Genomic DNA, 72,089 nt, shown 5'->3' on the forward strand with positions numbered 1-72,089 from the left:
AATACCAAAGTGTACAACGTTTGGCTCGTACCCACTCGACCAAGATTTTTGAATCACATTCAATCTCAACTTGTGTCAAACCCAACTCTATGCACAATTTTACTCCTTCCGTCAATGCCCTCAACTCGGCTTCAGAATTAGTGCCATGACCGAACCACTTTGAATACGCAGCTATAAACTTGCCCTCACAATCACATATTACTCCCCCTCCACCTATCCTCCCCGAATTCCCTCTACAGCTTCCGTCTGTATTCAACTTCACTTTCTAGCTGCAGGCCTCCTCCATTTTACCAACTGACAATTACGAGCAGCAACCAAAGTACAACCAACATCCAGCGCTTCAAACATTTCCAAATCCACACTAGATACTGGTTCACCTGTCTTCATTCCATCCGAAATACTTCCAAGCCAAGTCTTTACCGCAAGCCAAACGCATTCCACACTTTACTGTGTACCCTCCATTCTAGCCTTGCATCTACGAACCCAAAGCCTCCATGTGATCACGCAAGGAATGATACCAAGAAGAATGCCCCGTGCAGAATATTTTTTTGCAAAAGGCCACCATTGAGAAACACTCGACCACCATGAATGCGACAACATCTGAATCCCCAATGCAGCCTCTGCACGAGCCCACAACTGAACTGCAAACTCGCTGGAGCTCAAAACATGATCCCGCGTTTCTCTTTGCCCTGATGCACATCAATTACACTTTGAAGCCAGCGGGATACCAACCCGACAAATATTTTCATCAACCGGCAAACAATTAAATCGAGCCTTCCAAACACACACAGACACTTTCGTTGGAAGCAATCCATGCCAAATCCATGCCATTTCAGGAGCCTTAGGCGCTTTGACTCTAATATGTTCCCAAGCAGACGTTGAGGAAAACGTTCCATCCTTACTCGGCATCCATACCAACACATCTTTGCCACATCTACCAGCAGTTGTAGCCAATATCTCTTCTGTTTTGGCAGTGCCCACTAACTCAACTAACCTGTCTCGGTCCCAGCAGTTATCACGCAACACCACGTATTTTTTGTTAGTGTATTTTTTAATTAGAGGATTATTTGTTATTAATTTAAAATTTGATTATCTTGTTTTAAATTTTCAGATTTTAGTGAGTTTATTTTTTATGATTTTTAATTTGTGAAAATTAAATTTGACATGTTTCCTTAATATTAATTATTGTTATGCATTTAATTTTCTTTTCATATTAAATTAACTTATTGTTGGATTCAATTATTTATTTTCTTTTTAATCACTACGTTCGAATTATTTTATTTCACTCGTTGTTTTAAAATCGTTTCCATTGGATCATTTTTGTGAGTCAAGATGTGAGGATTGGATTCCATTTCTTTCTATCACTTTTTCTTTTTCCCTTTCCTTTTTTTTTTTCTTTTCCTTCTATTTCTTTTCTTTTTTCTCCTCTCCTCTCCCGCGCGCCGCACGTCTCTCCCTCTCTCTTTTCTCCGTCCATGCGTCGTCCCCCAGCCCGCCGCCGTGCGCCGGCAGTGACCGACACCGCCCTTCCCTTCAGCTTCCCCACCTGCCGGCAACCCCTCCCCTCCAATCTTAGCCCTCCTCGCGCCGCCATTAGCCTCCACGCACCACACCAAGCCACGATACTCCTTGTGCCGCTGCGCCGCCGTCGCACCACCTCCAGACACCATCTTCTCACCACATCATCATTGACCTCCTAGCAACCCAATAGACCCAACCATACCTCCGATCTGTCACCGGTGAAGCCCCACCATCAATATTTCCATTTTGGATATTTTAGCCTTCGACCGCCCTCTACGCCGCCACCCACGGCCAACCACCACCACCACTAGCTTCACCGACATCCCTAAGCCCTACCCTATCAATCTCAGGTCTTCGTTTACACCTGTTCAAAAGTGGGTTTTTGAGACCCACGGACACAGTGCATTTGGCACTGTTTTGTTGCTGCATTGCCGCTTCTAGCACCTCCGTGATTTTTCAAAAATTATATTATAGCATTGTACGTATTTTCCCAAAGAACTTTTGAGATTTAAATGTATTTCTGCACTAATTCATATTTACTGTGAATTGATTGGTTGTGCAGGACTGAGTCTGAGGAGTAAGGAGGTCTGTTGGATTAGATGATGAAGTTGTTTGTGTGAGATAGGTTTAAGCTATGAAATTTGTTGGCTGTTTCAGGTTTAAATATTGGTGTTTTGAGTTTGACGTTGGTCATGGTGGATATTGGTGATTTTTAGGAAGTGATGATATATTTTGGGATTATGAGGGTTTTAAGTTTTGAGATATTAAGGAAAGATTTCACCTCTGTCTCTGCCTGGTTTGGCCACTGGGGTTAGCACAACCCTACCACGGGGGGAAACATGGTCTCTGCTCTGTGTGATGCTCTGTTTTGATCTGATGATGATACTCAATTTATGTTATGCCAAAGTATTATGAGTTTTACGTGTCTTAATACCATCGCTCTGTTACTTTTGAAAATATGTTATGTTCTGCATGATAACTCTGGAAAATATTTTGTTTTGCATGCTGTACTTTGTAAATGCTCATGTTTGCACGCTAGCATGTCCTCTACTTACTGAGTTGTTGATAACTCACCCCCTGTCTTCAAAATATTTTTCAGATGATGTGGAGAGTCCAACTGGGGACCTGGATTAGATTGCTGAGCATGATTAAGCTGAGGAGAGAATGTTAGAAGAAGGAATTCTGATGTCCTTCAGTTTTAATGTCTTTTAGATTTAATTATATCTTGGGCTTGGCTTTAGCATGACTTGTGAAATTATTAGTTTGGTTTGTTATGACTACCGGGAGATTTTGGACTCCTTAGTTTATTTTGCTGTAGTAATGACTTTGTAGAATTTTCAATGTGGTTATTTACAGTACATGAGATTGAGTTTTGCTAATAAAGTTTTAGAGTTTTATTTTAGTTGTGTTGGGAAACATGTTCTTAAGTGACAGGTAGTAATTCTCCAGGCCAACCGTGTTTAGGGCGTTACATATCAACCCATAAATCTTTGATACTCAGAGCTGGATTCCTATCCAAATTCTCAGATAGACAAAGTGGTCCACTATAAAGCCACCGGTCATACCAGAATGACCCCCTACCCTCCTTAACCAATAGCCGAACATTATCCAGAACCTCTGGGAGAACTCCCATAACTGACTTCCAGAAGCGGGAACCGTTGCTGCTAGCCAACACCACATGACCCTTCTTGACATATTTGGCTTGAAAAAGAATTTTCCATAGACCATTTCCAGACAAAAACCTCCACGCAAACTTCATATGAAGGGCCCTTTGTACCTCTAACGAATTCCGCAAACTCAATCCTCCTTCTCCGATAGGTTTACATAAATGGACCCACAAACGCCACTTCCTTCTACGATTACCATCTGAACCACCCCAGAAAAAAAGAAGATAACATGGAATTAATTTTATGATGCACCGCTTTCGGAATATTCAACACCGAAAGAAAGTGCATAGCCATACTTGACAGAACATGTCTAAGTAAAATAAGACGACCCCCTTGCGAAAGCAACTTGTATTTCTAACCAGCCACTTTGCGTCTGATTTTATCAACTAAAGGCTCCAAGTCCCACACCTTAAGACACCCCACCACAAGTGGAACACCTAGATAAATTACTGGGAATTTTCCTTCCGCAAAACCCGATAATCGCTTCAACCCAGTTCGTCTGCCCCTCGAGATATGGTCAGAAAAAAACAACGCATATTTTTCCTTACTAACCAACTGGCCAGACCACCTTTCATAGCAGCCCAATACCTCAATCAGATTTCTTAAGATCACTTCTGCCCATTAAGGAAAGTCAAAATATCATCCGCATAGAGGAGGTGAGAAATCGAAGGCACCCCCATTGGATGAGAAAAAGCTTTAATTCTTCCACACTCAAAATTTTTCCTCAGAAGGCGAGATAAAACTTCCTCCATGATTATAAATAAATATGGAGATAGAGGATCTCCTTGACGAAGCCCCCGAGTTGACTAGAAAAAACCCTTATAAGACCCATTCATCATAATCGAAAACCATTGTGAGCGCATACAAGTACCCACCAAAGCACAAGCATGTGCAAAAAATTCGAAACACTCCAGCACGTGTAAAACAAAATTCCAATCAACCAGAGCATAGGCTTTAGACATATCCATCTTGACCATAATATTACCACCATTTGTCTTTTCATTAATGGACTAAACCATCTCCTGTGCCAGGGTAATATTTTGAAAGATACTCCGCACCAGAATGAATGCGCCTTGTTCTTACGACACCATCAACAAAAGAAATTTCATCAAGCGGCAAACCAATATTTTTGCGAAAATTTTATAAGTGACCAAACACAAACTAATAGGCTTAAATTTATCAAAACTTTTTAGCTCTTGAACCTTCGGAATGAGAACAATGTACGACGATGTATAAAACCGAGGCAAACTAACCCCTAAGCAAAACTCCCTTGCTGCCTCAACCAAATCCTCCTTCACCAGCTCCCAACAACTAATGAAAAAACCCGAGCCAAAGTCATCCGGACCGGGACTACTCTGCTTCGGAATAGACAAAAGAGCCTCCTTAACCTCCAACTCCGTGGGCTCTTTACACAGAAAAATACTATCATCTTCCTCAATTTACCTTATCCAATAGGGAAAAGAGATCAGCTTCCTCAGTAGCAGCAGACCCTGTTAAAAAATTCTAAAAATAATTAACCGCACCTTCATGGACCTGCTCCGGAGTACTAAGGACCGTACCATCTACCAAAGTCATAGAGGGAATAAAATTATTTTTTTTTTCCATTGGTTTATAAGTACATGAAAGAACTTGCTATTGCAATCGCCATCAACCAACCAAGCCTTCTTAGCAATTTGAGTGAGGCGCACCTCTACTCTATATTCCCAAGCTTCCAACTCCACTTTCGCTGCCATGAATTCTTCCTCCACCTCTATAGAAAAATCATCCTGTAAATGCCTCTCCAGCTCCTGCAACTGGACCTCTAACTCCTTAATATGAACCCCCACCTGACCAAACACCGATCTATTCCACATACGCAAAACAACCTTCAATTTTTTCAACTTAGCAGCTAATTTTATAAGGCCAATGCCCTGCACAGGCTCACGCCAAACCATCTCTACACACTCCCTAAATGCATCATGTTCACCCCACATGTTCTGAAAACAGAAGGGAGATGGTCCATAACGTTGTCAATCCCTGCAAAACCAAATAACCATGGGACAATGGTCCGACGATTTCCTAGGCAGGAACTCATACCTCACATCCGGAACAGTTCTGCTGGGTACAAGCGGGGTTTGCAAGTGGGGGTAAGCGGCTGTACCTTCTATCTTATGTGGAATAAAAAATTAAAACAGTGAGCAAAACAACAAAAAAGTAAAAGTAAAGAAATAAAAAAGCCAAACTTCTTCGGTGAGTAGGTGAGAAGCAGAGTTTTCTTCTTCGACGAGAACGGCAATGTAAAGCATAGTTGTCTCAAATCCTTCGCCTTTACCTCTCTTTTTCTCTTTCTCTTTTTTCTTCCCATGGCGGCTAGACTTTGTGCCCCCGCGACCCCTAAACCCTTCCGTCTCTTCCAGCACTCCCACCTCGTATAAAAACCCACTACCCTCTTCACTCTCTCAGTTCTCGGCCACAAAACAATCCATAAATCCCAAAAGAAAACATTCTTCACTGTCTGCATCATCGTGGGGGACCACAAACAAAGTAGTCAACTGGGGACTGATGAAATCTAGGGCTTGTCCCTCTGGAACGTTGGCCTAGAAGCAAACCTATCAAAGTAATTCATCGTGAGAAAAATGGTCAAAGCAGAGAACCCATAATGCGGTTTAACCCTTAAAATCCAATCCACAGTTTCTTTACAAGCCACCATTAGAGGCTCATCTGAGATTAGACTCCTTAGACACACATGGGTTTCTCCTTCTTTAGAGAATAGGGACACAAGCTCATCATCATCGCATGCCAAACGAAACGGAAAAGTGACTACTTTTTAATTTTCTTATCAGTGTTCTCACTCTCGTCTTCCTCAATACGATTCTCTTCCTCAAAACTCTCATCCTCACAGAACAGAGCATCAAAGAGCATTGGAGGGCGTTGTAGCCTTCGGATTTCAACTTCTTGTATAGCCATCTTGAAGTACTCAGAGAAAGGATTTTATTTGAGAAACCTTTCATGCTTGTCCTTTCCTGTGCATTCCTTTTTTAGATTTTGAGGAGGAGGGAGAGCACGAAGTGGAGAAGGTTCGATTCGGAGAAGGAAGGGGAAAAGATAAGCCTCGTGAAGTATATGCCATATGGGAGAAAATGAAAATGAAAGTGAAAATGAAAACGCACCGTTTGTTATTTCGAATGAAACGAACCATTTAATTTGTTCCACATAGACGATGACTGTGCCGCACTTACCCCCATCCGACTGCAAGAAGAGTTTTTCCATCCGGAAATGCGTTGGAAAAACTAGAGTTGCTAACAACTCTATCCAATTTAGCCCAACTCCGAGCTATTCCTTCTTGCCCATTACACCAAGACACCCGACCCCCGGTGCACGGAAACTCCAGCAAACCACACATTTCCAAACAAGAACTGAACTCATCCATTGCCGATAAGACTCTCGGAAGGCCACCAATCCGTTCCTCATCCGTCCTGATAATATTGAAATCACCAGCAACCAACCAAGGCCAACTACCGATGTCAATGTCCATTAAAGATTGCCATAGATCCCGCCGCTCTACCTGACTACACTTTGCATAAATGAAAGTCACCAGAATTTTCAAACCTGAAAAGGAAAACCACCCAGTAATCATCTGAGCCATTTTAGTCACCACCTTAAAGACCGTATTCTCCTTCCAAAACACCCACAGCTTCCGCATTCGAGCAGTACAACGGAAGCTTCAGAAAAGATGATAACCTTGGCATACAATCAACTCTAGCGAATGGTTCCGAAACAACAACCAAAAAAGACTTATACTTCCTGACCAAACCTCCCAATCTTTTACGAGACCTGCCCAACCTTCTCACATTCCACACTAAGATTGTATCAATCATAGATTTAGTTTAGACGTACGAGTGGACACCCTCGTAGACTGCCTAGTTCCCTGTAAAGATTTCTCCTTGGACTTTTTATAACTTATATGCACCTCAGTATCCGAATCATACAATTTATTCCCGATAATTGACTTTAGAGGCCTCTCTTGCTCCTGATCAATAGAATAAACCACCACTATCCCAGCTGCCTCTGCTTCCGTTCTGACACACCTCAAGCACTCCAACTCTAGAGTTTCATTTACCAACTCCAAGTGCTCCATCTCATGGACGTTAGAACTCAGAAAAACATCAACAAGGTCCATTCTCACCACTGCTGCCTGCAGATCACACTCAAGCATGGCCTGAATAGAGACCCCCTTACATGCATGGTCAACGTCCACACGCACCGTATCGATACAAAACTCATCACTATTAGTCCCCCCAAACTCAGGTACCACAATAACTTCAGCCCAATCCCCAGCATTTACCAACATATCATTTTCCCTCAACACACCACCCACATGTTCACATACCAACATATCACATTCAGCCTGAACAACATCACCCTCAATTTCCTCACAAACCTCCCCCTCCTCAATCTGCTTCTCAATTGGCTCATTTTCAATTAACAATGCATCCTTAACTATTAACCCAGTTCCCACAAGAGCAGCCATAGAAGAGTCTATGCCATTGGATTCCTTCTCTACACCCATCTACTCCGCCGTCACCACCGGAACCCCTCCATCATTCTTCACTGCGTCCATCTCTTCCTTACTATTCTTACCTTTCCAAGTCAGCTTTTGAACTCTCTTCTCCATTTTCATATCCTCTGATTTTTTCATTCCCATTCTACACACCACAGCCATGTGTCCCTGCCTGTAACACTTGGAACAATAAAAACAATGTTTCTCATATTTCACCCTCTGCCATATCTTCCTCGTCGCCGAAAGAACAATTGGAAAACCCTGCACCGGCTCCTGCGATAGATTAACTTCGACACACAACCTGGCCCTAGATGCCCTTGTTTTGTGTAACGTGGCATTATCAATAACCAAATAACAACCAAAGCGAGACGCCAAAATCTACAAACAATCCGTTCGGTATAGATGCAAAGGCAGACCAAGCAGGAAAATCCACTGAGGTGCTAAGGGAGATTCCTTTGATAAGTCAAACTCCTTCATCCATCTAAACAACCAAAAAGTCGAGCCACCTATCGAACGTCCTTCCCTGGCCCATCCATGCAAAAAATCACGTTCGCTTCTCATCTGAACAAGCACATGCAAATCATCCATAATGCTAACCAGCGGAACCTCTAGCAGACCCCATGATTTTGCAACATGCAATCGCACATCATCAATAGAAGGTCTTGTGCGGGACAACTTGAGCACCAGGGCAAACTTGAATTCCTCTGCAGCCTTAGACATTTCCACCTCTGAGAAAATAAAACCTTGCTCTCCATCAACCTCCACAGGATATCTCATCGGCAACCCAAAAGAGGAGTGCACCAAGGAATTAGAAACTTCTTGAGAAAAGGATTTCGTAACCTACGCCACCGAGACAGCCCCCTCCAATGGAGGAGTGTGAGCGGCCTCCATGGCCAATACCCTAGCAAACCGACGGGTATATGCCAAAACGGAAACTTCAATAAAACAGGAACACCCCAAAACCAAGTCCAAAACGAGAGTCCAAAAAATCGCTCAAAATCGCCTCTTCGTAAAAATCGCTCACGTGCTCGAGTTACAAAAGGTCTTCCAATATTATCACTTAATGAGTCATAGTGGGACACGAATGCCTCTAGATTTTGTGATAGCCAGAAGTCTATTTATAGCACTGAGGGGTGCCTTTAACTATCGGGAGACACTCGGAGGTAACATTGTTTGGATGATCCTTCTCTCATAGTCAGGTCAAATTCTCTATCAAACTATAAACAGAGAGATATGTTTTCTAACTATTATTATTTAATGTCGTAGATCATAGAAAATCAAGTATTCTAAAATTTAATGTTTCATGTTAAAATATTTAACATGTGGTATCAGAGACAGGTTTCAGATATTCTATGATTTTGTTAAAATATATTACAGATTTAATATTACTGATCATATTTTTTATTTTATATGATAATAGTATAACACTTGCATAGTTTTCTTAGATATTTGTCTGGTCTCAGTGACAAAAAAAAATGAGAGAACGGTGAGAAGACCTACTGAGTGGGGTTAGGAAAGGGCGGCGAAAGGTGGCCGCAATGCCTCCTTGTTAACCCCGGATGGAAAAAGGCCACCCGCACTATGAAGCCTCTCTCTGGTTGGTGGCCCAATCTCTCTGAGATGGGTTTTGGAAAATAAAAACAAGGCACAATATTTGGTGTCTCGAGGAGGCTAGAAACCTCCTCCTCGGCATCTCTATGACGGCGGCGCAGAGGGCTATAAAGCCTAGTGGTCGCGGTAGCACGAGGTAAAGAACAAAAAAAATCATTTTTCTCTCAAAGCATGTCCTTTATTTTTCAAATAATGTATGAATTCTTTAGAATTGAATTATGGCTATTTGTTATAAAATTCTTAATTATTGTTTCTTATTAATTTTATTGTATGGTAAGTCATATAAATGTATGAGTTATTTGGACTTAAATTAGGGCTATTTGTTATAAAATTCTTAATTATTGTTTTCTATGAATTTTATTATATGGTAAGCCATATATTTATGTGAGTTATTTATAATATGGATACTAGTCATAAGATTCTAAATTATTGTTTCTTATGAATCTTATTGTATGGTTGGCCATATGTATAAATAATTGTTTATTTTAAATAGAGCGAGTAATTTGTACCAAAGTGAGGGAAGTGGTTGGTTGCCCAAAGGTACAAAATCTTACTTGATTTTATATGACAAATAATCTCTCTAATATCATGGGCAATAATGAAAATTTTGTGATATAATTAGTGATGTGGAGAGAACAATTGGTGTATCAAAGTTCATTCACAAAAGAGGAATTTTGATGATGTTACTAGTTTATCTATAGAAGTAAATGTTGGAGGGAACAATTTGTATACTGGTTTACTCCCAAAGAAGAATTCTGGTGATACAGCTAGTTTATCCACATAATTTAAAATTGAAGGCAACAATTTGTATGCCAGAGTTTTGTAACGCCCCGTCCCCGAGGGTCCGGAGAGTTAACTCATATCACCTAAAAATCATTTCCAAATAATACTTTTAAAAATAAACCAGAGTCTCTATAACGTATTAACCTATTTGTTCAACACAAATATCCAAGTTCCTACATAAGGGCACATCAGTGGTGTCTCATTGATATACATAAACTTTTCCACAAAGACTAGAAATATTCATTACTCAACATACCAAAGCCACATTATCAACGCCACCAAAAGACTCTCCAAAAGTCATTGTACCCTAAGGCACTTAGTCTTCTATGATCCACAAAACTTGCAAGTACTCCCTATTCCTGATTCTCAGTTGTTGCATCAAAATTATCTGAAACATATTATGGAGATAGGGGTGAGTTATCCACAACTCAGTAAGCAGAAAATATATACTAGTATGTAAACATGAGCCATTTTTAGAAAGTTTGGTATGCAGAAATAAAACATTTCATTTTCATATGCACATCTCAAAACGTGTTATCAAAAAAATCAGAGCGATAATTAAATCCTTTCATACTCATAAACCATTTTCATCTTAAAAAGAAAAACTATTTTGGCATAACATAACTGAACATCTTCATCTTATCATATCATATCATATCATAAACTATGTTTAACCCCCGTGGTAGAGTTGTGCTATCCCCGGTGGCCAAATCAGGCAGTGTCATATGGTGAACTTCCTATTTTTCAATCTCGGAGCCCCGATGTGCACAAAGGAAAGAACACGTAAAAAGACCAATTTGTTTCCAAAGTGGGTGCACTCATATCATATTATATCATGTTGGTACCAACCATATCAAGAGAACCAGCATCATCATATCATAACCATATTCAGAATCAGATTCAGAACAGATAAGTATGCTAAAGGTTTATTATATCCATATCATATCAAAACACGTGAGAAAACATATTCATATCATTTTCCTATGATCAATAACAGTTCCAAGATATTTTATATCGCATGTACAAAAATTTCCATATATCGTATTCGCTCTTTTGCACATTTCAGAAACATGTTAAATATTGTTCATGTCTACACATTTCATGTCAAAACATTTCTTTTCTCTTTCATACGTATCTCATGAGTGAATGCAAAACGTATACTAAGGTTATTTTTCACTTTTTCTTTTAAAACAACAAGCACATTTTACAAACCAACCTCAGTTCATTTCTTTTTATGCAAATCTAGCATGGGGACCCCGCTTACCTGGGTTTCTTAGCTTTTCGAAAATTTCTTCGAAAGTGCCGAACAATAGTTAATCGTCACCTATAAAATAATCATGTAATTTTTGTAAATTTTCAATTAATCTTGTATTTTGATATTCAAGCCTAAACTCCTAAAATAATCTATTTTTAATTCCTCAAAATCCGAAATTCTCATTACCTCAAGAAATATCATTACTTTCTAAAATCATCGATGTCCCTTTGATACTTCTACTAAACATAAAACAAAAATCCAACTTACTTACTATTGAAGTGTAACTATAAAATCTCCTACTAGATAATATAATTATAAAAAAAAAAAAAGAATTTGAGTCCAACTACTCATACCAATAACGGTGAAACTTTAGCTTGCTAAAAAAAATCTCAGTCCAATAAAATTATTAAAACAATTTATCAAACATAAATAAATAATGTCTAAAATAAAATTTAAACAAGTTTATCAAAATGATGTAAATCTGATTAATCTCAAGCCCAGTCCACCAAAAAGAAAAGAAAGAAGGAAAAAGAAAAAAAACTCACTAGATTTAAACACCAATCAATTCAAATTGAGCCCAACAATAAATATAAGTCTGGTAGCCCATTGAAAAGCCTTTCAAAAAAATAAAGCATGCTTTTAATTAGAAGGGTCTCCCTCCTGCTGAGTTAACCGATACATAAATATACCCTATGTTTCCTTTTTAAGTAAGGAACAACAACAACCAAAAAAAATAATAAACATGCAAAAGCTCAAATGGGAGTGATGACATAAGTTCACCCTCGAAAAATTGAGGCAGTGGCACTGTGGGCGGGGGGTGACAGAAACTGGGCCAAGACTGTGGTGATGTCCTCGACGGCGTCACACGAGAAGAAAGGGAGAGAGAGCTGAAACCAAGAGAGAGAGAGAGAGAGAGACGGTGAGAGAACGAGAGAGAGACCGAAAGGAAAGGACCATCAACCGGAAGTGGCGCGAGCTTACCGTGGGATGAGGCAGCGTGCGGTGGACCGGGGTGATGGAAGGTCCTCGCCGGTAGTTTCTGTGGGGGCACGGCACGGTGGAGCTCTCGATGGAGCGTGACTGCAGCAGCTTGGACGTTGCTCTGTTTAAGACAACTAAAACAGAGTATTTCGGGGCTTCTAATGGAGGCTACGGAGGCATTGGGAGGCAGCTTCGAGGCTAAGGTTCCGCATGGACTAGGTCCGGGAGAAAGTAGCGACTCGATGGCTGGGCTAGTGCTTTGTTTTTCGGTGGTGCAACCGAGGCAGTGTTTACACGGAGAGGGTGGTGGCGCACAGCTTGAGTGGTGGACTTCGTGTGACTGAGGTACCTGCGTGGGCTTCTCTGGGTGGGACGGAAGTACGTGGATTGGCTTGTGGCGACAGTTCACTGGTTGCTAACCGAGCTCCACGGTTTGGTGTTTACGGGGGAGTGACAGCTGGTGCGTGCGATGTGGTTTGGCTGCAATTCACAGTGAGAGGCGGAGACTCAGACAAGATGAGCGGCTGAGAGCATGAAGAGAAATAGCAGCTCTAAAACTAGGTCAAGGATGCATAACATATATGTATAAACTATAAGAAGTAAAGGGTAGAAACCTAGAGGGAAGAGGGATGAACGGCATGCATGAAAATGGAAAGTAGATGTGAACACTGCATGACGTTAAAACTGGAGTTGTTTCACGGGCTTGGGCCTGACAGTGGGCTGGGTCTTACATCCTCCCCCCTTAAAAAAATTCCGTCCTCGGAATTTGTTATAAAATATCAAAATTCGCATTGAAGAGCTGTGGGTACTTAGCTCGCATTTCCTCCTCCAACTCCCAAGAAGTTTCGCTAATAGCATGATTTTTCCACAACACTTTAAACAAAAGGGATAGTTCGAGTCCGTAATACTTGTTCTTTCTTTTCCAAATTTCGAACTGGTTCTTCCGTATAATTCAATCCTCCTGAAATTGGGGTGGTTCAAAATCAATAATGTGCGTTGGGTCAGCAATATATTTCCTCAACATGGAAATATGAAATACATTATGCACTCCCGCAACTGCTGGTGGAAGTGCTACTCTATAAGCCATTGGTCCAATCTGGTCAAGAATTTCAAATGGCCCAATATATCTCGGACTCAACTTGCCCTTCTTTCCAAATCGCATAACTTCTCTCATCGATGTTATTCTCAAAAATATTTTATCTCCAACCTCAAACTCTAGTTGGCGGCGACGTTTATCTGCATAACTCTTTTATCGGCTTTGAGCTGCTTTCATTCTAGCCGGAATGATATCTATCTTCTCTATGGTCTGTTGGATAATCTCTGGCCCCAAAAGTTTCTTTTCACCTATTTCATCCCAATACAATGGAGATCTACACCTCCTGCCATACAAAACCTCGTAAGGTGCCATTCTAATGCTAGCTTGGAAACTATTGTTATAAGCAAACTCGACCAATGGTAAATGTTGTATCCAAGCTCCCTTAAAATCCATCACACATGCCCTCAACATGTCTTCCAAGATTTGAATAGTTCTTTCTGACTGTCCATCTGTCTGAGGGTGAAATGTAGTACTGAAATTTAACTTAGTACCCATTGCCTCCTATAAGCTTCGCCAGAACTTGGAGGTGAAACGAGGGTCTCTATCCGACACAATGGATACTGGTACCCCATGCAACCTCACTATCTCCCGCACATACAACTCAGCTAATTTGTCCAGTTTATAAGAAACTTTAATGGGCACACAGTGAGAAGTTTTTGTTAAGCAATCCATGATCACCCATATAGCATCTTGTCCGCTCAATGCCCATGGTAAACCTGTCACAAAATCCATGGAGATATGCTCCCACTTCCACTCTGGAATCTGGAGTGGTTGTAATAATCCTGCTGGTCTCTGATGCTCCGCCTTCACCTGTTGACAAGTTAGGCACTGTCCCACAAATTTAGCGATTTCTCTTTTCATACCATTCCACCAAAAAGACTCTCAAGTCCCGATACATCTTGGTACTACCTGGGTGAACTGTGTATAAGGAACGGTGTGCTTCTTCAAGAATTACCCTTTTTAGTTCTTCATCAGCTAGCATGCATAATCTACATCTAAACCTTAAAACTCCATCCTCGAAAACTCTAAAGTCAGATTTGTCCCCATTCCCAACTTCCTCCACTAGCTTCACCAACCCTAAATCCACCTGTTGAGCAGCCTTGATTCTATCTATTAAGGTAGGTTGAACTATCAAACTGGCCAAGAAAGTACTTGTATCACTAGTGATAACCTCAATACCGGCTCTTTCTAGGTCCATTAACAACCTCGGTTGAGTGGTAAGTACTGCAACTGCTGGTCCCATAGACTTCCTACTTAAGGTGTCGGCTACAACATTAGCTTTGCCTGGGTGATAATTGATGGTGCAGTCATAATCCTTGATCAACTCGAGCCATCTCCTTTGCCTCATATTTAATTCCTTTTGCGTGAAGAAATATTTCAAACTCTTGTGATCTGTATAAATCTCACACTTTTCCCCATACAGATAGTGTCTCCAAATCTTAAGTGCAAAAATGACTGCTGCAAGTTCCAGATCATGCGTGGGATAATTCTGCTCGTATGCTTTCAGTTGGCGTGAGGCGTATGCTATAACCTTTCCATGTTGCATCAGTACGCACCCCAATCTAAGTCTTGATGCATCAATATAAACTACAAATCCACCCCTAGTCGTGGGGACGGTTAACACCGGAGCTGTCACTAATCTTCGTTTCAACTCTTGGAAGCTTCCTTCACACTTTGCTATCCATTCAAACTAATTATTTTTCCTGGTGAGTGCTGTGAGAGGAACATCTATCCTGGCGAAACCATCAATGAATCGACAGAAAGAAGTAAAGGGTACAAACCTAGAGGGAAGAGGGATGAACGGCATGCATGAAAATGGAAAGTAGACGTGAACACTGCACGACGTTAAAACTGGAGTTGTTTCACGGGCTTGGGCCTGACAGTGGGCTGGGTCTTACAAGCTTACTCCTAAATGAGAATTCTGCAGCTAGATCATCCACATAATTTAAAATTAGATGGAACAATTTTTATGCTAGAGTTTACTCTCAAATGAGAATTCTAGTGATATAACTAGTTCATCCACATAATTTAAAATTGGAGGGAACACTTTATATGTCAGACTTTACACCTAAAGGAGAATTATGATAATACAACTAATTTATCCACAAAATTTAAAATTGGAGGAAACACTTTGTATGTCAGAGTTTACTCAAAAAGGAGAATTCTTGTAATACAACTATTTCATCCACAAAATTTAAAATTAGAGGAAACAATTTGTATGTTAGAGTTTACTCTCGAATGAGAATTCAAATGATACAGCTAGTTCATCCACAGAATTTAAAATTGAAGGAAACACTTTGTATGTCAAAGTTTACTTCCAAATGAGAATTCGAGTGATATAGTTAGTTCATCTATAATTTAAAATTAGAAGGAACATTTTGTGCGTTAGCATTCAGTCCCAAATGAGAGATCTCGATGACACTATTAGTTCATTCATAATGCTTTAAATTATGAATGTAAAACTGGAGGGAATATTTTGTGTGTTGGGGTTCACTCCCAAAGGAGGGATCTCAATGACACTATTAGTTTATCCATAATATTTTAAATTATATTGTTGTTTATGAGTGTCGAACTGAAAGCATTAATGTGATCAAATGTTTTTCTTGCAGTAAGTATACCAATATCATTACAATGTTTTCGGTACAAAACAACTCTAGTTTAAAGAAACATGAGCATTTCATCTTTACACTAAGAGTTTTAGACCCTAGTTTATCCGTTTAAACTTTAAAGTCTAACATCAATTGTTCTTGAGAATAGTAGTAAGGGAGGATCATAAAAGTACAATATTTAAGAAAATGAAATTAATTACTACATATCAAACCTTGAACATTAGGAATGAAAATGGTGAAATCTTCTTATTTTGTACAAAATGGTTTATTTCAGCAATATTATTATTTTATCAAAGTGATGAAATATGAAAGAGTTGGTAGCATGGTTATTAGATCGATACAAATTTATTTTGCTTAGTTGAATTGAAAAACAACTATATCTTTTGGAAAATAAAGAAAATGATGGTTACAAAAGTGTAAGAATTGCGTCAATTGGATTTTGAAAGAAACAATAACACATGAAGGTTTAGGTATCATAAGCATAATATTTGATTTGAAGGGAAAGGAAAACTTTTTTCTACATAAGTTTCGAACCAGATCTTATATATATTTATACATTTTTTTAGATTAAACTCGAGTGCAAATGTTCATCTTTAGTTGGTCTGTATAAATTTCAAATCAAACGTCTCAATAAAAGCTTATACTTATTTTTTGTGGTTCAACTCGAGTACAAATGTTCATGTTTTAACTTGTTTCAAAATACCATTTATGTTAGTTTCATTTTTCATTCCAATAAAATTTATAATCATCAAACCTTCATAATGCTTTTGTTAAAATTTTTCTACACTTATAGTCATGTATTGAAACCATAGGAAATGTGATTCATGCAATTTGTGGCATAGAAGTTTGAAGTATGATCAAAGAAAAACTTTATTTGTGGCATAAAATTTTGGAGATTATCTCCAAAGAAAAGTTGTAAAAATTAGTAAATAAAAGATTTTCTATATTTAGATTTTCTAATCTCAATATGTATATTGATTTGTATAAAATGAAACAAATCAAACATATCAAGAAAATATGCCGCAAAAAATAGAGAGTTTCTTGAGATAATGCATATAGACACATATAGACCTTGTTCCCTATAATATTTGACAGATAGAAGCATCTTATCACCTTCATAAATGATTTTCATAGTATAGAAGTATCTATCTGCTACATAAAAAGTCTCAAACCTTTTGCAAATTTTCAGGTACTTCTCATTGGTGGGAAATGCAGTTAGGTAGAAAGGTGCAAATCATTGAATTAGATTGAAGTAATAAATAACATGAAAAATATTATGAGTCAGGCAATAACCCTAAGTTGTGTTCTCAACTTCTTGAAACAATGTAGTAAAAATCTTAAAATAATGGTGCAGAACTGATATCATATTCTTAGTATTGTAGCCTCAATGACTTACTTTTTTAGTTGTGGATTGAATTAAGGCATACACATGCATGGATAGTCAAGTTAAAGTAAGATTTTATAACCCGAATGAAAGAAAGTTGAGTCCTATAACAGTAATTGGATATATTATCATTATTCATTACTGATGGAGATTCAAAAGATATATGTTGCATTGTTTCTAATTATGAACTTAGTATTGATAAAATCAAAATTTTAAATTTCTTAAGATTGGAAAAATTAGTGGGAGCAAAGAAATTAGAGATGTGATTGTCGAGGAAGTGCATGCTTGTATATTTGGAAAGGCTTATAGTTCATTTTTCTAATTATCTCAAGATAATATGGAACAAAATTGGCCATGGAAATATCAGAACAAGTAACCTCAGATGATCTTCTTGATTTGCTATTTGGTTAGGATATGTGCTGTATTCTTAAAATTTGAATTTGACATAAAATAAATACAATAAATAAAGGTTCACATATGTTTCACAAATTATAAAAATAAGTGATTCTATAAAAGATCGATACATAAAAAAGCGATTGAAATCCATGAATCAATATAAAGTCTGTAAATTTGTCTAATTATCTAAAAAGTATGAAAGGTCGAATGTAAATGGGTCTTGGAGACAAAATCCTAACTTTAAAGGCAATATTCAACGATATAAAATCAAACTTGTAATAAAAAATTGTAATCAGAAATAAGCATTGATCAGAAAGAGAGATTTTCTAAAAAACTTGAAATGACTCATTCAGGATCACTATAACATTAGCAACTCATTACAATTTAGATTTATATTAAATAGATGTGAAAAGAATTGTCAAGTGAGTTTAAAGCCTATAAGAAACGAATAAAATAACTACTTTGAAATGGTAAAAGATTGTTTAAAAAATAGTATCTACAATTTGACAGTACTAATACAAATCTTGGATTTAAGAAAAATATTTATTGTTAATGTATATACTCGAAGGTCAATGGGAGTATATTTGTATTTATGATCATGCATGTATATGACATTTTGGCAACTATAAATGATGGTTTGTAGATTGACATTAAAGTTATGTCTCTAAAAAAATTTAAAAGTATAATTTATGAATGAGAGATGCTTCACAAGTGGGATTGAATTTTAATACCAAGACGATGATTGTTATGATTGTCTCAGTATAGCTGCATAGAGTTTTAAAAGACATTACATGAAGTATTGTTGGTCAATAAATGCTTTAAAAGCAAATTGTGACAATGTTCAACATTTTACAATATCTTAAAATTAATTAGGTTGTTAAAGAAATTTTGTATAATGTTGGTTGAAGGAATCTAATGATTGTACAAATTTGTATAAGGCCGAATATCAGTTTTTTAGTTGTCATCCTTGGTTATTGTCAAAGTAACCCAATAATATTTGACCCAAAAGCTATGCAAAGAGTGCCATGTTATTTGCAAGAAATTAAAGACTATATTATTATCTTTAGAAGAGCTGATACTCTTAAGGTAACTGGATATTCTGACCTTATTTTTATGGGATTGTTCTAATGATACAAAATACAATTATGATTATATATTTTTCTATCTAGTAGAGTTATTTTATAGAAAAGTATGAAACAAATCTCTTACTAATTTATGTGCAATAAAGGATGAGTTTGTGGTATGCTTTGAGACCACATGTATGGTTTTTGCCTAAGAAAACTTATCTTAGGATTTGAATTGTCGACTTTATAGCCAAGCCGCTAAGAATGTATGACAAAAAATTTCTCAGAGTATTTTTCTCCGTATGATGAGTATTTAATTAAATTTTACATACCCGAATGTTAAGGAGAAAGTAAATAAACAAATGATGTCCATATCAATATTTCGTTAGTGATTATACTTTAAGGAACATGTTAAAAAAATGGGTCTTATGCTTATACCCATTATGTGAAAATGTTAAAGAGATCATTGATATGCTGAGTATTTTGTTACTAGAAATTGGAAGATGTCTATATAGTTGTTTCTGTTTTCTTGTCTTTCTACTTTATATGTACATTGAAAGGTATGGGTGGATGATGATAAAATTAAGTCTAAAATAGACATGAATTGGAATCCAAGCATTACAGTTTTAATCTTGATTGTCTCAATTAAAGATCATATTAAATTAAGTTACTAGTGTTATGGTACATGGAAGGAATTTTTTTAGTTATATAAAAGAGGACCGCCATGACTTAGATTAATAGATGATTTGACATTGATATGACAAAACTCATATAATATATTTTGAGCTATGAATATTTTTTGAAAATGAACGTGCGCAATATGGTTAATTTCCTGTAATGAACTCGAAAACGGAAAATGTTATTTTATGGGCGTATGGGCCAAGTGAGAGAATGTAAGAATTTTATTAAAATTCTATGTCCCACACACCCATATCCTAATGGGTTTATACTAGTTCAAATATTATCATTTAATTAATGAGTCATAGTGGAACATGAATGCCTCTAGATTTTATTATGGCCAGAAATCTATTTATAGCACTGAGGGCTTAAGGATTCGCACCTACAACATAATTGTGCCTTTATCTACTGGGAGACACGTAGACATAAAGTTGTTACGGTGATCAATCTCTCATAGTCAGGTCAGATTCTCTAACAAACTGTAAACAGAATGTACGCTTTCTAACTGATATTATTTAATGTCGTGTGTGAGGGCCAGAGCCTCTAGAGCTCTAGCCAATATAGCCAGTCGGACACGACTCACTTAACTCCCTGACTTTCGCGCAATACATGCCTGCAAGGCATTGGCTAAGGGTCAAAGCCACCCGAGCTTTCCCCTCCACAGCCAGTCAGACACAAGTCGATGGATTTGCAGGCCTTCGTGCACCACAAGCCCAATCCCTTGGCTGGCTGCAATTCATTGGCTAAGGACCAGAGCCACCCAAGCTCTCCCCTTACAGCCAGTCGGGCACTTGTAACGCTCCGGTCCAAGAAGTTAGGAGAGTTAGCTCTTATTACAGAATATCCTCTCCAATATCACAACTATAGAATTCAGAAAACTCCATAAAATATTAATGCATTGACTCAATCCAAATATCAATGTTCATTCCTAGGGACAACAAAGAAATTCTTAATAAAATAAATTAAAAACTCCCCAAAGACTCGAAAATATCCTGAACTCATTATATCAAAATAACTAAAAATAATCAATTTATTAACTATCGCTCTCAAATAAGTACTTGTACCATCGAACAATTATTCATCTACGAACATCAAATTTCTCTAACATTGCCTACTCTTGCCCTCCAGCAGAATCATCAAGATTATCTGAAAAATGTTTGGAGATAAGGGATGAGTTATCAACAACTCAATAGGCAGAAAAGATATATTAATATGTAAACATGAGCATTTATATAGTTCAGAATGTAAAACAAAATACTTTTTATTTTCAGAATACAGAGTTAGAATATGTTATCAAAATATCAGAACAAAAGTTTAAAAATGTTTTTATTCAAAATTCTTTTGGCATAGCATAACTGGACATATTCATCTTATCTTATCATATCATAACAGAGACCATGTTTAACCCCTTGGTAGGGTTGTGCAAACCCCGACGGCCAACCGAGCAGAAAAAAAATATAAATCTCTCCCTAATTATAATCAGAGCCCCAAGTGTATACACAGGAAATACCATGCAGAACACTTTACTTTTGTTGTGGGTGCACTGAAATAGAAAAGTTGGTACCAACCCGAACAAAGACCACAGTTTTACACATGTGGTAAGGTTAGAACAGAATCGGAACATAAATAGAATGTCACACCAGGATTTTCAGAAATTACATCATATCATATCAGAGTACAAAACATTTTTAGAACAAAACAGAATCAGATCACCAAAACATAATATATGCACAAAATTTCATATTCTTTCAATTATGCACAGGTCAAAAATAAAATGTTAAAATAGCTCAGGTCTACACCAGTCATGCCAAAAAATACTTTATTCTTATACAGAATTTCATAAGTAATGCAGACTAAATAACTGAGGTTGCTCCAAATTAACCTCAGTCCATTTTATTTTTATGTAAAGTCTAGCATAGGAACTCTGCTTACCTGAATTTCTTAGCTTTTCAGAAAGTTTCCACAATAATGCCGAACAGATATTAATCATCACCTATAAAATAATCACATAATTTCCATAAATATCCGAAATTAACACAATTTTCAATACCTAAACCTGAAATGCTACGTAAACTATTTTCCTAAAACTATAAATTCCTCGAAATCCTAAAATATCATAAAATTCTCTGATTTTACTACACTTTACGTTAGGCTTTCAGAGGCAACTACATAGCCCACTTTTACTATATTTGACACAACGAAACATCGATGTGGGTGGAGGGCAGCGGAGGACTTACCGAGAGAAGCTTCGAGTGGCAGCAAGCAGCTGGGCGTGGTGGCTGGGAACTGTGGTAGGGAGAGAGAAAGAGAGTGTGTGAGAGAGAGACATGGAGAAAGAGATAGACGAACCGAGAGAGAGTGAAAGGAGAGGTTGTCGGTGGCTTACCGTGTGAACAACGGACCAGGGGTGGAGATTGTCGGCAGTTTTGGTTGACAGATCACTGAGAGAGAGAGAGAGAGAGAGAGAGGCATGGTGAAAGGAAAGGGACAGAGAAGACGTGGAACACGATCGGCGAGAGCTTATGTGAGGAAAAAGGGCGAACCTAGGTTGTACTGCTGACATTTTCTAGGGCTCTTCTGGGTGGTCCTGTCTGTTCTGTCATAGCTTGAGGTTGGATTGACTAGCCGTAAATGGAGGAAAGGTTTCTCTAATTCTGTGATGAAAAACATAGCACTCCCTCCCAAAACTTTCAATGGTTGGTACGAAGGTAGCACTTCTACGTTGGACCCCTGAGTGTGAGGTATGGTGGTGCAGGTTGGCTTTGGGCCGTGTGTGGGTGCTCCGCACCATTGCTGATGCTGAGGTTTATCGTGGACATGGAGGCTAGGGGCTTGCGATGCTGCAGCAAGAGGAGGCCGTGGGCTATGGAAAGGTTGTCAGGGTGCAACGTCGGGGATGGCTGGCTACGCTTTCATGTGGCTGGGCAATGGATGCCTTAGGTGGTACGGTAGCAATGGGAAACCGAGAGAAGAAAGAAGAACCTGAAGCGGCAGCCCTAGTCTTTGGTTGAGGATGATGAACGTGGAGTTAAGGAGCAAAGATGGCTACTGCAGTGCTGGTTCAGGGGCAACTCCTTGTGCAACATAACATCTTTGCAAGAGTAAAAATATGGTACCCTAGGGTAGAGAAAGGAAACCACCGTGTGATCTTTCCAGTCAGGCACGAGTCACTTAACTCGCCGACCTTTGCACAATACATGGTCGCGATGCATTGGCTAAGGGTCAAAGGCCACGAGGTTTCCCCTTCGCAGCCAGTCGAACACAAGTCCATGGACTTACTGACCTTCGTGTATCACAAACCCAGTCCCTTGGCTGGCTGCGATGCATTGGCAAAGGGCCAGAGCCTCCCGAGCTCTTCCCTTTACAGCCAGTCAGGCACAAGTCACTTAACTCGCCAACCTTCGAGCAATACATGGTCACGATGCATTGGCTAAGGGTCAAAGCCTCCCTAGCTTTCTCCCTTCACAGCCAGCCCGACAGAAGCCCATGGACTTTCAGACCTTCGTGCACCGACTTCAGTTCCTTGGCTGGCCGTGATGCATTGGCTAAGGGCCAAAGACTCACGAGCTCTCCCCTTCATAGCCAACTGGGCACAAGTCACATAACTTGCAGGCCTTCACGCAATACATGGGCGCGATGTATTAGCTAAGGGCCAAAGCCTCCCGAGCTCTCCCCATTACAGCCAGTCGGGCTTGAGTCACTTGACACTCCGACTTTCGGTAATATATGTCCGCGATGCATTGGCTAAGGGTCAAAGCCTCCCGAGCCATCCCCCCACAGTCAATCGGACACAAGCCGATGGACATGCCGGCCTTCATGCACCACAAGCCCAGTCCCTTGGCTGGCTGAGATGTATTCGCTAAGGGTCAGAGCCTCCTGAGCTCTCCCCATTATAGCCCATCAGGCACTTGTAACGCTCCGGTCCCAATGGTTAGGAGAGTTAGCTCTTATTACTGAATATCCTCCCCAATATTACAACTATAGAATCCAGAAAATTCCATAAGATATTAATTCATTTGCTTAATCCAAATATCTATGTTCCTTCATTGGGACAACATAGAAATTCTCAATAAAATAAATTAAAATCTCCCCAAATACTCAAAAATATCCTTAACTCATCATATCAAAATAACTAAAAATAATCAATTTACTAACTATGACTCACAAATAAATATTTGTACCCTCGGGCACTTATTCGTCTACGAACATCAAACCTCTCTAACACTGCCTACTTTGGCTCTCTAGCAGAACCATCAAGATTATACGAAAAATGTTTAGAGATATGGGATGAATTATTAAGAACTCAGTAAGCAGAAAAGATATACTAATATGTAAATATGAGCATTTGCAGAGTTCAGAATGCAGAACAAAGTACTTTTTTTTTAGAATATAGAGTCAAAACATGTTATCAAAAATATCAGAGCGAAAGTTTAAAAATATTATTATTCAAACTTCATTTGGCATAGTATAACTAAACATTTTTATCTTATCTTATCATATCATAATAGAGACCATGTTTAAACCCTTGGTAGGGTTTTGCAAGCCTCGACAACCAACCGAGCGGAAATAGAATGTAAATCTTCTCCTAATTATTCTTGGAGTCCTGAGTGTGCACACAGGAAAGACCAAGCAGAAAGCCACGTTGCTTCGGAAGTCGGTGCACTGAAAACAGAAAAGTTGGTACCAACCCGAATAGAGGCCACAATTTTACACCCGTGGTAAGGTCAAAACAGAATCAAAACAGAAATAGAATATCACGCCAGGGTTTTCAGAAATCACATCATATCATATCAGAGTACAAAACATCTTCATAACAGAACAGAATCAAATCATCAAAATAAAATTTATATATAAAATTTCATACTCACTCTCTTTTGCACAAGTCATAAACAAAATGTCAAAATAGCTCATGTTTACACCAGTCATGCCAGAAAATACTTTATTCTTATACAGAATTTCATAAGTAATGCAGAACAAATAACTAAAGTTGTTTCAAATTTCTTTTCATAAAACAACATGCATATTTTCCAAATTAACCTCAGTCCATTTTATTTTTATGTAAAGTCTAGCATAGGAACCCCGCTTACCTACTCTTAGTTTTTTAGAAAGTTTCCACAATAATGTCAAACAGATATTAACCATTTCCTATAAAATAATCACGTAATTTCCATAAATATCCGAAATTAACACACTTCTCAATACCTAACCAGGAATGCTAAGTAACTTATTTTCCTAAAACTCTAAATTCCTCGAAATCCTAAAATATCATAAAATTCTCAGATTTTACTACACTTTACGTTAGGCTTTCGGAGGCAGCTACATAGCCCACTATTACTATATTTGACACGATGCAGCATTGATGTGGGTGGAGGGCAGCGGAGGACTTACCGAGACAAGCTTCGAGCAGCAGTAAGTGGCTGGGCCCGATGGTTGGGAACTGTGGTAGGGAGAGAGAAATAGAGAGTGTGAGAGAGAGACACAGAGAAAGAGATAGATGAATCGAGAGAGAGCGAACAGAGAGGTTGCCGGTGGCTTACCTTGTGAACGACAGACCAGGGGTGGAGACGGTTGGCGATTTTGGGTGACAGATCACATAGAGAGAAAGAGTGTGATGAGAGAGAGAGAGAGAGAGAGAGAGAGAGAGAGAGAGAGAGAGAGAGAGAGGCATGGTGAAAGGAAAGGGATAGAGAAGACATGGGACACGATTGGCGAGAGCTTACTATGAGGAAAAACGACGAACCTAGGGTGTACCGCCGACATTTTCTAGGGCTCTTCTGGGTGGTCCCGTCTGTTCCGTCGTAGCTTTCAGGTTGGATTGACTGGCTGGAAACAGAGGAAAGGTTTCTCTGTTTTGATGATGAAAAACATAGCACTCCCTCCCAAAACTTTCAGTGGTTGGTACGATGGTAGCACTTCTATGTTGGACGACTAAATGTGAGGTATGGTGGTGCAGGTTGGCATTTGGCCTTGTGTGGGTGGTGCGCACCGTTCCTGATGGCTGAGATTTCACTTGGAAATGGAGGTTGGGGGCTTGCGATGCTACAGGGATGGTGCAATGTCAGGGATGGCTGGCTACGCTTTCGCATGGCTAGGCAATGGTTGCCTTAAGGTGGTGCGGCAGCAATGGGAAACCGAGAGAAGAAGGAAGAACCTGAAGCGGCAACCCTAATTTTTGGTTGAGGACGATGAACGTGGGGTTAAGGAGCAAAGATGGCTACTGCGACGCTGGTTCGGGGGCAACTCCTTGTGCAACAGCACATCTTTGCAAGAGTAAAAATATGGTACCCTTGGGTAGCGAAAGAAAACCACCGTGTGATCTTGCCAATCAGGCACGAGTCACTTAACTCGCTGACCTTCGCAATATATATGGTCACGATGCATTGGCTAAGGATCAAAGCCTCCTTAGTTTTTCCCTTCACAGCCAATCGGATACAAGTCCATGGACTTGCCGACCTTCATGCACCACAAGCCAAGTCCCTTAGCTAGCCGCGAAGCATTGGCAAAGGGCCAGAGCCTCCCGAGCTCTCCCCTTTACAGCCAATCTGGCACAAGTCACTTAACTCGTCAACCTTCGTGCAATACATGGTCGTGATGCATCAAAGCCTCCCAAGCTTTCCCCCTTCACAACCACTCTGACAGAAACCCGTGGACTTTACGACCTTCATGCACCAATTCCAGTCCCTTGGCTGGCCATGATGCATTGGCTAAAGGCCAGAGCCTCACGAGCTCTCCCCTTCACAGCCAACCAGGCACAAGTCACATAACTCACCGGCCTTCACGCAATACGTGGTCGTGATGCATTGGCTAAGGCTTCATTTGGTTCTTTAACTCCTCTTAACTCATCTCAACTCATCATTACAATTTTTTCAAATTCCAACACAAAATATAATAAACAATTCAATTTTTTCAAATCCTAAAATAATAATAATATTAAAAAATAATATTCTAACAATATTTTATCATCTCAACTCACTTCAACATCCAAACACAACCTAAGGGTTAGAGCCTCCCGAGCTCTCCCCTTTACAGCCAGTCAGGCACGAGTCACTTGACTCGATGGCCTTCGTGCACCATGAGCTTGCCCACTAGAATAGCAGCAAAACGTCAGTGAAGAAGTGAGATCAGGCCTGCCGCACAAAAATCACGGTTCCGGGCAAAACAACAAAAAAGAAAAATACAAAGAGGATGCAAGCACGACCGCAAAGACATTGGAATACCAGCTTTGATTATAATTTTACGTAAATAGACCCGAGCTACAAAAGTTTAGATTACAAAGGCCTGTGGGCCAGGCAAAAGGAAGAAGAATAACCTAATAGGATGGAGGCAGGTCTCCTGGAAAGTACAGGGATTTCCCTGGTTTCCTGAGCTCCTTAACAAATGCAAAGGCAAGGGGGTCCGGTTCCAAGGACTTCAGGTCCAGCGTATCAAGGTCCGCGTCGAGATGCAGGCGCATGAGGTCCCGAAACCACTCGAGGCCCTCCTTGTAGCCATATCTCCAGCAATATCGCGGACGACCTGAGCACGCCGAACCTGAGTCCCGACTTCCTCGAAGCGCTCGACGCTACTCTGAAGGTTCGATATTGTACCGTTGGCATGTTGCAACTCAACCCCGAGACTATGGTTTTGGGCCTCCCTCTACTGCACTTCACCCTTCTGGCGCTGAACCTCCCGAACCAGGGAAAAGTGTTGAATGTGAGTTGGGAGCTTCGCCTGACGGTCACAGCCAGTTCCTAGTCCAATTGGCTCATCTCCCCCTGGAATGTGAAAACCACTTTTTGGAGTTCATCCGTCCTCCTCTTTAACTCGCCCAACGCATCCCGAAGGCATCGGGCCTCCTCGGAAGCATAGACGTAATTCGCTCTGAGCCTAGCAAGCTCCTCCTTCAGCTCGGACTTCTTCCTCTTAATCTGCTAGACCTTGTCTCATAACTTATAATGGTGCTCCTATAACTTGTCCATTTTCTGCCGGAGAATCTCACACTTGACTGAGATGGCCTCTATCTCCTTCTGGGCCTTCCGGACCTCATGGCGGGCTAGAATAGAAAGGGATCACAGTGCCTAGACCTCTTCCTCAAGCTCCCCGCGTTCGTTGACAATGATGCTCGCCAATTGATCTACTACCTATGAAGAAGGAAGACGCTAGCGGCACAAAACCAAGGCAGAAAAGGTTAAGTGAGGAGAAGAGTTATACCTGCACAGAAAGAGGCCTCAACTTCTTGGCCTCACGTTCTATCACCTTGGCCCGGGTTTGAACAAAGCCTGAACCGGGGACTGACTAGATTCTGGACCTGCAATGGAGGAGGAGGCACCACCGGTTAAGGGCAACACAAGAAGTGGGACACCTTGGGGGGGCTCCCGCGAAGGACGAGCACCAGAGATTGCTTTGGAAACAGGCGCGACGGGTAGGGGAACCCCTGCCCCCGAGGGAGGCTCTTCGGCATTGGAAAACTCCCCCTCAAGCAGAGGCGTCACCTCAGGCAAGGCCAGATAAGAATCCACCTCCAGCCCTAGGGAGGATTGTGAGGGTGGCAACGGGATAGAGGCAAAACTATCACTGAGCTCCACTACGAAGGGCGAGCTCAAGCCTGGTTCCTCCTCGTCATCAATATTTGGGACCCCCAAGTAAGAAGAGGCCCCAGTATCCAGAAGGACTAATGGGGAGGCACCTTCCAGAGTAGGGATCTTAATGAGAGAGGGAGATAGTGGAGACTCGACCTGGGGCGGCATAGTTGGAGCCATCTCCCGAGCGAGCGACTCTTCAAAGGAAAGATTGGCGTCCACGGCTACACTCACACGGGGAGTGGGTTCGGTGAAGGCACCCCGGAAGACGATCCGGAAGGCTTCGCCCTCTCCCTCCTTTTCTGCAACGAAGGCAAGGAAGGTGGATTCCCAAGGAGCAAATGCTGAAGTGGCCGCGGCAAGCTTTGGTGGTGGAAAGGAGATGATTCCCCACGTAGAAGTAGCAAGGGCAGCGAGCTGGGGGCACTCCCCGCAACCCCTAGACCTCAGGAGACCCGTGAACAGGCAGGGTCGAGGCGACTGCACGACGAGCATGCCGTGGTTCCCCTCTGCTAAGATGCTCCCGAGAAGACCCTCCCGCTTCACCCTTCAAAGCTTTGAGAGGGGAGGGCAGCCTGGCTTCACAGGCCCTACCCCGAGATGAACCCTCCCTTCCTTCATCGTGCGCCACCTTTGGGCGCTTGAATTTACCACGAGTGGCAGGAGAGCTTGGACGCTTCTGACCTCGGGGCGATGGGGGATCCAACAAGAATTCCCGACCAAGGATGGGCCCTTCTAATGTTGGCATCCGATAGCACGACATTAGTCTCTACATCATAAGGATAGGCCAACACCCAAGATAGCACGGCCGCTAGCCTGGCCTCTTCCCTCCGAGACAAGTTGATGACCAAGCTCTTGGTTAAGGGGACATAAGACCAAACATCTTGGACGAAGAACTCCTGGTGATCTTGTTCACCCTAGGGGTGTTCCCATCCCGAGCCCGAGACGAAGAAGAACTTCTAGGACCAATCATTGATATGAGAATGGTGCGATTCAAGACTGGCAATGTGCCTGGAGGGTGTGCGTGACTGAAAGCTATACAAACTTCCGTCTGCCAGGAACCCCGAGCCGTCAAGTCAGCATACTCCTCTTGGCCGGCACTAAGGACCCTCTGGTAGATGATACAGCTCACTACCAGTAGATGCCAAGCATTCGAGTGGAGTTGAGCAGGGGCTAACCCCAAGAAATTGAGCACTTCATGAATAGAGTGACAAAAAGGGAGCCAAAGTCCATTCGTGAACATAAAGGGATAGAGAGCCATACGGCTTGCCATCCTGTGGGCATCGACAAGAGCTTCAGGACGGTCAGGAACCTCTAGCTTCACTGTTGAGGGGATGTCATACTTCACGCTAAAAGCCCGAAGGTCGTCGACAAGGACCGATGAAACTCAGTTCTTTTTGGCAAAGTACAACAGCTTGGAGGACAAAGAGCCTTTCGGGGCCATGGCAACAAGAGTGATCAAAGCTAAGAGGGACGGTGGAGAACGGTGGAGGAACTATAGAGCAAGAACGTTGAGCTTGATGGAAGACGAGGAAGACCTCGGAGCAAGGAAGCAAGAAGCAAAACGGAAGTAAAGAAGAAGGGAAGAAACAAATGGCAAAAAGTGAAGAAGGAGAAGGGCTTATATAGGCTCACACACGAATCGAGAAGTAGCTTGATGGTACGAGTTGGTGACCTCGAGAAAGCCAAGTGGGGCAAAACGACAAGAACGGGGAAACATGGCAACGGTCGCGCGGAGTGAATAGACCAATAGGGGCTCAGGGCGTAGGCAAGTGTGACCTACACGACATAGCCGTCAAAGACGAGAGAGCATCGAGAATCCGAACGACAACGATCCCAAGAGTTAATGAGAGGGACAGGTGGTCTCAGGAAGCCCAAACGGCAAGGGATGACACGGTACCAAGGGACGCAGAGCAGGCGACGTCAGCACTAATGATGACCCCAGCATATAGGCTAACGTGCACTGGCCTTCCTAAGCTTCGGAAGACGAAGTGGCATTGAAACCGAGGTGGCCTCGGGAGGCACAAACAGCTCGGAACAGGCAAGCTTCGGGGGCAAGCTGAGGAAGACGCCATCCGGAACTGAGGACCAAGCGCTAGGTGGGTGATAGACGTGTCTATCGCACTAAGTGCGAGGAGGAGAAGATCTTCTGAAAATTCCCACCACACGTGTGCTAAGAATTCACGGGGAACTGTGAGAGGAGAAATACAAGAGTCGGGATGGGTTGGGATGACACAAAAGGCCCAGGGGGGAGAATGCAGGTCAAGAGTCCTGACGAAAGGGCTGGAGACCCTGCAACCTGACACCACTAACCAAGGTACCGCCAATCCTAACACGGAGGTGGACTGACATCCAAAGTGGCCAACCATCAAAAACATGCAAATCCTGATACCACTAATCAACAAGGACAAGGGAGCCCTTCATAGCCACTCCACATTTAATGGGGCAGGAATGAGCCTGACCAAGGCCACGCCGCATTTAATAATGCGGGAGCAGGCGTGCATGATAGGGCCACGCCGCATGCAATGTGTCCCTGGGGATGGCACGCAACGCGAAAGGCCTCCTAGGTGTCAGCAACAACTCTAGCCAACCCTGGCAAGACTAGTGGGAGGCAAAAGGTTGGCAGGGATGTGTGATCCCAGTACGAAGCCGCATACGGGTCATCATCACCTCGAGACCCTCCCAGACCAAGTATAAATACCCCTCACTTTGCCAAAAGAGGGGTTACTCTCATTTCTTAAACACTTCTTTATTATCTCATTCTAGTTCTTACTTTCTCTCTTCATCTTCAACCTTGGACTGATTTTAGCATCAGAGGTACCACGACCCCCGAGCTTCCCCACTCTCTTCCTTGCAGGGAAGCGCCCGAGTGCTACTAGCGTGGAGTTGTCCAAACCCGCGAAACACGATATCAACATCATGGATCATAGAAAATCAAAGATTCTAAAATTTAATATTTGATGCTAAAATATTTAATAAGGTTTTCATAGCACTGTGCTGTTTACTATGAAATTGTGTTGCTTGAAGCAGCTTTGGTTTGATAGTATTTTCCTGACTGTTCAGGAATTCCATGCTGATGGAAAAATTGGGAATGTCATTATATCACCATTACAACTATATTGATTATTGATTTTCAAGCAGTTGGCTTAATACTGGAATGTGGTGTTGTAGCTATAGATGCCTCCCAAAAATGAGAACATAAAAGATATAAAAATAAAAAAGTAATAATGCATTTGTGTGAGTTTTAACTAACATTCAGCCAATGATTCAAGAGCTTATGAGATGTGTCAGTCTGTTATGAATTTCTTTGTGGGTTTGGAGCTATATGCCCACTTAATAATCATTGGGCCACTAAAGTATTGATAGACTTTAGGAAATTCTTAAGGTAGGTTTGGGATAAGACAAAATATAAAATTTTTATCTCATCTCATTTCATCATTACATTTTTTTCAAATCTTCATACAAAATATAATAAACAATTCAACTTTTTCAAATCTCAATACACATTTTCAATCCTAAAATAATAATAATATTAAAATATAATATTTTAAATTTCAAAACAAAACACAAAATTTTCATCTCATCTCCAAATCTGCCCTAAAACTCCTTAGGCCACCAGAAATTTCTTCCTTGGGCCTTGGTAATTGCTATGCATGAATGAATGTGCGGATGGTCGCCGGAAGAAATGCCGATTCATCTCAAACTCATCTCACTTAGCTTCTTAATTGACTTCTTTAGAGTATATATATTTTCTTTTTATCGAATTACCAAAAGACTTCTAAATAGGATGATTATTCACAAAGTAAAAAAAATTAATCGGCCCGGTTTGTGTTGGAACTGCATGCATACCATATTTCTTGTTTTAGGTTGCTCAAGAGTGGTTTAAAAGTTCAAAAATTTATCCAGGCCGTGTTATACGTGCCTAAAGGTTATATAATACTTCCACTTTTATTTACATTTTTACTTATAATATTCATCCTATTAGTTTTCTTTAAAAATTTAAATTTTATAATTTTTCAACTTATTAATAGCTTATTAAAAAGATTTTAATTGTATTATTGATCAATCACATAGAAACAAAGCCTATATATGAGTTTCTTTTTAAAGTCGTCCTACACATAAATCTCACATCTTGTTCATCATTTAAAAATATATCATTTTATCTTTTAATTTAATTTTATTTATAAATATGTCTGAAATTATTTTTATTATATGAATAAAAAAATAAAATAATATATTTTTAAATAAATATACAATATATAAAGTTTATATTTAAAATTTTTCTTCTTTTTAAAATGTAGGATAGGAGAGGAAGTTTCCTATTAAATCATTAATAAAAGTTGATTTAACTCTTATCCGTGCATCAATGTGCCTAAATTAAAATTATTTTGGAGGTTCAGAAAGAAACGGACCGGCAGCCAGGAACGCGTGGGTGGAATGACTCACTGCCATCGACAACAGGGCAGAGAGATAAAATATTCAAGGGGGGCCCTCAAATCGGTGCAGCCCACGTGGTTTTAGTTGTCGAACCAAATCATGCCACGTAAGCGAATCGGAATCTCCGCGCTATCTAACTGCCATGTAGACTCAGAGTCGAGCCAAGAGAAATATCGCTGCACGAACCAGGAAGCAAAACCGAAGGTGCCTGTTGTTCCCTAAGGAGCCAACACCTGGCACCATGGGACACCACACCCTTGGGACGGTGTGAATCATTGTTTTCTCGCCCTATACCCCACCTTCGTCTTGAGCATCTCGCTTTCACTTCTAATTCCAGATCATACCCTTAGTTCCGGTGTAGTTCTAGTGCAGGTAGTTTCGTAATTTAAGAGAAAAATAGGGGTTGGTTACTGTAAAGACTGCGACTTGCCCTTTTCTTATTCTCTTCGCTTCCTCTCAAGCATCCATCGGTGAGGAGAGAGAAAGTAGAGAGAGGAAATTCCCTAGAAAGGGTGAGAGAGCGTAGAGAAAATACTGAGACCGAATCGAACCTTTTCTGGAGGAGGGAAGAGATGAAGAACTGCGAGCTCTGCAAGGTCCCGGCTCGGACCTACTGCGAGTCGGACCAGGCGAGCCTGTGCTGGAACTGCGACGCCAAGGTCCACGGAGCCAACTTCCTCGTGGCTCGCCACTCTAGGACCCTACTCTGCCACTCGTGCCAATCCCATACCCCGTGGAAAGCATCCGGTTCCAAGCTTGGCCACACGGTCTCCGTGTGCGAGAGCTGCGTCCGTGGAACCGGAAACAAAGAAGAAGAACGACAAAGCGAAGGAGGCAACGATGTTGATCTCCGACAAGACGACGATGATAATGAGGTTGATGATATTTTCAATGATGATGACTTTGATGATGCAAGTGATGAGGAGGAGGAAGAGGAAGAGGAGGAGGAGGAGGAGGAGGAGGCTGATAATCAAGTGGTTCCATTGTCTACGACACTGCCCCCGCCTTCGACCAGCTCTTCGAGTAGCGAAGAAGTGTCGGTGACAACGCTTTCTTTAAAGCGAATGCGTGAGAATAGTTCAGATCTTCGAAACCCTCGGGTTATGGTGTGTGTTTCCTCTCTTACGTTTCTATATATGTCTCGCCTTGGCTGATTCTGTTCAAGTTTTGTAATGCTTGATAATCGAGATTCGAATGAACGGTTAGGATTTATGTTTTTGTTAATATAGCAGGACGATCTCGACCTTTGTTCATATAAACGGGGGAACGATGCGGCATTGACGGCTCAGGCGGGTGACGGCGACGGCGAGGCGACTTCATGGAGGCCATGGAAGGATCGGGCGGTTCAGGTTGACGGCGGTGCGGCATCTTCTTCGGCGATGATAAAGTCGGTGAGGAGAATCCGTGGGCGAGATTTATGTGACCAGAGCAAAGAATCCGTAGCCGTTGATGAGGATCCGTCGAATAGTGTTAGTTAGCCGTCCGATTTGAAGTAGCCTGTGGTTACGGTAGATATAGTATTTTATTATAATTTACGCCCTCTTCTAACAACAGCAGTGGTGGTAGTTGTTGACTATTTAATTTAACTTGTTAGTACTAAATTTAGAGGTTTTATTTAGATAGAATATTATTGGGTGGAATGGAACGAAGAAGGAGATTGTGGTTTTGATTTTTGTTGTAATTGATAATTGCTAACATATTAGATGACGACGTCGTATCAATTTGTGAATCTATTTACTTGAAATTCTCGAAAAGAAAAGGCGGGCGTGGTTGAAGTTGTTGGCTTCGAAGTAGTGAACACCATCATCCGTTCAGTTGATGGAAAGATGCAGAAATGGGGACAGTTTGGTTGGAAAGGAATGTGAGAGTGATTAGGATAGGATGATATTATTTTTTAATATAATAATTATTTTATAATTTAAAAAAATTGAACTATTTATTATATTTTATACTGAATTTAAAAAATTGATCAAATTGTCAGAAGATTTGAGGTGTGTATCAAACTGAGGCACGCGAGTTAACCTTAAACGTGAAGGGGGAGGGACGTGGGGTTCACCTGTGGGGACTCGTGGAAGTGCATGAATTTGTGGTTGCCCTTTGAAAACAACTCTGTCAGTGAAAAATATATATATATATATATATGATAAGATTTAATTTAAAATTAATAATTTTAATTTTATAAATGAATTTATATCACAATAATGTTATGAATTTTCATCCGAGTTCATTCGAAGTTGTTGCTTTGGTGATTTTCCTGCATTATTCTGTGCAATGATCATATCTCGTTGAAAACAGCACGTTTATTCATCCATTTCGAATTAAAGAAAATAAATCTTATATATATATATATATATATATATATTATCTTCCAAGAGAAGTTAACTTCAATTAGGATGTCGTGTAAAATCCTCTTGTACACCTTTCATTAAAAAGCATGACACATTAGCTTTTCAGTTGACACTAAAAAATAAAAATTAAAGTTTAGAAGCCAACTTGGGCCGTGGGCGCCACCTCTGGCAACGAGAAATACATTGCTGTCGGATCAGGCTATATCCGGCTCGAGTTGGCGGATTGATCTGGCCGGATCTCATTAGATTCTTTTTTTTTCTTTGAAGAAAACCTTAAACCATTCCATTAAATAAAGGCATGAATACAAGATGGAGGATTCTCCATAGTTACAATTTGATCAGTAATGATAAGAGTATCTTTTGCAAGTAAATAGGCTATGTGATTGTCATTCCTTCTAACATGAGAAACTTCCCATTTTGCAAACAGCTTAAGGAAATATCTAGCCTCACTACAGAATATGCTTGAACTACTCAATGCTTCTCTGTCTTCAACCAAGGCTTTTGTGACTTGCAGTGAATCACCTTCGAGTATGACCTGATGCAGACCAATCTCCCTTGCCAGTTTAACAGCTTGAAGAGCTCCGTATGATTCAGCTAGTAGAGGGTCAGGGTAGAGCTTTTCCTTCTGCCTCAATGTTGCAATAACCTGCCCAGACCTATCTCTTATAACCACTCCTATACCAATCAGCCCCTTATCTTTGTGTACTGCCCCATCCCAGTTAATTTTGTACCAGTCCACTAGAGGAGCTTGCCAATGGATCACCATGGGAGGGCTTGGGTATTGCATTGGTCTGGGTTCTTTTCTACCATCATGTTTAGAGTAGCTCTTGCCTCTCTAACAATATGGTTTGGATGTGTAAAACCTTTCTTGAAAATGAAAGAGTTCCTTCTCCACCAGATCCTCCTTGCTGTAATCACAAACTCTTGTAGTTCCTCTTGATTCAATACCTTAGTCAATGTATCAAATAGTATTATCATTGAGAAGCTAGAAATGGAGCATTTCTCTAGCTTTTTGGAGCACTGACTCCACACATCCTTTGCTGCTTCACAGCTCCACAGCACATGTTGCACACTTTCCTCTTCCTTATTGCAGATTGGGCATAAAGGATCACTCACCACTTTCTTCTTAAACAAGTTGGACTGAGTGGGAAGTGCCTCCTGGCAGGCTCTCCATAGAAAGGTTTTGTCTCCTGGTGTAACATCCAGCTTCTAGATTTTTTTCCAAACCTCCTTGAGGCCATTGCTGGTTGATGCTTGCCCATAAGCAGCCATCTCCCTGTCCTTTACCAAGTGATAAGCACTCCTCACCGTGAATGAGCCATCCTTTGTACCATGCCATAAGATTCTATCCCTGGTAGCCATAGCACTGATAGGGGTCTCCAAGATCATTTGAGCTTCCCTCTCCTCAAAGGTGGCTTGGATCAGTTCTTGTTTCCACCTCTTTAACTCAGGATCCATTAGAGCTGCAACTTTAGCATTTCCCTCTAGGTTCTTCACTGGGCTGGTAACCCTCCTTGGATTAGCATGGTCCAGCCATTTATCTCCCCATATGTTGATTTCTAACCTAGTGCCTACCCTCCAGAAAGATCCAACCTCGATTACATGCCTTGCAGCCATCAGGCTCCTCCATACAAAGGAGGGTTTAGAGCCAAGTTTTGCTGTCTGAAAAGTCAAGGAGGGGTAGTATTTGGCTTTGAGGACTTTGGCAACTAGGGTGTTGGGGTCTTGGATAAATCTCCAACATTGCTTGGCAAGCATTGCCATGTTGAAACATTCTAGATCCCTGAATCCCAAGCCCCCTTCTGATTTAGCTTGTCCCATTCTCTTCCATGAGATCCAGTGAATCTTGTGCTCCTTTTCTTGTTGACCCCACCAGAAGTTTTGTATAACGCTGTTTATGGCTTGAAGTAAAGTCTTTGGTAGCTTAAATACACTCATAGTATATGTAGGGAGGGATTGTATGACTGCTTTCACAAATATTTCTTTCCCAGCCTGTGATAATGCTCGAACCTTGAAGTTGCTGAGCCTCGATCTGATGTTGTCCAGAATGCCTTTAAAGGATCTTAGTCTATGTTTACCCACAACAGAAGGCAAGCCCAAATACTTTTCATATGGCCTAGCTGATCTCATTCCAGCTATTGACAGGATGTACTCTTGAGTGGCCCTTGCTGTGTTTCTGCTAAACATGATAGAAGTTTTCTCTAGGTTCAGTCTTTGTCCAGAAGCCATTTCATAAGTTCTCAGCAAGTTGATCAGCCTTCCCCATTCAATAGCATTGGCCTTGCAAAACATAAGACTTTCGTCTGTAAAGAAGAGGTGAGATATTCTTAGCAGTTTTCTTGCAACAGGAACTCCATGCAACCATCTGTTTTCTTCAGCTTTGTAAATTAAGTTGCTCAGAGCCTCAGCACATAGTATAAATAGATCAAGTGATAATGGATCACCTTGTCTTAGACCTCGGGTAGGGTAGAATTCAGGTTGAGGGACACCATTCACCAATAGAGCATAGGAGACAGTTTCAATACACTTCATAACCAATTCCACCCATTTGCTGCCAAATCCCAGCTTTAAAAGGACTGCCCTTAGGAAACTCCATTCCACCCTATCATAGGCCTTGCTCATGTCCAATTTTAATGCCATGTAGCCTTCTTTCCCTGTCATTTTAAAATTCATTGTGTGTAAAGCTTCAAAGGCTACAATAACATTATCAGCAATAAGTCTGTTAGAAACAAAGGCAGATTGTGATGGAGAAATAATGCTATGCAGCACCTTTTTTAGTCTATTTGCTATGACTTTTGAGATGAGTTTGTAGAGGACATTACAAAGAGATATTGGCCTAAAATATGTGACATTCATTGGGGTTTTCTTCTTTGGAATAAGGGCTATGAAAGTGTTGTTGATACTGTCCAAACTGCCATTCGAATTAAGAACATTCAGAACTGCTTCACATACTTGAGTTCCCACCACTTGCCAATGTTGTTGATAGAATAGGGCAGGGAAGCCATCTGGCCCCGGGCAACTTAATCCATTCATGTGAGATAAAGCATCTTCTACCTCCTGGACTGAGTAAGGCCTGGTCAGAAGCTCATTCTGTGCTTCACTCACTTTGGGTTCCAATGATTCAATGCATGTTAAAGGGCTGCTGGGGTTGGAAGTTGTGAAAATACTTGTGAAATAATCCTGGAAAAGAGTGTTGATGCCCTCCTTTGAAGTGACTTCTTCATGATTACTATCCAGGAGCTTTTTGATCTCATTTGTTTTCCTCCTTTGTGATGCACACTGGTGAAAAAATCTTGTATTCCTATCACCTTCCTTCAACCATTTATGTTTGGCTCTTTGTTTCCATTTGAGGTTTTCAACTTCCAATAGTGTGTCCACCCTTTGTTGAGCTTGTTTGATCTCTTCATTTAAAAGGCCCATGTTTCTGTCTTGTAGGTTTGAAAAAATGTCCATTTGTTGTTCGATTTCTCTCTTAAAGCTGCCATAATGTTGTTTACTCCACTGAGATAGTTTCTGTTTGTAAGACTTAAGCCCCTCAACAATGAATTGCATTTTGTTTGTTGCTACTCTAGGTAATCTCCATGCTTCCACCACTACTTTAAGGCAATCCTCCTTTAGGTTCCAACAAGCCTCATATCTGAAAGGCCTCTAATGTCTGACAGAGTAAGTGTGCACCAGGTCCATCACAATCCACAAAGGCCTATGATCTGAGTTGAGGGCTGGAAGAGTATAAACTCTCGAGTCAGCATACATCCCTACCCAAACATTATTGCAAAAGGCTCTATCCAGCCTTTCTTTAGTGAAAGCATTGCCATGCCTCCCATTTGACAAGGTGAATTTACTACCATAATATCCCATGTCATAGAGCCCACACCTTCCAACTGCCTCACTAAAAGCCTCCATTTGGTCGTAAGGTCTCAATGGCCCTCTCCACTTTTCATCATACCTTAAAATTTCGTTAAAGTCACCTACACAGAGCCAACCTGTAGTGCTTGAAGGTGTAAGAGCCTGCATTATTTGCCAGCTTTCATGTCTCTTAGAAGTAATAGGGCTGCCATAGAAGCCTGTGAGAACCCAGTGACCACCAACTCTCTCTTCCTTCACCATCAAGGAAATATGGTTATTTGAATATGACAATACTTCAGCTTCTGTTTCTTCTTTCCACAGGAAGGCCAAACCTCCACATGAGCCTTTTGAGTTCACCACAAAACTATTTTCAAAATTCAGTTGTCTTCTGACTGTCTCAACCTTAATTCTGTTGCACTTTGTTTCCATTAATAAAACAAAGTTTGGGAACTTATTTTGCACCATAATGTGCAGATTGTTCACTGTCTGAGGGTTCTCAAGCCCTCGGCAGTTCCAACTTAGGCAACTCATGGCAATTGGTGGGGCTGGTTCACAGCCTCCACCATTTCAATTCTGCCAGAGTAATTCATAGGAGAATCCCCATGTTTTGTTTTCTTCAGATCATGCACTGCCCCTTCTGCCATCGATCTAGTGATAATTCTTTTGTTACCTATTAGGCTTTTTGCTTTGTTCTCCTCAAGCCCAGTTGCAAGCCTTTGGCTCTGGCGGCCTGGCCACCATATTCAATAGTTATATATATACAAAATTCATTTTATCAATTTTTTTTTAAATAAATTTTAAATTTCAAATTTCATAATCTTCAATATATTAAAATTATATATATATTAATTTTTTATATTGTATAAAATATTTTTTACCACTTTTTATATTATATATAATTTTAAATAAAATAATTTTGTATTATATGATAAATTACTAATTAATATACTATTAAATTTTAAAATCTTATATAAATAACTATATATTATCACTATAGTCTATTGTATTAATAGTTATACCAATACTATAATCACTATATTATTGTATACTATAATATACTATACTATATTATATATACTATATAATATACCGAAAAAATCGAACCGAACCGAACCGAAATTAGTAAAATAAAAAGTACCGGTGTAGGGGTGTAACCGGTACGGTATTGAACGAGATCAATAAATGCCTCCAAATAAGATCATTGTTGAGACAATGGAAGATGGACATTATTTGTTTGCAGGAAATGAAGTTGAAGATTATTACAAGAAGAACTATTCGGAGTATTTGGAGCTGTCAATATGTAGGATGGACATACTTATCTTCTAAGGGGGCTTCAGGTGGAATTCTGGTCATGTGGGGCAAGTGGGTAGTGGAGAACATTGATGAATTTGTGGGAGATTACTCAGTGGAATGTTCTTTTAAGAATTTTGTAGATGGCTTTGAATGGGCCTTTGCTGGGGTTTATGACCCTAACTTAGATAGTGAACGACGGTTGCTTTGGGATGAGCTGGCATGCCTATGTACTTGGTGGGATGTTCCGTGGTGTATTGGTGGGGATTTCGATGTGACAAGATTTCCCAATAAAAGATCGGGGGAGGGGTGACAAACTCAAGCTATGGTGGACTTCTTAGATTTAACATTCGATCTAGAACTCATGGACTTACCACTCATGCGCGGTGACTTTACTTGGTATAACAACCAAGTCTGGTCAAGGTTGGATAGATTCCTCATCTCTCCTTCATGGGAAATATAATTTCCAAAGGTATGTCAGAAAAGAGTTCATCGGGTATGCTCTGATCACTTTCCCATAGTGTTAGATTGTGGAGGAATTTCAGGGGTAGAAGACCGTTCAAATTTGAGAATTTGTGCTTGAAAGCAGAGGGGTTTGTGGAATTGGTTAGACAATGGTGGAATTCATATCAACTAGAGGGCACCCTGAGCAAGGTCTTGGTTGAAAAATTGAAAGCTTTGAAGGTGGATTTGAAGATATGGAATGAACAGGTATTTGGTAATGTAACATTACAAAAGAAGAAACTCTTTCATGAATTGCAAAGCCTGGAGGGTAGGGAAGAAGAGAATGAACGCAAATGTCAAGTTGTCTCAGAGATAGAAAGGTTGATATTAATAGAGGAGATCTCGTGAAGGCAAAAGTCAATGGCATTGTGGCTTACGGAGGGGGATAAATGTACAAAAAAATTTCATTGAATTGCAAACTCACATAGGAGGTTTAATGCCATTGAGTTCATGACTATTGATAGAGGTTTATCATCAAATCAAGTAGTAATTAGAAAGCATGTTGTTGGACACTTTGAACAATTGTTGATGGAACCGTATGCGTGGAGACCAAAGGTAGATGGTCTAGCTTTTGAGGCCATTGATCATAAAAGTATGGTTTGGCTAGGGAGACCATTTGAAAAGGAAGAGGTACGACTAGTAATTAGAAAAATTAATAAGGATAAAGTGCCGAGTTTGGATGGTTTCACTATGGCATTTTTTCAGACATGTTGGGAGGTGGTGGGAGGGGAGATTATGCAGGTTTTTCAGGAATTCTTTTCGTTTGGAAAATTTGAGAGAAGTTTAAATGCTACTTTTATTGCACTGGTCCCTAAACAGTCAGGTACAATAGAGGTGTAAGATTTCAGGCCTATTAGCCTTGTGGGCAATATGTATAAGATAATTGCCAAGGTCCTTGCCAACAGGATGAGCATCGTTATGGATAGGATTATTTCGAAATCCCAAAATGCATTTGTGAGAGGCAGACAAATTTTGGACTCGGTTCTTATAGCTAATAAATGCTTGGACAACAGGCTTAAGTTGGGAGTACCAGGTATCTTATGTAAACTAGATATGGAGAATGCCTATGACCACGTCAACTAGGATTTTTTGTTTTATTTGCTAAGTAAATGTGGTTTTGGGGAAAGATGGCAGGGGTGGATGAAGCATTTTGTGACAACGGCTTAGTTCTCAGTTTTGGTAAATGGTGATCCTGTGGGTTTCTTTAATAGTTTGCAGGGGTTATGACAAGGTGATCCACTATCACCACTCTTATTTGTACTTGTGATGGAGGCTCTTAGTAGAATGGTGTTGGTTGTGGTTGAGGGGGTTTTTTTTAGGATTTTCAGCGAGGGCTGCTAAACATGGCTCCACCATTATTTCTCATATCTTGTTTGCAGATGATACGTTGTTATTTTGTAAGGATGAGGTAGGACATATTCAATCTTTAAAGGCCATCTTGCTATGTTTTGAAGCGACATTCGGATTGAAGATGACCTTGCTAAAACAAATATGGTTGCTGTGGGTGAGGTAAGAAATATTAGAGGATTAGCCAACATTTTGGGGTGTGTGGTTTCTTCGTTGCCATTGAAGTATCTTGGTCTGCCGTTGGGAGCAACTTTCAAAGCCAAGAAAATTTGGGAGGAGGTGTTAGAGAAATTAGAGCGTAGGTTAGCTGAGTGGAAAAAGTTATACTTATAAAAAGGGGGGGCGAATCACACTCATAAAGAGCACTCTTTCCAACCTTCTCACATATTTCTTGTCTTTATTCCCCCTTCCGGCAAACATTGCAACTAGGATTGAGAAACTCTAGCGAGATTTTATGTGGAGTGGTATGGGTGATGAGTTTAAATTTCATCTAGTTGGTTGGAATAGAGTGTGAGTCCTTTGAGAGAAGGTGGGTTGGGGGTCCGTAATGTGAGGTTCTTCAATAAGGCCTTATTAGGAAAATGGTTGTGGCGTTATAATCATGAGAGGAAAGCCTTATGGAAATGGGTGATTGATGCAAGTATTGGAGTGCAAAAGGGGTTGGTGTTCTAATAAAGGGAGGGGGGCTAACAGGATAGGGTTGTGGAAGTTTATAAGGCAAGGGTGGGGGGATTACTCGAGTCATACTCGGATGTGTTTGGGGGATGGCAGCAGAATTAGCTTTTGCGAGGATGTGGGTGGGAGATTTGGCTCTTAAGGATGCTTATCCTAATATTTTTAGAATTGCATGAGATAAGAAAGTTATGGTGGCTGATGTGAGGGCAATTAGTAATGGTTCACAGGTGTGGAATATCAACCTCACTAGGGAGGTACAAGATTGGGAAGTGAGTGTGCTAGAGGAGTTCTTCAACTTGCTATACAACATCATTGTTGGGGTTCCAGCTGAAGACACGTTGGAATGGAGTCCTTCTAAGAAAAGGAAATTCTAATTTCGCTCTTTTTATGATATACTCTCAACTCAAACTAGGCCCAATTTCCAGTGGAAGAACATATGGAGGTGTAAAGCACCTCCCAAAGCTGCATTCTTTGTTTGGACAACAGCTCTAGGAAAGATCATAACCATTGATAAACTAAGGAGGGGAATTATAATTATGGACTTGTGTTGTAGGTGCAAAAATAGTGGGGAATCAGTGGACCATTTACTACTACATTGTAATTTAGCAAGGGACATATGGAACTACTTCATCAGCAGTATGAGACTAGCTTGGATAATGCCAGGAAGGGTGGTGGAACTACTAGCTCGCCAGAGAGGGATCACAGGAACACCACAGATTGCAGTAGTATGGAAGATGGCTCCTATTTGTATTTTCTGGTGTATTTGGAAAGAACGAAATGATAAAATTTTTTAGAATCATGAAAGTTCCTTGGAGGATTTTAGGAGATTTTTTTGGAGGATTTATTTTATGTGGGTCATTGCTCAAGAGTTAAATCGTCTCAGCTTCCACAACTTTATTGTAACAATTTCTAGTTTTCAATATGGTATACTCATATGTATACATCCGATGTACTTGGACTATGTCTATCTTTATCAATACAATTACGTATTACTTATAAAAAAAAACCGATGCGGTATTAATTTTTCAAATCTCAAAACCAGTATATGCTAGTTCAGTTCTAACATATATGTTCAAAACCAAATCGAACCGGACCAGTTACACCCCTATTTATTGCAGAAGACGCTAGGCGGGAGATGTGCTCATCCGCATTGAGGCGAGGAGAGATGGGACACTTAGAAAATGTGTTCCCTCTATTGTTTGTATGTGCGAGTGTGGAGCATAGGCTCAGATAACCAGGAGAGAGATGTGCTCGACTGTGCTAGGTGGTGATAAGAGATAGGAAATTTATGAGAGGCGTTCTCTCCTTTGTTCGCAGGGTGCAAGCGCAGAGCATCGACTTAGATAACCAGGTGGGAGATGTGCTCGACCACGCTGGGTGGTGAGGAGGGATGAGACACTTAAGAAAGGTGTTACCTCCATTCTTTGCGGTTGTGAGCGTGGAGCATCAACTTATATGCTTTGGCGGGAGATATGCTCAACCGCGTTGAGGCAATGAGGGATGGGACACTTAGGAGATGTTTTCCCTCCGCTGTTCGCCTATGCGAGAGCGTAGCATCAACTTAGCTATTTTGGCAGGATATGTGGCTCGATTGCACCATTATTGCCGGAGATAGGGCTTGATCGCGCCGTCAAGAGGTAGGCTTGGCTCGACTGCGTTGTTGTGCTGAGGAGGCTTGGCTCGACTACGTTGTTGTGGCAGGGAGGTCTGGCTTAGTCGCACTGAAGTTTTCGGCAAAATCCAAATAGGTTAGTGTAGATAATCTAAAAGTTTGAGATTTGCAAATCTGAGCCATTTTGCTAGACTGTTGAGTTCAATGACATCCATGGATTGCGTTGTGGCGGGAGGAGCAAGAGCAAGGTTCCAGTGGTGAGCGGCCCTCTGTGGCAAGGAAAATAGGGGAAACTTAATTTCACTAATCAAATCAACCCAGTCCTTGTCCTTTTTTTGCGAAGATCAGATATCGCTGTGGGAGCCGGATGTGCCCATCGACTTGTGGTCGGTGGCACACGCTACATGTCTCCATGCAATGTGCTGTGGAGGGGGCTTGCTACGCGATAGCGGGCTTGTTATAGACTGTGGTGTGAGTAAACTGTAGCTGAGTGACTAGGTATGGTTGAGCAATGAAGGATGGTTGTGCAACTTTTGTGTTCAGGAAACTCTCGGTGGCCGACATCTCTCTATACATGGTCGAGGAACTCTATTGGTCAAGCAAGCTTGTGGGGGGTAACTCTCTTTGTAGTCGAGCCACACTCCGTACGTGGCCGAGGAACTTTATGGACGAGGGACTCTGTTGGTCGAGTAAGCTTGTGTCGGGAAACTCTTAGTGGTTGCTGGTTTAGGGCACAAGATAAAACATAAAATTCTCATCTCATCTCATCATTACCCTTTTTTCAAATCCTCATACAAAATATAATAAACAATTCAACTTTTTCAAATCCCAAGACAATAATAATATTAAAACATAATATTTTAAACTTTCAAACAAAATACAAAATTTTCATCTCACCCCCCAAACCTACCTTAGACTCCATGTGGCCAAGGAAGGTGGTCGGGGAAGCTATGTTCAAGGAAGATGGTCAAGCAGACCACCGAGGCCACTGAAGCTGTGTCTGAGGAAGGTGGTTGGGGGACTCGTGAGACTGGACCGGTGGGAAAGGTCCAACTGGTACTTTCCGTTGTCAAGGACCACCATGTTAGCGACAAAAAATGTCGATAAGTCCCGTGGTGGCCCTGGGTGACCTTAGCAACTGGTGGTAGCTGACGCGTAGTTACTCACCAGCTTTTAAGTTCTCGACGGTGAGAAACCGACAGGAGACCTCTCGCCAACTTCCTCTAGGAGTTTGACTTTACGACTGAGACTTTGCCATGCCATGTGTGGGAGGTGGTAGGCTTAGCTGCCTGCCGCTATACGCATCCTGATCAGGTGCACCTGTTGTGTTCACCAGATGTCTTTTGTGGGTGCTCCAGACACCGTGGCAGTTTGAGAAGAGAGATGTCTTTCCGGAGGCATACACTGCCAACGACCCCCGTTGTGGTCGGCTATTGCTTCTCCAGCCCACAGTTTGGTTGGCTGGATGGCTCGGTCACGCATTATGCACTACCCTAGGGGTCGGGGACCACCCTGGCAGCGACAGAAAGAACCAGTGGTGTGATGGTGGCTGGTGGTGGGCATGGGTAACTAGTCTGTGGTTCTCTAAAGTGCATCTTCTGTATATACTGTGCATGGCATGCACAGCACCCCCTGGCAGTGGGAAATATGCAGAAGACACCGTCATTCCAGTCTGGGTGTCAAACCAAGCAACCAGCCTTGACTTGTGCCACCGCAAAGGGAGTGGCTAGCTCTCATACCCACCAGCGAGAATCACTGGGTGAACAGTGGGGGTGTACTTGTTATGCCTATTGTGCCCGCCATGCATAGTGGGTCCCTTACATGCATGGCATTTAGCCCGTGCATGTCATGCACATCCTACGTGTTCTTTGCATGCCCCACATGCAATGTGTGTGTTGTGCATTTGTATAAGTGCATGTGCTACATGCACAGTGCACTTAAGTGTATGGGCGATTTAGTGCGCTATGTACTTAACTGTATGGGCAAGGAAATGTTTCTCTAGCCCAATCTTCTTCCCCTTTTTTTTTTCAATAGTGCTATCCAAAGTAATAAGATAAAAATAATGACAGATGAAAATGTGAGAGGAATCTCATCTGCTCATTTGGAGATGACTTTAGAAGCCAAAAAGTCATCATTCTCAGGGGTGTAACCGGTTCGGTTTGGTCCGGTTTTGGATAAAATCTAGGACCGAACCGGTATGTACCGGTTTTGTATTTTTCAAAACCGATTACGCACCGGTTACCCTCCTAAACCGGTACTTCCAGTTTTACTGGTTTCCGTCCGGTCCGGTCCAGTTTTCTGATTTTTTTAAAATGTAAGTTTCACAATTTGTCATTAAAAATTTGTTTAAAAAAAATTTGATTTAAAAAAAACTGTTTTATACTTTTATTAATATATTAGACTATATAATAGTATTAATATTAGACTATTGGTATACTTATAAGTTATATATTAGTATTAATTATAAAGTTTTAGTGATTTAGTATTAACATTTTATGTAATAATTTATAAATTATAATAAGAAATTATTTCATATATGAATATATATATTATATATAAAATTTCACATAAAAATTTATAATTATACATTATATATAAAACTTTTATATATTAATATTTAATATATATAAAATATTTTGTATAACACTTATATATAAATATATTATTTTTTAATTTTTTTAATCACCCGATCCGGTCCAAAAAATCCCGGAACTGGAACCGGACCGGAACCTGCCGGTTTTTATATTTTAAAAACCGGTTCCGGACCGGACCGGTTCAAAACCGGTAAAACCAGTCCTGTTCGGTTCGGTCCGGTCCGGACCGGTTTTTCGATTTTCCGGTTTGAGTTTACACCTCTAATCATTCTCCTACTTTCAGTGTAAAGAATAAATCGATCCCACATACGGTGCCAACTGTTAAGATGAAAATCACCTCACATGTCGAAATGGGAGAAATAGTCATTCCCAGCCCACAAAGTGGCGTGGACTCAATGGATGTTGTTTGAAGCCCACGATGGTGGTACGATACCCATACGTACATCCATAACAGTAGATAGAAAATAAATACATAAGATATAAATAAATATGGATACACAGATTTACGTGATTTGGTACAGAGCCTACATCCACAGGTTGTTTGGAGAGCAAATACACTAGTATGGAAGTATTTTACAGTCTCTCATAGTCTTTCATATCTTACAATACATTGGGGGTAGGGACCCCCTTAACCTAGAGAAGATAAAAAAAAAAAAGATGGCATCTTGCCTTGTCTGAGGTTGAAGAAGAAGATGCTATTGTCTAAACCCGAAGTTCACATTTCTCATATCTTAGTTCCCTTTTATCTAGCCCTTGGGAGTGGAGAACATCGATCTTATGTCACATCACCGTCTACTTTTAGTTTCTGATCCCCCCCTTCTTCTCATTTCTCTTTTCTCCTCTTTCCCGTCATTTCTCTCCTTTTCTCTAACACCCTGCTTTTCTTTTTTATCTTATCCCCTTCCTTCCTTTTTGGGTATGCTATTTTTATCCACTTCACAGGTAATATATAGTATAGTGTTGACTTTCCTTCTTTTCACCCTTTGACATACAATGTTGACGATGATGTATGTATAATGGCTGAGGTCTTGGGCACTGGACTAGCTGCTGTTGAGCTCATGAGAGCTAAAATCTTTGGTGAGAGATTCATGCCCTATTGCTGAAGACTCGGAAGCTTGATTCTCCTCGTATATATCTTTGTTCGTAATAAGGGGTGATACCCGCATGGGTAGGGAAGGGTTGACCCTTCCTTACACCCTGCCCCCAGGATGTGGGGCGAGGTCCCCCGACCCAGTGCAGGGGTGGGGGCGGACCCCTCATCCACCCCACCCCACCCCCACCCACACCTACTACACTACAACTTGCACAAAGTATTAAGAACTATACTTAATATTGCTATATTTATATATAGTAATATGTATAAATATAGCAGGGTAAAGGGGTGGCGGGGTGCGGACGGGGGCGGGGTACAGGGTGCAGGCCCCCACTGCCCACTCGTAGTTCATAACTATATTTTCTGTCATTTCTTTAAGTTGAAGTATGCTTGTATTGTCATCCAATCATCAAAACATCATTCATAGTGCATCACAATGCTCGTTGTTTACTGATGTTCCAAATCCAACCGGGAAAGTTGTCAAAAGACTAGCACGAAAGGCTAACTTATTGGAGCATATCTAGGCCTCTAAATGCCACGCACACAATACAAATATATCCTTCATCTTCTTATCTTTCAAAGCCGTCTCTCTTCACTAAAAAGAATAATACTACATACAATCATTGAATATGCAAGTTACACGTACTCCTTTTGGGAAAAAAAATAAAAAATAAAAAAATCTACTATTAAAAAATAGTTTTTTTATGTAGATCTTAGATTTATTCACTTTTTTCAAAAAAGAATACGAGAGACTTACGTAATTTAAGACTGCAAATATCATTTATTATATGCAAATAACTACTAAACAGTCCCTTCTTAGATTAACCAAGAAATATGGGTTTGGATCTATTGCTTTTCTTTCTTTTATCGTTAGATATTAGGTCTGGTCCTGGCCCCCTCTCTTGTGTTCTTATTTTGAATTTAATGCGATCTTGATTAAAAAGAAAATAGTGCACCATTCTTCCTCATTAACATATACGTGTAACCAATTGTCTTTCTTTTTCTTATTTCTGTCTTTTGGTATAAATATTTACTAATTAAGTCTTCAAAATAATCAAGGCGATGAATATAATAATTTGGATACTTTAGAAGAATTTGTGTTCAAATTTTAGGACAGAGAGTGAAAGAGTAATAAACACAAAATGGATTTTATAATAATTATTAAACATAAAATGCTACTCATATAATATTCGCATAGCCATAAATAATGTGAGGCCCATTCTATATAATTTTTTTCTACTCTAAAATCTTAAAAAATTCGAATATAAACTCTATTGATCTTAATATGAGTACAGAGTTTTACAGGTATAACAATCAACTAAAACAAAGGGCTAAAGAAAGGAGACAATAATCTAAGTGATTTGACACTCTAACTCCCTCATCACGAAGTATATGACTTCCTCCAGTTTTCTTTTCTACTCTAAATGCTTAAAAAAATAAATAAATAAAACCTGTGTTCGATAATCCACTTGCACGTCTTATTAGCATGGAAACCTACTGGGTTGACTAGCATTAAAGTTGGTTGGATTTTCTTCGAGACATTAAAAAAATAAAACTCAAATTATAAGATATTTCATAGACATGAATAGACGGTAGTCCACAAATTCAAATCATATATAGTTCTTGCTTGCCTCATATAATATATAGGAAGGAAATAAATATATCCAATGGGGGAGCTCAAGACTTTCTTTTTCACCGCTCTTCTAGTTTGGATAGCTTCCATAGAATTTGAGGCATGTTTGAACTAAGAATTTTTAGAATTCTCAACACTTATCATGATTTCATTTTTAAATATGACTCAAACACAAAATATTTTTTAATTTTAAAATTTTAACTTTTTTATGTAATCATTATCTAATTACTATTCAAACACAAAAATCGATAAAACTTTTATAATCTTAAAAAAAAATTATATTAAAAAAATACATTGAGACAATTTTTTAAGTTTATAATATTTTTATTTAATTTTTTCTCTCCCCTTTCCCAAAACCTAATAAAACATTTTTACTCAAACTATTTTACTACTATTTACAAAATTCTGACCTATTCCAAATGTCCAAACATGCCTTAATCTCCATGATTTCTTACATCTTTTTTCTATTTCTAGCTAGATGACTTTCTTGAACACATCCAATTAAACTTAGATTGTGCATTTGAAGCTTTCTAATTAAATTTTTATTGAAATTTATAAGATATTTAAATTGGCAATAAATAAAAAGTGTCAATTAGTTTAACACCCCTAGTTATAAGCTGGTGTGAATAACACCCATGGTTACACACCGGTTTGAGAATAGAGTAACTCTATCTTTTTACTTTTTTATTTCTCTTTCGCTAGGAAAAAAAATGCTCCAGCTCTTGAGTGCACAATTACAATCCAGAAGAAAATCTACAATGAATTTGTATATTCCTTAAAAAACCTATGATGATACAGACTTTATATATGAAAAACCAAAAGATAGGGAAAGAAGAGAGGTAAGTGCAAAAAACATCAGTACTGAGAAAAAATACCCAATTGAAACCATGAAATGTCACAGATATCCCAGTAGCTTAAGAAAGATTGATGGGTTGCCCACACAGTTGCTCCAACTCACTTTCAAAAAGTTTCAGTAAATCTGCTTTAGTCCGCCTATAAACCCAAGTTCGAGCGTTCCCATCCCAATCAAACCTGGATGGACCACTGCATGAAAATCACAATCTTTCATACTGGATATTTCCTTAATAAATATTTCCTTAATAAAAAAATTTGAATAAATATTTCCTTAATAATGCAGGTAGCCTGGACTAGGATTGGAGACACATGCATGAGCACGGTTCAGTCATAATGCACCATGGTTTAGTAATATTGTTAGGTTCAAACCCACATCCCAGCTCATTGATATAATTCATAAATAAACACGTCCCAGAAATCATAAAGCAGGCCCCTTTGTTTTACTAGTCATTGGATTCCACCGATCAAAAGAAAAAAGTCATTGAACTCCCTGAAAGGAGCAAGAAAGTCCTGGAAGATTGACATGGCAAAATCCGAGCTACTATTGGTCGGCAACGTGAATGATGTTTCATGGCCTAGCCTGTATCCCGGGGTGTAGGGTGTCTTAGTTGGAGCCTCATGTTAAGGCCAGGATGATTTGGGAGGGTATTCCAGAGAAACTGGAATGTCAACCGGCTGAATGGAAAATAATGTATTTGTCAAGAGGTAGGGCAAATTTGAATAAGATTACTCTCTCAATCCTTCACACATACTTTTGTGGAAATTACAAGGAGAAACCTCAGCAAGATCATCTGAGGAGACAGCATGGAAAATTTTGTGGAAACTAAGCTACGTTTGGGTAGTGAGGTGATCTCAAATGATCTGTGAATAGTAGTGAAAAAGTAATGATAAAATATTGAATAGTAGTCCACTACCCAAACACAGTCTAAAAGTACCAGGGATCTGTGAAACACTTTCTCTGGAAAGCTTGTCATGACTTACTCCCCACAAGACTAAACTTGTTTAAAAGACAGGTGGTTGAAGAGCCTTGGTGTCCAATTTGTGAAAGGGAAGAGGAATCATCTATCTATGCTCTTTGGTCTTGTCCTGCTGCTAGTGATGTATGGGGAGAGGAATCCAGCCCCCTCAAAAAATGGCTGAATGCAACTACTAATGTCTGGGAATTGTGGCAGAGACTGAGTGAAAATCTGAAGACTGAAGAGATAGAGTGTGCAGTTATTATTATGAGAAATCGGACTAGAAGGATTGCTTTCATTTTTGACAAGAAGTTTGACAGGCCAGACTTGATTATACAGAAAGCTGTTAAGAATTTGGATGACTATCAATCTGCACAAAAACCAGTTAACACAAACAATCTCAATCAGACTGCTGGAGCAAAGAGGGAGCTAAGGAAGTGGAAAAAACCAGATGAGTCCCACATGAAGGTCAATTCGGATGCTGCAGTGGACGCCAAGGCTAAGATTACAGGTCTAGGGGTGATTATTCGAGACTCTGTAGGAGATGTTCAAGCTTCCCTGTGCTGCAATACTAATGTCACTCTAAAACCTGTAATTGCTGAGGCAATGGCATTAAGAAGAGCTATGAATCTATGTTCTGACCTAGGCTTCTCGAAGGTTATCTTTGAAGGAGACTGCCAAGAGATAGTCAAGGCTACAAATAATCATCAGGATAGCTGGGCAGAAGTCAGTCCTCTGATTCATGATATAAAAAGCATGCTCAAGAACAGATTTGGTTGGAAGGTTTCCTTCAACTACCGGGAAACAAATTCGGCTGCACACAACTTAGCCAAAATTGCTGTTTCCTTTCCAGAGGAGCACATTTGGATGGAGGAGTGTCCTACACAAATTATGAATGTAGTTTTGAAAGAGAAATTTTGTAATGATTGATGATTATTTTCCTAATAAAAGCAGTGTTAGTTTGCTCTCAAAAAAAAAAAAATTACATTCCATAGAGCCCTGTTGGGGAAGTGGCTTTAGTGCCTTGTCTCCGAAGTCTATAGGGAGAGATGGTAGAAATGAAGTATGACAGCAGAGAATGAGGTGGCCAGGAGTTACGGGGTTGGGCCATGGAAGAACATTCGAAGTGAATGCAGGGAATTTTCCCAATACATTAGGTATGATGCGGGGGATCGAACCAAGATAATCTTGGCAATATGTAGGCGTGCCGATGGGTCTCTTAAAGAAGCTTTCTAGGATCTGTTCAACAAGGATGGTGATAAGGATGCATTGGTAACTTATAGCTATCCAATGGCTCTCCTTGTGGGGGAAAGAGTTTATCCAGGCATCAAAAGATTGGGAAGTGGATCTCTTTCCCTCTTTCTATGCTTGCCGCACTATTGACTCAGGCAATGTGAGGAAGACAAGATGCAGTGGAGTGTTTCTAAAAAGGGATTTATCAAGTCAAGTCATACCATGATGCTAGCCCCCCCACAAGAACATTTCTTTTCCTTAAAGGCAACAAGGAGGAGCAAGGCTCCCATGAGAGAGGATTGGTTTGTCTGAATGGAGAGTTTGCTAAACTATTCCGTCCTAAATACATCGATTCCCCCCAAAAGGCAGCTGGAATTCCCTCCCATGCTTCTTGCATATAACTGGAAAAAGGGAACCATTTCATTCTCAGCGGCTTAGTGAGAGAGTGAGAGAGAGGCTCAGTTGGAATGCTATAGGAGATGTGAAGAATCATTAGAGCAAGACAGACTTTTGTTTTTTTTTTATAAGTTAGAGCAAGACAGACTTGAGCTGCAGAATTCAGAAAGCTAGATTTTCTTTGCTGAGATGATTTTAGTTTTGAAATCATTGTTTTTTAGCAAGTATCATCTACATACTGATTCATTGCAGCTCATTAGATTTAATTTGGCAATTCATTCTGTTTAATCTGGAGATGATTTATACTGGAATTCAGAAACTCAAGGTTTATACACATTTTGGTGAAAAATTATTTGTATTGTAAAATATTCTTCAACATTGATTTATAGTTTCCATCTAAATGTCAGTGTTATATTCCCGTAAAAGTTAACTTAGTTAGAAGCTGTTCACGTCATCAATTTGACCACCCCTAGAGATTTGAAAAGGTCCAGAGCTGGGCTTTTGACAGTTTGTGTGTTTCTCTGTAAACAGAACAGCATGCCCAGATATATGGAAATCACATCTACATCTGGAGCTATAATCTTTAGGTATAAGAAATGTCTAGATAATACACCCTCTTGTCGCACATCCACACATGATACACAGAGTACCATTTAGATGCAAAATACAAACCAATCCAGTTGCCGTGGGAGGGATTCTGAAAACTTTTTTTTTTAGTGGCTATAGCTTTCCTCCAAAGGTGATTGATTATATAGTTTTTCTTTGGAAGGTGATTGTAATAGGAAAGGTAGTTGAAAATGAGTAGAGAAGACAGCGAAGATGACTTTTTGTCAAAACACCTTGTTTTTTATACCACCAAATATCTGTCAGCTATAAAAACCAAAAGGATCAAATCTTCTAAGCTGCATCCTTCAGAGATGACAGACACAATACATGACCATATTATGAATCAAACCTTAAAAACTTCAAGGCCTACCAGAAGATAAAGGCCTACAGAAATTCATGTCGTGTCCTAGGTCCTACATGCGTAATTGAGCAATAAAGATGGCCCCATTAGCACATTGATCTAATTTTAAACAGCTCCCTGATTGTTTTGCTAATTGTAAAAAATTCCAAGCTCTAAAGTAAAAGTGTGGAATGAACGGCTCCTGGGTGTGAATAAGACATATCAAACAAGAGGCCACCATGTCATAGACACTTAATTTATATCTTTTCAAACAATAAGTATTCCACTAGATGTTTGGGGAAACCATATATATTTCCAGATTGAGAGTTTGCCAATAAATCAACAGAAACATTATGTACGACCCGGTGTCCCTAAATTGGTGATTGTTTAACTCATACGGGACTACCCTTTACTCATCAAAAAATAAATATATCAACAGAAACGTGAATCAAGAAAGAAAGAGATGCCACATATTAGTTTCAATGGTAATTGCTAAGAAACACATATTGATTAGTGAGCTTCTGGTAATCTATACAACAAGATAAGAAAGAATGAAGGTTTTAATGAATTGCAATGTAACCCAATCATTTTTAACAACATGTCAAAATAAGTAATATACTGACTAATATGTTGTAAGTAGACTTGGAGTAAGAATTCCATTGTGAATAATTCTCAACAAGAATGACAACATTCAAAAGATTTGAGCTGAATCTTATAGTACACTCATTAGAGGATCAAGGTCCTTGGAAATTCTTAAGGATTGTAGAACTCTGAAATTAGACCAATCTTGGCTGTTACTTTGTAATAAACGACCTTAATTACCACATGTTAGTTAGCAACATGATCTATAACATCATAATTCTTTGCAATGTTTCTACTTCAAAATGGCTACTATGTTACTACAGATTGTTTTTTTTTTTTTTTTTTTTATAAGTAGATTGTTTAACACAAAACATTCTAGTCCAACCTCTTCATTGGCCTTTAAACATGAAAATCACAACTCCATTGCCAAACATTAACTGGCCAGAACTCATAACTCCCTATGAAAGTTTGTTCAATTTTATTCTCTTGCAGGCAAAAAAAAAAAAAAAACACAAATCCTTCTCTTGCAACCATTTTTCTAGCTCTGCATCTTCCTTATCCTTTTTGAGAGTGTCTTGCATTTATTAGGCCAATGTCCTATTGATTTGCAGGAAAAGAAATAGATTATACGATCAGAATCAACGTTTATCAAGGCCAAGCAGTTGTAAGAAAACAGCGAGAACAAGAACAAGTTTCTACATAGCGCAAACTCAAATGGAAGAGATATAGTGAAAAAACAAAAGGAAAACAAAGAGAGGGGAGGGATGACAATATTTGATCATTATACGATTTGATTTAGGTTGGTGAAGTAGAGCTGACACGGAGGAAGACAATGGCGATGTGAGGATGGGTGCCAGGCTGCGTGTTTCTTATTGAGGGAGACGAAGCATGAAGAAGTCTCTCTCCTGCCTCTAACGTTGTTAGTCCCATTAGTTTACTTTTTCTAACCTTTCAAGCACATTTGGTGGTGACAGGAGAATGCTGTCAGGGTTGATGGTGTGTTGTAATTATGGTCATTCGTCACAAAGAAACGGTCAAAATTTGTCTAATTTCAGAGTTATGCAATTCCTTAAAATTTCCAGAGACCTTGATCCCTCATTAGAATCTTGTTTTGGAAGATATTGGTGCAATTTGAGTCCGTTTCAGTTTATATTTGAAGTTGCTTTTGCTAAATCCTTGGGCATGGTGACATAATGTTATTCAACATAACCAGCTTCAAGAACATTCGCATACCAGGTTAAAATGGTACTTGTAAGGTGTAAGGATTTCTTGACAAAGCCATGCCCGACATCTTTTTTTCTTTTTTTTCTTGATAAGTAACCACAACCCAAGACCTTAAAACACAGCCAACAAATAGTTTAGAAAAATACTATACATATCATACCTTACTGGGGAAAATAACCAAATTTGTCTATTTGGTGATTGTTTATTCAACACATAAGTACCCAGATCCCCAAGCTTTAAGGTTAACACCTCATTCTGCCAAATTAATAGCCAAAATATGTAAGAACAACTATCATACCTTTCGAAATAATAACTCATTCTAAAAACCATTCAATCGTTCTCACCCCATAGTCTACATCAAATCCATCAATTTCGACATGATCACCATATTCCTGTGCACCAAAGACCAATCAAAACGACAGATATCATGAGTACCTATTGCTATGAAAGAACACAGAATATCGTATAATGTAATTTTATTTTTTACCGGGCGACAAGAACAACTCACACCAGATAATTCATAAAAATAAAAGAAATCTTGAAAATAAAATCCATATAACAACTCATACACAAGAGGACGTTTTGTGGCCAAACGCGGATTCCTTTCAAACAGCATTGTATGATTGTTCTAAGCTGCTCTTTGTAAAATGGATACATGGAAAACCAAGTCAAACATTTGAAGTACGCAAAAGTAGCAAGATTTTCAAGCATTGAATACGCATATAGATAATGTACAGTCCAATGGCGACGAATACCTCCAGCTTCTCCAGAAGATAATGTATTGCGGAATTAGCTAGCGTGTGAAACTCATCCTCCTGTAGCACGGAACTGTTTTAACATTACTCATTAGCAAACTCACCGTCCCCCGTATCAATTATCCTAATTTTAGAATAAAAAAAACAAAAACCCCTCAGTCGAATTTAACAAATAGAAAGTTATCACCACATGGAACGAAAAATAAATCCAAACTTGTATTTTTCGTTTGAGTTACTCCAAGTTTCTCGGGAACCAAACGAACCACAAAGATAAATGTACCAGTAATCAATGGCGGCGGGGCCTTGAAAGTCGTCGGCGAGATTGACTGGGCCAGAAGAGAAGGTTCTAAAAGCAGGAGAGCATCGAGGGGCCTCGGATACCGAAGATTCTAGAAGCAAAAAACGTAATATACGAATCGAAGAAGATGAAGAAGGAGAAGGCGGCTTCAGAAGCCTTGGGAGCCTTCTGAGAAAAAAAAGTTTGGAAGCCATAGCTCAGCAAGGGGTTGGCAGGGAGGGACAGCTCGTTTCGATTGGCAAATGGCAAGAGAGTGAAATTTTTACGAGCTAGATACAGTCGAGTGCGTGCGCAAAGCACCGGATAATTGTTTTTTTAAATAAATAAAATTTATTATTAAAAAATTAATTTTTTATTATATAAATCTTGTATTTCTTTTTTTTAATTACGTGACGTTGATTTATTTCACGATTATAAATATTATTTTTTATTTTTTATTTGATATGATGCCTATGGACGTTGCTAGACTGTTTAACCGGGCTGGTTTGTCTGGTCCGGCCTGGAATCAGGTTCAGGATTGCTAGATCCGATTATGGTTTTGTGCTGGCTAAAATTCGAGTTCATTCAAAATCGGCCCTATCTAGTATCTACACCAGTACCCGGATATTAGTTAGAGGAGTTCTGCTGCGGTTATCGAAAAGGTAATCCGAATTGATTTAAAAAACAACCACCACTCTCTGTCCGCTAAAATAGCAGAAACTCTCTGCTCCTCTCTCTCCGTCCTCATCCTTGCCGGTGACGGTCCTACAGAGCCCAAGAAACACCGCCGTTGCATGCAATGGACAAGGCCCTGATCTCGGTGGACCGGTGGACGGGCTACAGCCAGGCCTACTTCTTGACTCACCTCCACTCCGACCACACCCAAGGCCTGTCCTCCACCTGGTCAAAGGGCCCAATCTTCTGCTCCCGCCTCACCGCCAAGCTCTTCCCCTTCAGGTTCCGGGACTTCAACCTCTCGTTGCTCCGCGTCCTCGATGTCGGCGTATGGCATTCCCTCTCTCTCTCTCCAACCTCCACCGGTACGCAGTCCGTCGTCCAGGTCCTGGCCATCGACGCTCACCATTGCCCTGGTAAGTTTTACTATAGAAAGAGTACAAATAAACAGAAGTAAGATTTATAGTTGATGTCTTGGTTTAATTACTCACCAACTGCTTGGTTCAGGTTTTTAAAGAATAGAATCCCTTCTTTCGAGTACTTAAATTTATAATTAGATTTATGATTTTCATTGGATTTCTTTGCTTTATAGATTAGCTACATGTCAAGAAAGAATGAGTTCTTGTCAAGTTTTAGCAATTCATAGTACGAGTTCAATTCTTAGTGATTGTTGATTGGTGTGTCTCTGTGGCAAGTGCGCGCTTGCGTATATGTTAGGCTGATGTTTATGTGTGCGTGCATGCGTGCCTACATGTGCTGATTCTTCTTATTGTTGGATGATGCTTGTAATTTGTGCACATGTAAATGACTATCCTTTTTCGGGGTGTGATTTGGTTGCTAACTAGTTCATTTGGAAAATTGATTTTGTTTTGAACAGGGCACCTGGTTATAATGTTGAACCTAATTTGAAAATGTTTTTATGATTGTTCATTTCTATATCTTTATTCAACAGGGGCAGTTATGTTCTTGTTCCGTGGAGATTTTGGTTGTTTGCTTTACACCGGTGATTTCCGTTGGGAAGCAACTAGTAAGAGGGCAGATATAGGGAGGACCATGCTCCTCAATGCTCTCAAGGATGACGTGGTCAACATTCTTTACTTGGATAACACATACTGCAATCCATCATATGGTTTTCCGTCTCGAGAAGTTGCTGCTCAGCAGGTGCACTTGCGCGTCTCTCTAAGAGGTTCATTAGTTTAGCCTAGATCGTTTGGTAAAGTCTTATGCACTTTGCAGCTGCGTGTAAGTGAACAATGACGCTGATCTGTAGATGCAAGTAGTTTATTTTTATGTTTTAAAATTTTCATTTTTTTTAATCCGATATCGTATCAATTTACCCAAAAACATATCATATTAATAAAAATTCTTGTTTTGCTAGCTAATCATTTGATGGCTTCTTACAGGTTGTCAATATCATTGGCTCCCATCCTGAACATGACTTCATTATTGGGATTGATTCTTTGGGGAAAGAAGATCTTTTGCTTCATATTTCTCGTGCACTTAAAATAAAGGTCCGTTCATTCCCTTTTTTCAGGAGATTCTAGATTTCTATTTATGGATTACCATTATGGTCTCTGTAAAGTGCATGATGGACCATGATGCATATGCACCTAGGAGGAACTTCCACTTTGGAAATGACTGCAGAAAATAATATAACATTTTATCATCAATGTTGTAGCCTTTATGTTTTCTATAACATTTGAACTGTGTCATTGATCATATGACTTTAAAGTTAAAAGCATGCCGATATTCTTATTTACTTTTTCCCCTATGCTAGTATCTACATATATATGTTGGAAACTGTATCTTTAATATTTTTTCTTCTGATTTGTTAGCTATTCATTTGTTCACTCTATTTTCTTGTTTTCTTAATTCAAGATTTGGGTGTGGCCAGAACGCTTGCAAACTATGCACCTTCTTGGGTTCGATGACATATTTACCACCAATACCTCTCTTACGAGAGTGCGAGCGGTTCCTCGTTACAGTTTTAGCATTGAAACTTTAGAGGGACTGAATGCAATGCGCCCAACCATTGGTATCATGCCATCTGGTCTTCCATGGGTGGTGAAACCTCTTGAAAGAGGTGACAAACTTTTTGGTTCTCTTTTAACTTCTCGTTACAACAAAAGCGAATGGAGTGGAAACAGTGGGAACTGCACTGATAAGCAAAATGGAGGTCTAGGTTATGTGGAAAGGTTTCATGAGTACATTTATTCTGTTCCATACTCGGATCACTCATGCTTTGCAGAGTTGGAGGATTTTGTAAAACTTGTCCAGCCGACCAGCATGAAAGGCATTGTCTCTTCATCTACTTGCTATGTTGATCCTTTGTACTATTTTGGCCGTCTTTGTGGAGCCAACAAACCAGCTCAAGGGTTACATCACAAACATAAGAGAAAAGAGAGAGTTGAAAAAGTTCCAGCTGTCTGGACCAGGACTTCCTTTAGCAAGGGTGTTTCTGCTGAGTCAGAGTGGAAAAGAGGAAGAACTGTGAAGGTTAAATATTCGGGTATTCATATGAGCAGGATGCGTGCGTTGAGACGAAGACAGTGCGGGGCAAAGATAGTGGAAAATGACTGTCCTGATTGATTGTTCATTGTTGGCAGTGAAAAGGTGGTGTATCCAAAGGGTGGATGTAATTCAACTAGAGTTCGAAATTCCCCTGAAACTTGAGGTGTAGAAAAGGGTATTTTTATTCCTTTTCTCCCTCATATCCATTTTATTATTTTCATTGCTTTCTGTGTAACATTGTAGAGGGCAAGATAAGAAGAAACTATTTCATGGCCCATTGCATTTCTGATCAAAATTGTCTGAGAAAGTACAATGCTGATAACTTGTTGATTAATAAAGAAATGTATTTGTATGAACACGAAACCATTATTTTTCCTTGATATTTTTCGCTACATCTTTGTCCATTGTATTATTTTGGTTATTATTATTTTTGTAAGTAAATTCTTATTATTTTGATTATTGACTTCAGAAGTTTGACACGCTTTCAATAACAATTTGACAGACATGATTCTACATGTTGAATGCCACTGTATGTACCTAGAAATCCCTGTTCATCCAGGCCTGGCTTTTTCCGGCCCGGTCTGGAACCTGAATTAACTGTTACTTGTCGACCAAAACTTGGGTACACCTAGGCAGGGTACCGGGTTTAAAACCCATTCCCCACCCCCCCCAATGCACTGCAAAAGAAAAGAGCGTATATATCGAAGTATGGGGAGCTCGCACTTCCAGTTGCTAAGTTGCGAAGAGTTGAAGTGCTAGCTGCAGCCTCACTTCCCAAGCTATCCAGCAGTGTCTCTCCCACCTGGTTGAACGTCCCACTCGGGTCCGTGACATTTACAGAGGTGTAAAGATGTTGCACAGGTTCAAACTGCATGACACCAAATATAGAGTTGTTCGAGTATCGTACTATACAATTCATGTACCACATGATACCCTCTTGGTTTGAACACAGAAGTAAGAGCTTGTAAGTAGACATATTGACACAACTCCGGCAGTTGGTCGGCGTAAGGTCTGCTCTCTAAAGTGCAACTGCGTTAACTCTGTTAGAGTTTTCTTCGATGGAGAAATTTTAGAACCCATAATCGATTTGGGTGTTAGAAGAGAGGGAGGAAAGGAGGGTATTGACATTTTTTCTGTAGGCACTGTTACTGCTAACGTTACCAGTATTGGAACAATATTTATAGAGCACGTAGGGATCTCGCTGCGCAAAGGCGAGCTTTACAAGGTGTGTGAGCATGCATGGCACAGAAAAGGAAAACAGTTGTTACCCTCCGGTTCCGGAAGGGCTGAAGAGTTACTATTTGTCACTCAAAAATCATAAATCACAGTTTAAATATAAACTCTAACTTCTCAATTACACATAAATCTCAATGTTTAAAACTCATACTCCCAAAATAATTAACTATGAACGCCACTAAGTCTTTAAATAAACTTTAACCTTCCAAAATACCTAATTGACAAAGCAAAACAAAACTATTGAATAAAATGTTCAGATAATCAAAGTACTCTCTTTGTACTTATTCCACTATGTTCACGTAGCATTATACGTGATTTCTAGTCTTGATCCCTAACTGTACCATCAAAATTATTTGAAAAATGTTATAGAGATAAGGGGTGAGTTATCAACAATTCAATAAACAGATAACATATACTAGTATGTAAACATGAGCTTTTACATAAAATTCGGTATGCAGAAACAAACATTTCATTTTCATATATATGCAGATCTTAAAAATGTGTTTTCAGAAAAATCAGAGCAACTTTTCAATATTTTCATACTAAAAAACCAACTGTTCATATTCAAAGATCATTTTCATATTTCAAGACTCTTTTCATATTAAAAAACTAAATGTTCATATTCAAATATCTGTTTCGTATTCAAAGATCATTTTCATATTCAAAAACGCTTTGTTCATATTCAAAAACACTTTGTTCATATCATAACTGAATATTTTCATCTTATCATATTGTATCGAATCATATCATATCATGTCACCATATCATATCATATACAATATTTAACTCCTGTAGTAGGGTTGTGCTATTCCCAGTGGCCAAACCAGACAGTATCCTATTTTGAAACTTCTCATTTTTCAATCTTGGAGCCCCAAGTGTGCACACATGAAAGAACGCATAAAAGACTATTTTATTTTGAAAGTGAGTGCACTCATATCATATCATATCGTGTTGGTACCAACCATATCACGTGAACCAATATCATCATATCAGAACTACATTCAGAATCAAAATAAAAAAAGATAAGTATATCAAAAGTTTTTCATATCCATATTATATCAAACCACGTGTTGAACATATTCATATAATTTCCATTTTATCAAAAACAAATCCAAATCATTTTCATATCATATGTACAAAAATTCACATATATCATATTCGCTCTTTTGCACATTTCAGAAATATGTCAAATATTGCTCATATATATACTATTCATGTAAAAAAAATTTATTTTCTCTTTCATACATATCTCATGAGTGAATGCAAAAAATCTACTGAAGTCGTTTTTTATCTTTTCTTTTTAAAACAACATGCGCATTTTTACATACTAATCTCAGTTCATTTATTTTTATGCAAATCTAGCATATGAATCTCGTTTACCTAGACTTTTTAGCTATTCTGAATCTTTCCATAATCGTGCTGAATGAAAGTCAATAGTCACCTACACAGAACACTAAGCGTTACTAAACTTGTAAAATGACTAGCTATAACTCTCCATTTACCTAAATTCATACTACGGAAAATAGCTTTGATAACTATCTAGTTATCAGAAATCTAATAAATATATTATCATTAAAAATAATCTTAACTTATTATAAAATAATTTTATCAAATATGGCAAGACAACTTAAATTCATTTCAAAAATTAACTTAATCATATTAAAAACTCATATCTCTATAAACTATTATTAAAACTATAATTTAATACTTCCAACATATAATCTAGTAGGAAATCATAAATTTTTTAAGCAATAGTAACTTATAAAATATTCTTAATAATACTTATATTAAAAAAAATCATCATAAATTACTAATCATATCTAATTTAAAACTATCCAAGATTTATTTCATATAATATGCTTAACTTACAATTTACTACCAAATCAAATTATAAAATTAATATCATATAATATAATTAAAGTCTTTAAATATTTTCCATTAAATATAAAGTGAGACGAAAAATACTGTGAGTTTGGATGTTGAACTGAGTTGAGTTGAGCTGAGTTGAGATGATAAAATATTGTTAGAATATTATTGTTTATTATTATTATTATTTTAAGATTTGAAAAAGTTGAATTGTTTATTATATTTTGTGTTGGGATTTGAAAAAATTATAATGATGAGTTAAGATGAGTTTAGGTTCCAAACAAAGTCATATTAATACTTTTCTACAATCAAACTTATACCCATCGTAAAATCAAACCCAACAAAAATACAATTTCAAAACGTATTATAATTAGACTTATAACTCATAGGGAAATAAATGAAATTTCATCTCAAAATTTTACTCTACTATGCATAATAAACTTTACGGAAGGCTCAAAGAAATCACTTATATTTTATTTGAAAATAACGTAGCCGTTTGTGTATGGTAGAGGGGTGCGGTAAAGGCTTACCGAGATAGAACTAGCGAGGAGGAGAGATCACGTAAGGACTTAGGATAGTACTCTGTGGGCTTCACGGTGAGGGCATGGAGAGGGTGGAATTGAGCCGAGGTATACTTGAATTCTCAGGCCGGAACTAGATGAACAATCTTATCCAAAATGTGGTTAGAAAGAGTCCTAGTCTTGTGAAAGTTGAGGATTTAGGCATCTCACATCCTAGATAGACATTATGAGATGACTGCATCTTTTTATTGGTTTTCAAGAATGATGCCCGAAACTCTCTGTACTGTAGTTTTATTCACTTAAGACTTCAACAATCAAACTTTCGGATCGACAGTAGTGGTGGTGGTTGGGTTTGTGGAGCTTGCTTTTGTTGGTGTGTTGGCCTGAATTGATGACTCGACCTAATAAAGATGCGTTATGGTTTTTGGTGGATTTTCAATAAGGTTTGTGTCGGCCCAAGCCGAAGCTAAAGTTCGCTTAACACTCGTTGGACGAGTCATTCAAGCAAATCTCGGATAGAGAGTTCGTTCGATACGCGCTAGAGCAAATAACATAAAAAAGTAAAAATTAAGATTTTCACTTTGTGACACTATTATGTATTTAATGCAAGTTCTAAATATTCTGAATAATGAGATTTGTCTCAAAGTATATTTGTGATTCTCTAACATAATAAAATTTTTTACAACTCTATAAATATAGACATCTTATCAAATCACATTAATTTTACGTGGTGTGATTATTTGCTTGTATTTACTTTTTACTTAGTCAAAGTTGGTTTCACAACTTTTGGTCTCACACCGGAATTCTCTTTCCACAGGTCTTCGCTCCAATTGGACCTACCCATCTGGAATTGACCGATGATTGTAATATTTGAAAAGTTTGAATGGGTGTCATCTTTCAGCATCCCAAGTCATGGTTAATACAGGAGGAGATGGATAGAGAGATTGAATGATGGGTGGAATTCTATTATATGGTTTTCTGCAGTACGAAGTTGGTTAACTTTGAACATTCAATGCCAAATAACGTAATACAGCTCAAAATTAGTTTCCCTGTGAACCCCATTAAACCCAATGACTCAAAGATCAAAAGCCACGCAACACTTCTTTCCGAGTGAAAATTATGTGCACGAATTTCAACACGGCATGCTTATATTTCTTTGTCGTCGTTTCTCAGCCAGAAATTTGCTGCCTGCCTGTATTCCCAAGCCTGCTGCAAATTTACGTGGTTGTGACTGACTTCTTTCATTACCGTTGAATGATGCGTGTGATCTCTGTATTCACGGCTCGGTCTTAAGATACATACATATGGGCTTGTCTGAATTTATACCAAGTGAAGCTCCGTGAACCTAAAAATGGGGCAATTTTGGGGGCCGGGGGGAAATGGCATTTGTGACTTGTGAAGTCTTTGGACAAACAAGGTCCTTCTAACCCAATTTTACGAGGTAGTATTGGCTCGTGACGGATCAAAATTATTTGGAATTTATTGAGCTTAGATATAGACATATAAAATATATTTCTTAATTTTTCTTAATTATTTAACATATTTTAAAAGACTGAAACGATATTATATAATATAAAATTTATTTGAATATGTCAAAAATATGTGGTCTCATTGATATAATTTTTACCTAAATCTAAAATTCAAAACCCTCATCCCAATAATAAAAAAAATTATCATTTGAATACGTATATCTTATTTATAAATCGTTGATGTAATTTTAAATTATATTTAGATGTTAAGTTGAGTTTAGATAATAAAATATTATTTTTTAATATTATTATTATTATAAAATTTAAAAAAATTAAATTATTTATTATATTTTATATTAAAATTTTAAAAAAATTATAATAATCAATTAAAATGAATTTAAATCTAAACGTGCTCTTAATGGAGGTTTGACATAGCAAGATCTTGTACGATTACTTGATGATTCTAGACGTTGGACTCCACAAACTTGATGCACTGCTCCGAGGTTGGGAGGGAATCGAAAGCTTTTTCTTTGACTTGTCAGCCGGTGGGGAAGTGGAGAATGACGCAAGGCGGAGGGAGCTCTGGTGGGGCCCCACTCTCCTCTAGATTATCCGAAAGAAAATTGTTAAATGTATTTAATTTTTTTTATAAATATGCTAAAAATTGATAAAATGAGTATAGCATGTCTCCTTGGCCATCTGAGCATCTCCCGTTCTTCTTCTTCTTCTTCTGCAAAAGTTCTTATTCCTAAAAATATCTTTAGATTCTTTACCTTGTCTGCAAAATTTATTTGCAGCCATGGATGCCAGGAGGAATCCATGGCTCATGCTTTCTCTTCTATTCCTCGGCTTCTCTGTCAACACTCATCTCTCCCTTGGAGCTGACACCATCTCTGCAAACCATCCTCTCTCTGGAAACCAAACCATTGTCTCTGCAGGTGGGGACTTTGTGATGGGTTTCTTCAAACCAGGTAACTCTTCGAACTACTATATAGGCATTTGGTACCGCAAAGTCCCAAGACAGACCGCAGTTTGGGTAGCAAACAGAGATAAGCCTATCTCTGATACAAGTTCTTCTGTTTTAAAAATCTCAGATGGTAATTTGGTTCTCTTTAACGAGTCTCAAATCCCAGTTTGGTCCACAAACCTGAGCTCCAACACCTCAAGTGCTGTAGAAGCTGTTCTTCTAGATGAGGGAAATCTTGTTCTTAGAGGTGGGTCTAATTCCTCAAAACCTTTATGGCAAAGTTTTGATCATCCAACTGATACATGGCTTCCTCGTGCTAAGATTGGATACAACAACATTACCAAGGAAAACCAACGTCTCACTTCATGGAGGAGTGAAAATGATCCTGCTCCGGGACTCTTCTCTCTTGAGCTTCAGGCAAATACCAGTTCATATCTTATTCTGTGGAATAGGTCTATTAAATACTATGATACTGGACGTTGGAATGGGAAGATTTTTAGTGATGTTCCTGAAATGAGGCTCAATTATATCTACGACTTCCATTATGTTAACAACATAAATGAGAGTTACTTCAACTATTCTCTTTACGACAGTTCGATCATATCTCGGTTCGTGATGGATGTTTCTGGTCAAATTAAACAACAGACATGGGTAATTAGCAATTGGAACTTGTTTTGGAGTCAACCGAAAACCCCATGTGAGGTTTATGCTATTTGCGGGGCTTTCGGTATCTGCAACGGAAGAAGCGAATCCTCTTGCAGTTGTTTGAAAGGGTTTGATCACAAATCGCAGTATGAGTGGAATTCGAAGGATTATTCTGGTGGTTGCGTGCGGAAAACGCCCTTGCAGTGTGAGAATAGCAGTCTTACTAATGGACGGCAGGACAAGTTCTTTCCAACGACCAACGTGGCATTACCTGAAAGACAACAATCTGTTTTGGTTGGAACTGCTGCAGAATGTGAATCAAGCTGCTTGAATAATTGCTTTTGCACTGCTTATGCCTACGAGACCAATAACTGTTCAATTTGGATCGGGGATCTCTTGAATCTGAAGCAACTCACAGCAGATGATCATAACGCAAGGACTCTACATCTCAGACTGGCAGCTTCAGAGGTTTCAACTCATGAAAATAATGAGGGAACAATTGTCGGTGCTGTTGTGGGTTCAGTCGCAGGGGTAGTAGTTCTCGTTGGTCTTCTTGTGTTTGTAATCCTTAGGCGAAGGAAGAGAGCTGTTGGAATAGCGAAATCAATAGAAGGTTCTTTGGTGGCATTTGGGTACAAGGACTTGCAAAATGCCACCAAGAATTTCTCGGAGAAGTTGGGAGGTGGGGGTTTTGGTTCAGTTTTCAAAGGGACGTTACCTGATTCAACATTGATAGCAGTGAAGAAACTTGAAAGCATCAGCCAAGGAGAGAAGCAATTCCGCACAGAAGTCAGCACAATTGGGACAATCCAACATGTAAATCTAGTCCGGCTTCGTGGGTTCTGCTCTGAGGGGACTAGAAAGTTGCTGGTGTATGATTTCATGCCAAATGGATCTTTAGAATCTCATCTTTTCCATGGAAAGAATCCTGAGGTTTTGGACTGGAAAACAAGATACCACGTTGCTCTGGGAACAGCCAGAGGGTTGGCTTATCTCCATGAGAAGTGCAGAGAGTGCATCATACACTGCGACATAAAGCCCGAAAACATTCTTCTTGATGCTGAATTTTGTCCAAAAGTGGCAGATTTTGGCCTGGCAAAGCTTGTTGGGCGGGAGTTCAGCCGAGTCCTGACAACCATGAGAGGCACCAGAGGCTATCTCGCTCCGGAGTGGATCTCAGGGGTGGCCATTACAGCCAAGGCTGATGTTTACAGCTATGGAATGATGCTTTTTGAATTTGTCTCCGGAAGAAGGAACGCTGAGCCATCTCCAGATGGCAAAACTAAATTCTTCCCATCTTGGGCTGCAAGCCATATGACTGATGGGGGTGATATCTTTAGCCTTTTAGACCCCAGGTTGGAGGGAAATGCTGATGTAGAAGAGGTCACAAGGGTTTGTAGAGTTGCTTCTTGGTGCATCCAAGATGATGAAACTAGTAGGCCAACGATGGGTCAGGTAGTTCAGATCCTTGAGGGAGTTTTGGATGTTAACCTGGCCCCAACTCCAAGATCTCTCCTAGTGTTGGTGGACAACCAGGAGGACATAATTTTCTTCACTGAATCATCCTCAAGCCAAAATTCACAAGCACGGAGCAATACCTCAACTTCTTCCTCTCAGTCGAAGACTGCCATGTCATCACCAAGCTCAAAGTCTGAAGAGCAGGCCGAATGACAACTTCGTGAGCTCTTAGATATGTGGTTAAGAATGTAAGTTGTTATTTGTATTCTGCAATTTTCATTTTGTATCGTAAGGTAACTGGTAGGATGTTTATGTATTCCGCAATGTGTTTGATTGAAACACCTGTTTACTCTGTTAGGTGTTTTTGGGACCCTTGCCATCTAAGTTTTTCGCATTGCTTCAAAATCTCAAATAGTATGGATTCGCTATGTGGCTAATGTTGTAGTTATGAGCATTGTTCGTTTTGTCATGTCTGTAACTTTGCTAATTGCTATAATTTCTAGTAGCAACCTAGGACTTGAAGCTATGCAGAAAGGAAAATGATCTGCAGACAAGATTTGTATATCAATTCATTTTCATCTACCAAATGATCAGTAGGAATTTGAACCGGAAACGATCGTGCCCGCGACAATAGCAATTAAATCTAGGAGAATAAAACCCTGCTGGAATGCTATTTTGCCACTCAATGGTATTTGTTTTATGTTTCTGCCAAACATACTGCTAATGACATCTTTATTTGAGTCCCCTCTCAACTACATAATGACATGTCAAATAAATAAGAAGTTGTGTTGAAGAATAATTCCACATTGTCTGTATATAAGGTCTTGGGCATGTTTATAAGAAATAAACAATCCTCTCATATAGAACCGGTTTTATGAGATGAGTTAGGCCCATAAATTTCTTTAAGTTGTACTAAGGTGAATCGAGTTTTTCATTTTTGGCTCGTAAATTGAAGGAAAAGAGTGTGTGGGGTACAATACAAAGGGTTGAATCATGTTGTATTGAATCAGCCAGGTCTCTCAGTAGCATCCTTGTTATAATAATTTAAGGAACTCAGGTTTATTTTCAGACGTGCATGATTATTCAATTCATAGTTAGTTATTCAGCTCTTTTGTTTTGGCGGGTCTAAGTATGCGCGATCTGCATCATCTATTCATTGAATCATCGGCTAAAAGCTTCAAGGAACAGCAATAACTTCAGTGATAATATCCAATAATTTACAATCTTCTCTTCTTTTCATCCAACAAGGAAACAGCTACGGTAAAGTGCACACAAAACAGTAACCTTGCACCTTGGCAATGTCTAGAGCTGGGCTTAACAAAGCTTTACCATTTCGGATAAACAAGTAGAATCAACTACGATAAAGTTGCTTAGATCTTAAAAGAAGTAGAAACAAGTAGAATCAAGACGCCACTATACCATTTCGGATCTCAGTCTCCTTTGGATGCCACTGTAACAAAGCTTTACCTTTGGACGCCAGCCGTTTTCCGACCATGTTATACTGTTTTGATACTTCTTTTTAGTAAAAAACTTGTCTTCTTTTCGAGACTTTCAACCTCAGATACTACGCATTAAACCACCACCCACCACCATACTGCCATCTTCCCATCGGGAGTCTCTTGGCGTCCAACTCCACCGCCCCCACAATTGCGGGAGAGATCTTCAACGACCACTTTAAATACGAAATGTACAAGTGCACATCATAGCGGGTGAGACAAAACCGCCTTTAATTAATCATGATGGTCCTTTCTCGGCTACTAGTTGAGATATTATGGGACTAGAATCGTTATTAGAATCTATTTTTCGATTGTTTTTATTTTATGTACAGTAATGATTGTTTTTTGGGATGCAATTTGTTGGTGTTTCCCATCCCTTGCTACTGTAAATTTTTTAATCTAAATTGCGAAAAAAAAAAATAAAAATTCTCCATCATATTAGACCCACATTTTTTTTTGTTTTTTTGTTTTTAGAAACATCATATTAGACCCATTTGATAGTGTTTAAGGTAGGGGTATAAATTTGAACTGAAAAATCGAAAAATTGGTCCGGTCTGGACCAGTTCTTGTAACCGTAAAACCGGCCGGTCCCGATTTCATAGTTTTTGGGACCGAACCGGACTGGACTGGCCCAGTTGGAAAAAAGAAAATATAAAAATTAAAATTATATATATATAAGTTTTGTATAAAATTAATATTGCACAAAATATTTTTTATATATAAGTTTTATATATAATATATAATTATATATAAAATAATTTAATATTATAATTTTTAAATTATAACATAAAATGTTAATTTTAAATATGAACATTTGTAATTTGTTTGATTATATGTTATTAATATAATTATATATAAGAAATTTTATTATAATTTAAAAAATAAAAGTTTAATCTTAAAAATGAAAATTTAATTTATCATATGCTTTAAACATAAAATATATATTTAAATTATTAATAACATTTTATTTATAGCTATACTAATATATAACTAATACTGATATATTATATATAGCTAAATAATCACTATACTAAGTAATTACACATAAAATAATTATATAGTAATAAATACTAATTACTAATACTAAATTACTATACTACTACTATCACTATAATACTATCAATACTATAGTTATAATAAATTAAACTTACTATAACAATCAACATGTAATAATATAACAATTAACAAACTCACTATAGCTATAGTTATACTTATAGTCTAACATAGACTATAATTATACTTATATTATACAACTATACTAATATATAACTATACTAATAGTCTAATATTAATACTATTATATAGTCAAATATATTATATAGTTATACTAATATATAACTAATACTAATAGTCTAATATAGACTATAGTTATACTTATACTAATATAGTTATACTAAATCACTATAACTAATACTAATATATAGCTATACTAATAGTCTAATATTAATACTATTATATAATCCAATATATTATATAGCTATACTAATATATAACTAATACTAATAGTCTAATATAGACTATAGTTATAGTTATACTAATATGGTTATACTAAATCACTATAACTAATACTAATATATAATTATACTAATAGTCTAATATTAATACTATTATATAGTCTAATATATTATATAGCTATACTAATACTAATATATATACTAATACTAATAGTCTAATATTGACTATAGTTATAATTATACTAATATAGTTATACTAAATTACTATAACTAATACTATATAGTATTAGATATAATCACTATAACAATTTTTTTAAGAGGTTAAATCACTATAACAAAAAATATATAACTATATATAGTTATAATAAATTAAACTCACTATAACAAATACTAATATATAGTTATTCTAATCACTATTACTAATACTAATAGTCTAATATAGACTAGAGTTATAGTTATACTAATATAGTTATATTAAATCACTATAACTAATACTAATATATATATACTAATACTAATAGTCTAATATAGACTATAATTATAGTTATACTAATAAAGTTATACTAAATCACTATAACTAACACTACTATATAACCTAATATTAATACTATTATATAGTCTAATATATTATATAGCTATAACTAATACTAATATTTATTATAATACTAATACTTATACTAATATAGTTATACTAAATCACTATAATTAATACTAATATATAGTTATCCTAATAGTCTAATGTAGACTATAGTTATACTTATACAAAATTACTGATATAGTTATAGACTTATAGTATAAGAGTTTTAGTCTAATTAGACTATTAGTAATAATTTTGATGTTATTACTAAACAGCGCTGTTGTACCTCCAGTCTCCCAAACCCTAAGACCCGCCCCTCTCTTCCTCACTCTCTCACTCTGCCTCTTTGCATCTCTGCCCTCTCATGCAGCCACGGCCCACGCTGTTGCACTGTGCACATCTCGCCTTCGCCCCCTCAGCCTGAGTCCCCTCCCTCTTGTCGTCGCCTCCTCAGAAACATAGACCCGC

The 72,089-nt window shown here is 39.0% G+C and overlaps 4 protein-coding genes across 6 annotated transcripts; 3 read left to right on the forward strand and 1 right to left on the reverse strand.

The window, feature by feature from the left end:
• The first annotated feature begins 33,018 nt into the window (after positions 1–33,018).
• On the forward strand, positions 33,019–34,309 carry LOC109017472 (zinc finger protein CONSTANS-LIKE 4-like). Of its 2 annotated transcripts, none has more exons than XM_018999735.2 (2): positions 33,019–33,686; positions 33,813–34,309. In XM_018999735.2, the coding sequence occupies exons 1-2, from the start codon at positions 33,153–33,155 to the stop codon at positions 34,056–34,058; spliced, it is 780 nt and encodes a 259-aa protein (XP_018855280.1). In that variant the 5' UTR covers positions 33,019–33,152; the 3' UTR covers positions 34,059–34,309. The 2 variants fall into 2 exon arrangements, with proteins under 2 accessions (XP_018855280.1, XP_018855279.1); XM_018999734.2 differs by having other exon boundaries at positions 33,021–33,686; positions 33,810–34,309.
• Positions 34,310–50,180: 15,871 nt separating this feature from the next.
• On the reverse strand, positions 50,181–57,032 carry LOC109020003 (frataxin, mitochondrial). Of its 2 annotated transcripts, none has more exons than XM_019002388.2 (5): positions 56,750–57,032; positions 56,470–56,542; positions 56,059–56,106; positions 55,875–55,969; positions 50,181–50,554 (listed from the first exon to the last, which is right to left on the reverse strand). In XM_019002388.2, exons 1-5 carry the CDS (start codon positions 56,959–56,961, stop codon positions 50,437–50,439), a joined length of 546 nt encoding a protein of 181 aa, XP_018857933.2. In that variant the 5' UTR covers positions 56,962–57,032; the 3' UTR covers positions 50,181–50,436. The 2 variants fall into 2 exon arrangements, with proteins under 2 accessions (XP_018857933.2, XP_018857932.2); XM_019002387.2 differs by having other exon boundaries at positions 50,181–50,566.
• A 206-nt stretch (positions 57,033–57,238) lies between these two features.
• LOC109020004 (5' exonuclease Apollo) lies at positions 57,239–60,314 on the forward strand. Its single transcript, XM_019002389.2, has 4 exons — positions 57,239–57,837; positions 58,374–58,582; positions 58,825–58,932; positions 59,300–60,314. The coding sequence occupies exons 1-4, from the start codon at positions 57,546–57,548 to the stop codon at positions 60,008–60,010; spliced, it is 1,320 nt and encodes a 439-aa protein (XP_018857934.1). The 5' UTR covers positions 57,239–57,545; the 3' UTR covers positions 60,011–60,314.
• A 5,403-nt stretch (positions 60,315–65,717) lies between these two features.
• On the forward strand, positions 65,718–68,522 carry LOC109020005 (G-type lectin S-receptor-like serine/threonine-protein kinase At2g19130). Its single transcript, XM_035694951.1, has 2 exons — positions 65,718–65,995; positions 66,119–68,522. Exons 1-2 carry the CDS (start codon positions 65,824–65,826, stop codon positions 68,305–68,307), a joined length of 2,361 nt encoding a protein of 786 aa, XP_035550844.1. The 5' UTR covers positions 65,718–65,823; the 3' UTR covers positions 68,308–68,522.
• Positions 68,523–72,089: the final 3,567 nt, after the last annotated feature.

The sequence above is a fragment of the Juglans regia genome, chromosome 10 (assembly GCF_001411555.2).
Source record: "Juglans regia cultivar Chandler chromosome 10, Walnut 2.0, whole genome shotgun sequence".
Classification (NCBI taxonomy): Eukaryota; Viridiplantae; Streptophyta; class Magnoliopsida; order Fagales; family Juglandaceae; genus Juglans; species Juglans regia.

Coding starts and splice junctions, on each gene's coding strand:
- LOC109020003 (XM_019002387.2), bottom strand. CDS start 56,961: ATGGCTTCCAAACTTTTTTTTCTCAGAAGGCTCCCAAGGCTTCTGAAG. Junction 56,543..56,749: donor CCCGCCGCCATTGATTACTG/GTACATTTATCT, acceptor ATGTTAAAACAG/TTCCGTGCTACAGGAGGATG. Junction 55,970..56,058: donor GATTTGATGTAGACTATGGG/GTGAGAACGATT, acceptor TTAATTTGGCAG/AATGAGGTGTTAACCTTAAA.
- LOC109020004 (XM_019002389.2), top strand. CDS start 57,546: ATGGACAAGGCCCTGATCTCGGTGGACCGGTGGACGGGCTACAGCCAG. Junction 57,838..58,373: donor CGACGCTCACCATTGCCCTG/GTAAGTTTTACT, acceptor TTTATTCAACAG/GGGCAGTTATGTTCTTGTTC. Junction 58,583..58,824: donor GAGAAGTTGCTGCTCAGCAG/GTGCACTTGCGC, acceptor GGCTTCTTACAG/GTTGTCAATATCATTGGCTC.
- LOC109020005 (XM_035694951.1), top strand. CDS start 65,824: ATGGATGCCAGGAGGAATCCATGGCTCATGCTTTCTCTTCTATTCCTC. Junction 65,996..66,118: donor GATGGGTTTCTTCAAACCAG/GTAACTCTTCGA, acceptor TAAAAATCTCAG/ATGGTAATTTGGTTCTCTTT.
- LOC109017472 (XM_018999734.2), top strand. CDS start 33,153: ATGAAGAACTGCGAGCTCTGCAAGGTCCCGGCTCGGACCTACTGCGAG. Junction 33,687..33,809: donor TTCGAAACCCTCGGGTTATG/GTGTGTGTTTCC, acceptor TTGTTAATATAG/CAGGACGATCTCGACCTTTG.